The 65,063-nt window shown below is 37.4% G+C and overlaps 5 protein-coding genes and 2 pseudogenes across 5 annotated transcripts; 5 read left to right on the top strand and 2 right to left on the bottom strand.

Annotated features, from left to right (window-relative positions):
- Nucleotides 1–4,246: 4,246 nt before the first annotated feature.
- Nucleotides 4,247–5,206, top strand: LOC118855087 (olfactory receptor 1044). Its single transcript, XM_036765207.1, has one exon. The coding sequence runs from the start codon at nt 4,247–4,249 to the stop codon at nt 5,204–5,206; it is 960 nt and encodes a 319-aa protein (XP_036621102.1).
- Nucleotides 5,207–9,796: 4,590 nt separating this feature from the next.
- Nucleotides 9,797–10,747, top strand: LOC118855085 (olfactory receptor 5AL1-like). Its single transcript, XM_036765206.1, has one exon. It carries the CDS (start codon nt 9,800–9,802, stop codon nt 10,745–10,747), a length of 948 nt encoding a protein of 315 aa, XP_036621101.1. The 5' UTR covers nt 9,797–9,799.
- Nucleotides 10,748–15,540: 4,793 nt separating this feature from the next.
- Nucleotides 15,541–20,589, top strand: LOC118855084 (olfactory receptor 5AL1-like). Its single transcript, XM_036765205.1, has 2 exons — nt 15,541–15,559; nt 19,628–20,589. The coding sequence occupies exon 2, from the start codon at nt 19,639–19,641 to the stop codon at nt 20,587–20,589; it is 951 nt and encodes a 316-aa protein (XP_036621100.1). The 5' UTR covers nt 15,541–15,559; nt 19,628–19,638.
- A 17,218-nt stretch (nt 20,590–37,807) lies between these two features.
- On the top strand, nt 37,808–38,749 carry LOC118854225 (olfactory receptor 5AL1-like). Its single transcript, XM_036764571.1, has one exon. The coding sequence runs from the start codon at nt 37,808–37,810 to the stop codon at nt 38,747–38,749; it is 942 nt and encodes a 313-aa protein (XP_036620466.1).
- A 10,541-nt stretch (nt 38,750–49,290) lies between these two features.
- LOC118855083 (olfactory receptor 1038) lies at nt 49,291–50,262 on the bottom strand. Its single transcript, XM_036765204.1, has one exon. It carries the CDS (start codon nt 50,248–50,250, stop codon nt 49,291–49,293), a length of 960 nt encoding a protein of 319 aa, XP_036621099.1. The 5' UTR covers nt 50,251–50,262.
- A 6,704-nt stretch (nt 50,263–56,966) lies between these two features.
- Nucleotides 56,967–57,758, top strand: LOC118855082 (annotated as a pseudogene).
- Nucleotides 57,759–58,685: 927 nt separating this feature from the next.
- Nucleotides 58,686–59,645, bottom strand: LOC118853997 (annotated as a pseudogene).
- Nucleotides 59,646–65,063: the final 5,418 nt, after the last annotated feature.

The following is a 65,063-nucleotide window of genomic DNA, read 5'->3' as shown; positions in this document are numbered from 1 at the left end:
ATTAAGTGCATGAGGCTGGACTTGAACCTAATCTTCCTGACTTCCTGCCCAGCACTCTGTGAAATTAAGTACACTTGGTAGCTACCTCCAAGGCTAGAGAAAATGGCCAGGACAGACCCTCGGGGCATACTGACATTTAAGATCCAGCTCAGAAGGAACAGTCAGACAGGTAGGAGGTGAATCAGGACAGATCGGTGTCACTTAAACCTAGAGAGAAGAGAGTATCGAGGAGAGGGTAATACTATCAAAGGCAGTAGAGAGCACAAGAAGCATGAAGATTGAGGAAAGTCCAGAAAATTTGTCAATGAAGAGATGAATGATAACTTTGGAGAAAGGCATTTCAGTTAAATCATTGAGTTGGAAGGCCAACGGTTGAGTGTTTAGAAGAGAATAAGTGAAAAGGACATGGAGGCACAGATCGTATGTGGCTTTTTCAAGGACTTTGAGCTTGAAAGGAAGAGAAATCTAGATCAATAGACAGCTAGTTTGTTCCTATCTATTATGAATTTTTGTTGTGGGTTTGGTTTTTAAGGATGAGGGAAACATGATTGTGTCTGCAGTTATCAGGGGAACAGCTAGTAGACAGTGTGATATTGAAAGTTAGTGAGAGGAAGTATGATAGAGGGAGCAATCTGCTGAAAATGGCTAGATGAAATGGGATCAAAGGAACAAAGAGAGTAAAGGTGTTTGCCTTAGTAAGAACTGGGCATGAAAGAGCATCTCTTGATATGAATTAATAGGGAAGGATGAGATATTGGGGGAGTACATCTGAGTGATTTAGGAATGAGGAAGGGAAGGCGCTCTCAACAAATAGATTCATTTTTTTTTTCAATGAAGTATAAGTTCTTAGATGAGAGAATGGGGAGAGGGGGTGAAAAGCTGTTTCAGATACTCACTTTTTCTAACACCCAGAGCAGCTCCTCAATTAACATCTAGCCTCCTTTGGATTCCCCATAGGGATTTAACTTAATTGTGAGTTCCTGTGTGAGCAATGAACTTCAGGAAGAGTTAAAGGTTACAGTCCTCTGGGACACAAATATCAATAAAGAGCCTTGTACTCTGTTCCATCCATTGCATTCTGGGTAGCTCTATTTGCTCACTGAGGAAGTTTAAAAAGCTCCAGAAAACTTGACAACTCAGACCAGCTGTTTAACATTTTAACAATATAATCTAGTCAATCAGGTAAGGTAATGTTATAAGTTTGTATTTCGTTGGATAATTTGAACAGAAAATTCCATGCCAGTTAATTAGGAGAAAAACTGAAGTGACCATCTCTCAGTTCATTTTCAGTCAAAAATCATTTATTAAGTGGCCAGGATCCAAGTGCTGGGGATACAAAGAAAGACAAAAAATGTCATCTTTGTCAGAAGAGAGCTCACATTCTAATGGAGGAGACAACATGTAAATAACTAGGCATGTAGAACAGACATACAGTATAAATGGTATTATTTAAATAAAGATTTTTACATAATATATACGGAATAGTTGGTGATTACTGAATCCTTGGGCAAAAGCTACACAAAAATCTAGTTAAATAGTTTTACTCAAACAGGATTACAAATTTAGAACTGGAAGGGATTTTAGAAGTCATCTGGTCCAACCTCCTCATTTTACAGAAACAGAAACTTACATCCAGAGAGGGTAAGTGATTTACCCAAAGTCACTCAGGCAATAAATGAAAGAACCAAGATTCGAACGCAGGTCCTACAATTACCAATCCAGTGCTTTTCCCACTATACCAGAGTGGTTTACTTGTGGCTGAGCCAGATCAACCAAACAGCAGGTTAATGAACAGTTTAATAACTATTGAGTTAGCAAAAAATAGCCATCCTGGCTCTTGGTAATTATAAATCGTTTCTCTTACTATTACTTATATTGATGGGTGAAGATCTAACATTTGGGAAGGATTAGAAACAAATATATTGCTACTCTACTTAGAGTGAGCAGCTAGGTGGTGCAGGGAATAGAATGATGAGCCAGAAGTAGCAACGACTGACATCTTCCTGAGTGTAACCTCAGACACTTAAAAGCTTTGTGACCCTGAGCGAGTCACTTAACACTGTTTGCCTTAGTTCCTCATGTGTAAAATGAGCCAGAGGAGAAAGTGGCAAACATAATAACAAGCCACAGTAACAAATATTATCATTTATAAATAAATGTCCATAACACAAATTAGTTATTAGTTGCTTAATTTGTTTTACATATTCTTGCTATAAAAAGCAGTTAGGAATCCAGGAGAAGGTACAGGCTGAAAAATAGGTCTAAGAGAGGTTTAGACAAATAAAGAATGGCTTATAATGGGATCAGCGTATTAGCAGAAGTTTGAATACTTGGAAGATGTGAGGATCTTTAGCCTTTGAGGACAATCACAATTGCCTTCTTGATGCCTCTATCTGAAACAGGTCATCAGACAGCATAGAAGAAGGTAACTCTTACATTGTGAGGGATATTCAGAGGACATCTCCCATCTTTTAATGTCACAGATCCTCCCAAATATTTCTTGGTGCCACTGTGGCAGACAAAAAGATGGGAAGGCTAAGCAACTTGTCTAACTCAAAATTGTATTTCTTAAGTTTTAAGATGAAGGAGAAATGATTCCCCAGAGCTGGTCCTTCCACCCCAAATCACCTTTTACATATCTTGTATACTCCTACATATAAACATATTGTCTCCCCCAACAGAGTGTAAGTTCTTTGAATATGAAACTATATTACTTGGTTTGGTTTGAGAAGGCTGTAGAAAGTCATTTTCAAATGTTAAGTGGTAATAGGTGAAATAGAAATGGAAAGTTTAGAACTTCATTCTGGATGTATAGATTTGGGGATCATCTGCTTAGAGATGATAGTTGAACCCATGGAACTTGAGATCAGCAAGAGATAAGAGCAGCCAAAGGAGTGGTCCCAAGACAGTGCTTTAGGGCATACATATATTTTGAGCTCTTAAAAGGGATGATAGTCTTGAAAAGGGAACTGAGGAATGACAAGACAGATGTCAGGGAAATCAAGAGAGAACAATGACAAGCATAGAGGGAATCCAAGCAGGAGAGAATGGTCACTTGCGTAAAAGGCTATGGATTGAGGGGAAAATGTCAAGAGATCTCTGGTAACTTTGGAGGAAAACCATTTCAGTTGAGAGGACAGAATCCAGACTACAAAGAATAGAAAAGTATGTGAGAGAAGTAGAGGAAGTATATCTAAGATTCTCTGTGCTCCCCACCCCCACACCCCACCCCCCACACCATGGAGCTTGGTTGTAAAAGGGAAGGCAGATTGAAGGAATGGTTGGATTAATTAAAGATGATGATGATGACAATGATGATTGTGAAAACACTAGCAGAAGGAATTCCATTTACAAGACTTTGCAACAGTCCAGGCAAGAATTAATACTTGCATGAATCTGGATGATGGCTATGTGAGTAGAAAGAAAGGAAACCATGTGTGAGACAGAGTTTAGATGGGATCCACAAAATGGCAGCTGATAGAACCTGGGATGTAATAGAAAGGAAACAATAAACAAATTATCTAGTGGGAATGATCAATATAATTTTATTAGTTCTACTGTTGATTTCTATTTTCATCATCATCTTTTTTTTATTATTGGCATCACTAAAATTCAACCCAAATTTTGTTTCTATGTAAAAGTAATCTTAAAATAATTCATAGAAACACTGATACCAAGCAAAGTTCAGGGGGATAACAGTATATATGCAATGAAATGAGCTTGTATTTACATATCCAAGCAATATGGGCACAAAGAGGAGCAGGGAAGAGTGAGAAATACAGAAAGAGAAGATAGAGACAGAGAGAGAAGAAGAGAGAGAGAGAAAGTAAATATAGTAACTACACAAACTGTCTGTCAACAAAAGCAAATATGAATTTATTATATACTGAGGGCAATGCAGCATTATTTATTGGAGAAACTCTAAGACTTGTAGTCATAGCCAAGACTCTAAGCTATGTATGCTGACATTTGTTAGGTGAACAATCTTGGAAAAATCACAAACTCTGTGAGCCTTTTTACTTAAGAGTAAAATGGATATAATAATCTTTGCCTTACCTATCTCACTGTATTTTGCTGAGGTAAAAACCTGCTAAAATTTTAAAAAATAAAACAATGCTGTCCTCACATGAGCAATTATTGGTAGCTATGATGATGGTGGCAATGATTAAGAACACTATGCGGCAAGAAGAACCTGAAATCCAACTTCTTTTATTTCCTCCCTCCTCCAGGCTCCCAGATGGAATAAATGGCTCAGATTAATTTTACCCAGGTAACCGAATTCATTCTCTTGGGCATCACTGACAAGCAAGGGCTGAAGATACCCCTCTTCATGGTGTTTTTGTCTATCTATGTGTTCACAGTGCTAGGCAACTTGGGTCTCATCATAGTCATCAGAATGGACTCACGACTAAAAACTCCAATGTATTTCTTCCTAAGTCACCTCGCTTTTGTTGATTTCTGTTATTCTTCATCCATTACTCCCAAAATGTTGGGGAATTTTTTGTATGAGAAAAATACTATTTCTTTCAATGCATGTGCTGCCCAACTAGGTTGCTTTCTTGCCTTCATGACAGCAGAATGCTTGCTGCTAGCGTCCATGGCCTATGATCGCTATGTGGCCATTTGTAACCCTTTGCTTTATATGGTTCTGATGTCTCCTAAAATCTGTGTTCAGCTTGTAGCTGTACCTTACAGCTACAGCTTTCTGGTTGCATTATTCCATGTTATCCTTACATTCCGCCTCTCCTACTGTCGTTCTAACGTTATCAACCATTTCTACTGTGATGACATGCCTCTCTTGAGGCTGTCCTGCTCTGACACCCGCTCCAAACAAATATGGATTTTTGCATGTGCAGGGATCATGTTTATCTCTTCTCTTATGGTTGTCTTTGTCTCCTACATTTACATTATCTCTTCAATTCTAAAGATGCAATCAGCTGAAGGCAGGCGCAAAGCCTTCTCCACCTGTGGCTCACACGTGGTGGCTGTCACCATTTTTTATGGAACCTTGATATTTATGTACTTACAGCCCAGCTCAAACCATTCCCTTGATACAGATAAGATGGCTTCGGTCTTTTATACTGTGATCATTCCCATGTTAAATCCCTTGATCTACAGTTTAAGAAACAAAGAAGTGAAAGATGCTTTGAAGAGGACCTTAAGCAATAGCAATCATGGCCCTATTATCATAAAATTAATAAATTGACTTAGAAAAATGTTATTTTTCTTGTTTTTTTTCTTGCTTTGATCATTATAACGAGATAGGAAGGTTTACTGAGAGAAAATATACAAAGAAGGGCCTTCAGAAAGGATGGACATATGGCATTCCACTGGGATTCTGGATGGAGGTAGGTGCCTTGGAAGTCTCCATGTGCTACTTCCTGGGAAATCCAGAGGTGGAGATGTCCATAACTACAGTTCTGCACCTGGCCACTGCTCTAATTTGTCTTCATGGAAGCAAGCTTGTCACCATGCTGAAACTCAAATTTGGGGTAGGAGGGAGTACAGAGGCTACAGACATGTTCCTGCTCTTGACAAAAGTCTCAGTAGAGAGTGGAACTGATAGGAGACCAAGATCATATAGATTCTTATAGGCTCCTTGTTCAAATGAATTGTTTACCTATGGTTTTTAAAAGCATTTGAGCTTCCTTAGTGTTGCAATAGTCTCTCCTGATCTTGCAGGTGCTTGGAGAGAGCTGACCAAGCGCTAGTTCTAGAATTTTCCTTGAGCCTTCATAAGGACCCTTTGGCAAGTCCCACCTTTTTACCAACGAATTACAAGCGGATCCCCCAATATTATAAGAACATCTGAGAGGAAACAGCATTGCTCCTGGGTTCCAAGGCCCACCATACTCCCTTCTATGTCATTCCTCAAAGAGAGCTGAATTGTTGGTATCCTGTGACAGCATCATTCCCACTGAAAACAAACAAACAAACAAACAAAAAACTAGGGCTTCAGAATTGGACTTCATAAAGAGAACTCTCCTCATTACTCAGTCTATAGTTTTTGTTTGTTTGTTTTCCCTATTAAAGCTCAGACTTTCTCAAGAAAGAACTGACTATACTGAGGAAGGAAGGAGGGACAAACTGGGAGAGGGGATTGTGAAACAGCACCCAAGTGTCCATTGTGGCACGTCATCCTTCCAATTGTTTCTGAAGTCCTTATGAAACTTCTTGACGCATTCCCTTCTCCTGCCTACTTCCTTCCCCCAACCTCAAGGTTTCATGGAATTTTGACATTATTATAAAAATGATTACAGTTATTCTTTCCATATTGCTACTTTCCCCATCATGGTTTTGATATACTGCAAATCAGCATAGGAAATTAAATGGGAATTTTGGGGGAGTTTTGCAGAAGCTGCAGATGACATATGAAAGCCAGCAGATGACAATGAAAAAGTTTAGAAACTCAGAAATACATAATATATATATGTATATGTATACATATATATATATGTATATATATATAATATTGTATATATCAGCATTTCATTTTTTAATACTGCAAATATATGCACAATTTTCCTTTCTCTCATATGAAGGGAAGGGCAAAAATTTTACACAGATTTTCCAGATCACAGGGACACTGCAACCCTGACTGCCTGGATTTGGAAAGGATAACCATACTTTTAAATGCCAGTTACAATATTAAAATCCTATATTTTTTCTTTGCATTACAGTATTGTTTTAATTGTGGCACAGTCACCTTTAAAAATAATAGCTGACATTCTTAGAGCTCTTCACAATTAAAAAAAATGCTTCCTTCACAACAACACAGGGAGGAACAGTGCTGCCATTTTATAGGAAAAGGAAGTTTCAAAGGTTCAGTGACCAGCCTAAGGCCCCACATCTAGAAATAAGTAGAGTTGGGAATTAGAAGCTGAGCATTTGGAGCTATGCTAAACCTTAGGACATAGAGTGTTAGAGAAAGGACTTTAGAGATCATCTAATTCAAGGATTATCAACCTTGGATTCATAGTCCGTAAACAGATTTTAGGGGATTCTTAATTTTTTAATGTATTTCAATAAAAACTGATTTTCTTTGTAAGCCTATATGTCTTATGTTATACCTTTAAAAATATTATTCCGAGATGGGGTTCATAGGATGGAACAAACTGCCAAATGAGCCTGTGAAACAACATAAAAAGAAGAGTAAGAAGGCCTTTTCTAATCTACCTCCCTATTTTGAAGGGGAGGAATTGAGTCTGAGGGAAGCTGTGTTTCCTCAAGATCAAACGAGTAAATATGAGGAAAACCAGAAACCTCCTCCTCTCCCTGTCACTACACCACAAGTCTTTGCTTAAATCTCTTCAGTGACATAGAGCTTGGTATATCACAAGCCATCCCATTTCCTGGTATGAACACATTAATTACTACTTTATTAATAATTTCTGACTATAGTATTCAAGAAATGCTAGGCCACCAAAAGTTGATGAGGTCTATAGAATATTTAAGGCTTTTGTGCCTATCCATTGCTCTCTGTAACAACAGGCTAAATGGAAGAGGCCTAAAAGATTCCCAGGCCTAAGTCGTAATCGTGCTGTTTCCATGAAAAACAAAGTGTTAGGAAATGGAAAAAAGGGCAGAGACCCACTACCTTATTTCCATATTAGCCTAGATTGACCTTTAGACCCATGGACTATGAAGGCTTCTTTATAAAAACACAGAATAGGAAGAAATTGCAAGACTATCCACGAAAATATCAACCTTTTGCTTTAGAATTTCTTATGGAGCGTCAAGAACACTGCCTTTGGGGTCGCATGACCTGTATTAAACTATCACTTGTGACACTCACTGCCTGTGTTTGACTTGAGTCAAGTCACTTAACACCAAAGGGCCTCAGTTTCTTCATCTATAAGACCAGGACTTTGGACTAGATGGCTTCTGAGGCCCCCCTTCAGCTCCAGATCTACAATTCTATTGTTTTTAGGTCAGTTAAAAAGTCAAAATCCACGTTTTTCTTAGAGCACATACTTGTGCTCCATGTCACCTGATCCTGTAGTTAAGGGGCAAGTCGCATTGATCTATCTACAACGTCCTCATACTCCCAGTCTGAGAACTGTCTTTTTAATTCTCAAAACATAGTTCCCTGTTTCCCAATTCTGCCAGCACAAATCCTATTTGTTTGGATGTCAAGAAAAACAGATTGTTTTGCCCACAACAATCTTGTGAGATAGATATCAAAAATATTATTATCCCATTTTAGAGCTGAGAAAATCAAGTCTCAAAGTGGATAAATGCCTTGCTTAGTTCCACTAACAATTACTGAGCCAGATCTTGAACCCAAGTCATCAGACTCCAATATCAGTTATCTTTCTGCTACACAAGACTCCCTGCTCAGTAGGTCTCAGAAGGGGATCTTTTTCAACAAGTTCTCTTTCTGTTGCCTGTGTGTAAATCATTATAGTTGCTTCAGAGAATTGATGCAATGTAGAAATAAGGTCCCAAAGGAGTCAAGATATCTCAGACAAATGCACTCAGGTTCCCTACAGTCTCACAATCATTGGTGTTCACAATGGCTGGAACCCCTCAGGTATGTTTAGCTCTATCATTTCTTTAATGTATTCAAAGAAAAGTAGGCAGATTAGTTAGATGGGAAGAATTCTTAAACATAGAAAGATGTGACAAGAAATAATTTTGCATTGTTCTTCTGTACCATAAAGATGGAGAACTCAAAATGAAGTATTTTAGTTTGTCAGAATCTCTTTTTTATTTTGGGCATTTTTTGTTTGTTTGTTTGTTTTTTATACTCCTAGATGATGATTTAGTACTATAGGCAGCACATTCCGAAGGTTATGTACAGAGTCAGAGAGATAATAATTGCTATGTTGAGCCAAATCTATGATCCCTTTCTTCCCTTAGCCTTGATCCAGTCTCTTGTTATGGGTGACCTTTCAATATAGTGGCAGGGTGTATATGAGAAGAATAAAAGAACATCTTGCATTTTTTAATGTTTTATAGTTTAGAAAACACTTTTCCACTCTTGATCTCATTTGATTTTTACCAAGAATCCTGCGAGAGAAACAATGTAGGCAATAGAATACAAGTTTTATAGCACTGGAAAGTGAAATTTAGAGAGAATAAGTGACTTACTTCTTCAATGTCACAAACAGAGGAAATGGCAAAGAGACTCTGGAATGAGATCTTCCGATTTCAGTTCCAGAGATCTACAGAATCACTTCTCACCTCTAATCCCTAGACCTTATACTTTCTCTTAATAATTTGCTCATATTTGTCATCCATGAATGGATGAATACTTTTAATTTAAAAACTTATACTTTTAGCCTGGACTACCACGTGCTATAGTAGAATGGTCAGTACACTTCGATTCTGAAGATCTGGTTTTGAATCTGGGATTTGTCACTTATTGCCTGAATAATCTTTTATAATTTTTCTCCATGATTCTCAATTTTCTCACCTGAGAAATGAAGGTTTTGAACTAGATGATTTCTGAAGTCCTTCCAGTTCTAATTCCCATTATGTACCTCTTTCCCGCAGTGTCATGGACAGTTTTGAATTGTTTGGAATGGTGATTGAAATATTAAATGTGCATTATAAGATTCAAATTAATTTCTTCTTTAATGGAGGTATGAGAATTTTTTAAAAGGATTTCCATCTGGAGTAATTCCTCCTTGTACTGAAATATTAGGACAGTTCCAAGTGCAATTACTAGACCTTGTCAAGTATCCCTGGACCAGGAGGCACCTTTTGGTATTCCTTTGATCACAGTCAGAGCCAAGATGATCTAGTGGACCTTTGCTCTGGTGAGTTTTGGATGTTATGCTTAAACACACATTCTATGGCCACAAGCAACCATTCAGTACTGACTGAATTCATTCTCCGGGGACTCACAGACAGGACAGACCTCCAAGCCCTCTTATTTGGAGTTTTTCTAGTAATCTACATGATCAGTGTCATGGGAAACCTTGGTTTGATTGTCTTAATCCAGATCAGTCCTCAACTTCATACCCCCATGTACTTTTTCCTCAGTCATTTGGCTTTTGTTGACTTCTGCTATACTTCCTCCATCACTCCAAATATGCTGGTGAATTTCATGCAGGAGGTTAAAAGAATAGCCTTCTTTGCATGTGCTATCCAAGTGGGATGCTTCATCACTTTTGTCGTTTGTGAATTATTTATTCTCTCGGTCATGGCCTATGACCGTTATGTGGCCATCTGCAACCCCTTACTCTACTCAGTTGTCATGTCTCAAAAAGCCTGTATCCCAATGGTTATCAGTACGTATACTTATGGCTTGTTTGTTGGAATCCTACAGACCACTTTTACATTCCATTTGTCTTTCTGTGCCTCTAATGTAATTAATCACTTCTACTGTGACGATGTCCCTTTGGTAGCCTTGGCCTGTTCTGATACTCATGTCAAAGAAATGTTGCTGCTTGTCATTGCTGGTTTCAACACTCTTCTCTCTCTTCTAATTGTGCTCATCTCCTATGTGTTTATCCTTATTTCTATCCTGAGGATCAACTCTGCTAAGGGAAGACAGAAAACCTTTTCTACCTGTTCTTCCCATCTGATATCTATCACCATATTTTATGGTACAATCATCTTCATGTACCTTCAACCCAAATCGAGTCACTCCTTGGATACTGATAAAATAGCTTCCCTATTCTACACAGTGATTATTCCCATGCTGAACCCCCTCATCTATAGCCTGAGGAACAAGGAAGTGAAAAATGCCTTGCAGAAAGTTATAAGGAAAGTAGGTTCCACAACACTGCATTGTTAATAGAGTACTGGACTTTAGTCATGAGAACAATGTGCAACTGTTGCTTTGGCAATTAATTATTTATATGATTTGTAGGTAAGCCAATTAAAATTCATTTTCTTTATTAATTTGTGGTTTTAACAATTGTACTGTATACCTCTCAGGGTTGTTGTAAGGAAGGACCCCAGACTCACAACATAGGTATAATCCTCAAGTCCTATCACATGTCATATCTAATCTGCTGCCAAGCCTTGTTGATTTCATCTTTGCAACATTTCTAGAATATATTCACTTGTCTACTATGATACTGACTTCACCCTGCATCAGGCCCTCATCACCTCATACATGGACAATTGCAGTATCTTGCTTTTGGGTCTGAATACCTGACGTCTCTTTCCCACTCCAATCTATCCTCCATTCAGTTACTGAAATGATTTTCCTAAAGTGTGTCTAATCATAACTCTTTCCCCAACTCAATAAAATGCAGTGGCTCCCTATCACCTCCAGGGTTAAATACAAAATCCTTTGTTTGGTGTTCAAAGCCATTTATAATTTATAATTTAATCCCTTGCTACCTCCTTCCCCATATCTTTCCAGTTTTATTTAACATTACACCCTCCTTACCTACTCTTCAGTCCTGTGACATTGGCCTCCTTGTTTCCTGAATAAAATGCCTCATTTCTGGGGTCTAGAATGTCCTTCCTCATCTCTACTTCCTGGTTTCCTTCAAGTACTAGAAGTATTCTATATTCTATAGAAAACCTTTCCTAATCCTTCTTAGTTCTATGTCCTTCTTTCTGTCGATTGTATCCAATTTTTTCAGTATATAATGTGTTTGTACATATTTGTTTGCTAGTTATCTCCCCCATTTGATTGTGAACATCACAAGGGCAGTGACTGTCTTTTGCCTTTCTTTGTATCCTCAGCATTTGCACAGTACCTGAAACTCATTAAGTGCTTAATGAATGCTTATTGAGAGACTGATTATAAGTGTGTTATTATTAGACCACCGCTAAACAAATTTCAAAATAACACATAGTTCCATTTAATAATGCGTACTTTTATTCGATTAAAATGTAATTCTGAAAGGTACTGTCTTAGAGATATAAAGATGTCTTCATTTTAGAAAATCATGACATAAATTTAAATCTTTGAGATAATTAGATATGGGAAAAATAAATGCATGTTCTATGATTTCATTGTTGAGATCTCTTACTCCTGTTCTTCTATGGACTTCCTTACACATGTTATAAACCTTGCCATTCATCTCAGCATGATACTCATTTTCAGAGTCCTTCGGAGAGAACTGTGTCCTATGTCTTAAGGATATACAACAACACCAACAGAATACTGATAATGAAAATATGTTCCCATTTGATATCCACCACCATATTTTATGGTACAACCATCCTGCTGTACCTTCAGCCAAAATTGAGTCATTAGGTGGACACCGCTAAAACAGCCTCTCTACTCTACACAGAGATCATTACTATGTTGAACCCCCTCATTTACAATTTGAGGAACAAGGAACCCTTTGGGGGTGTGTGGGTGAAGTTTGGTGCCATTAAAGGAACTTTGCAATTTCTTTGTTCATTTGCACTGCCTGTCCTGGATATGCATCCTAATGCACAACTACTATGCATTGTCCATTCAACTTGATGTCATAATCTAGGCAAGAGATAATCTTTATATGTTTGGTCTTTTCTGCATGAATAGTTAGACCCAGCTCTTAGATTTCCTCTAGGAGACCCTCCAGAGTTCTGGGACTTGATGCAATCTACCCAGTCACCCAGAAACAAGAGTATCTGGAGGAACTCACCATCCACAGGAAACTTCTTGTTAAACCTATATTCTATGCTGCATTCCCTCCACCAGATTAGCAAATACCTTTACATGAATTATGTTCCCTCATTTGTGAATATTTTAATATTTGAATTATATAATTACCAGGCTAATTTGGGCAAGTTAGACTATGAATTGTGAGAAAAAGAAAGTATAATATATATATAGCATAATAGAATATAATAACTTAATGATGAAACTCTCCATACATCTGTGCCTCTGTATATATAACCTTATTGAAATATCGGTTTATTACTTTTTTACTAATCTTCAGAGCAAGTAAATAATAGAAAAGGTATTCCATTGCGCATTTAATATACTGTGGTGTTGAAATGCCTAAAATTTATAATGTGCTTCTTCAAACACCCAGAGCACCACTGCTTGTGACAGGCGTGAAGAAGAATATAGTTGATTGAACAAAATTGATTCGGAAAAATGCTTTACCAGGCAATGAAGAAAAAGGAAAGCAACATGCAAATATCCTTTGGTCCTTTCCTCAGGATCCCTGAGGCTTTCAGGGTTAAACTTATTCAGGACTAGAGAATGCCTCGGCCTCCTCATAACCCATTCTCCTAGCTATCCCATACTCAAGTGCAAACAGATTTAGCCATGTCATAATGGCCACCGCACTGTGCTCTTACATTCAAGCTCTCCTTTACTCATCTTTTTCCTAGTTCATCTCAGAGAACCCAGAGATAAACAAAGGATTCTGCAGTTAAACAATGTTAAAAAAAATTTAAAAAGGAAACTTGAAAGCTTTTAGGCTACATCATTAGAATGCTTTCAGTTTTAAGTACCATATTTAAGAAAGATCATTTTAATAATCTGAAACTAGTCACACGAACATGCGCATGCACTCAGACGCCGCCCCCCCCCACACAATCCTAAGCAAAATCAAACAAAAAATGCAAATGATTTTTAAAAGTAAATATTTTAACACCAAAATTACAAATGCATGTTAGGTATAAATGAATATTCCCATGATTGATTTGTTTAAGAAGTGGATTAAAAGTCATGTCCCAGGAAATATATAATGGGAAAAGGAGGTGGTCCTGATGTACAGCAAGAGATACTGACAAAAGAGAATGTTAAATAAAGATAAAGGTCCCTCATTGGTATGCTCAGCATATGAAAAGACCTAGAAATGGGCCTCCAATACATTGGGTATATGCCCTGTGGAAGGTTTATATTAGGACATGGGAAAGAATAGTTTTATAGACAAGCCAACTGAGGCTCAGAAAGATTAATGATTTTCCCAGGGTTACAGTGTGCCAAGGTTACAGCAGGTGTCAAATCCTAGATTTGAACTCATCACCTGATTACAAGAGCTTTGCTACAATGCCTGCTGCAAAGATCTCCAAAGGACATTTCTTTAAGTAAACTGGTTTTTCTTTTTTGTGGGGCATAATTGTAATTCATTTTTTAGCAGTGGTAATTTTTTTTAAATGATGCAATGAAAGGAAAAGATCTCAGAGTGACTAATATTGCCTGGACAAATTTTCTCACATTCCCCACAGTCTCACAACTTTTGCTGCTGACAAGGGTTATATTCATTCAGGTAAGTTCAACTCTATGGATTTCTTAAAGGTATTTCATTGGTTTTGGGGGTGATGCCCTTATTTTAACATTTTTTTTAATCCATTGACTTGAAGATCATTAATCCATTGATTTGACAAATGTAATCCACTTTTGTTTTACTGTTATATAAAATACTGATGATGATCATAATAATGATAATAATCAAGTTTATATAAATATATAATATTAAAATGCTATTAGACATTTGTATAGTACTTTAAGTTTTATAAAACATCCCTTTTGATCCTTGTATGAATCTTATGATGGAAGTAAAATCCATTTCGTCTCCATTTTACAGGCAAGGAAACTGAGATTCAGAGAAGATAAGTGACTTGCTGGTTGCAACATAACTCATAAGCAACTGATGTGGCAAACCCATGTTTTTTAGGATTCTAAAACAAAACTTTTCACTGAGCCACGTTCTTGCTAAAGACTGAATTTACTCAGTCAACTTTGGTGTGATCAAGAAGTCAATATTCCACATTGAGGATTAAATAGACTCTTACCATATTTTCCCTTCCCTTCATTCTTTCTTTCTTTCCTCCCTCCCTTCCTTGCTTCCTTCCTACCCCCCTCCCTCCTTCCTTTCCTTCCTTCCTTCCTTGCTTTGTCCCTTCCTCCTTCCCTCCCTCCCTCCTTTCCTTCCTTCCTTTCTTCCTTCCTTCCTTCCTTCTTTCCTTCCTTCCTGTCTTATTTCTTGTTTTTAGTTTCATCTTTCTTTCCATTTATTTTGTTGTTATCATTGAATATATTATTACCTTAATTTTGCTTACTTCACATTGCATCAAGTCAAAGATCATGAGTTTACAGCTAGAAAGGAACTCAGATGCCATTTCATCCCCCCTCTTCATTTTATGGATCAGGACAATGAGACTCAAGGTCAAAGTGACTTGTCCAAGGTCACAGGTTGGCAAGTGGCAAACCCAGGATTTCAACCCAGATTTGGGAGTTCCAAATCCACAAACATGCCACTGTATCATGCTGCCTCCATCATACCCATCTTCACATTTTTAATCTTAATTCTTCATATTAGTAATTTCTCATGTCACAGTAATACTCTATTATATTCATATCTGACACTTAGTTTAGCCCTTTTCTAATAGATGGACACTTAATTTGTTTCCAGTTCTTTGCTACTTCAAAACAGTCATAGAATGAGTACCTTGGTTTATATGACATATATATCAGTAAGGCAAGATTAATGACCTGGAGGATGACTATGAACATGCCTGTATGGTTCAGAATCGCAAAGTATGAAAAACTCTCTGGGTAGAAGGCAGAGGAAGTATAATGTTTATTTAGGCACCAAAGAATCAAATCCCAGAACCAGTAATTCCAATTTGATATAGCAGTAATTGTATTCTAGAACCAGTAAGTCTATCTCTTGCCAAGGATTTGGTGAAGAGGATTTCTGATCAATAGAGTTGAACTAGATGGCATCTGAATGAGTTCTATGGTGGCAAACATTTAACAACCACTTTTCCAGAAAAAAAAAATCTTGACATATGTTTAAATTTAAATTGTATTATTAACATTTTCTCCATTACCTTCTTAAGTTTAGACAATCAACAAAGCAGTAAATCAAACCCTGATTAGTAGCTTGGCTGATTTCTGAGGTGTTAATACTCACACTAAAAAATTAACAATAGGCTCTGGAAAGCAGAGCCAAGGTGCTTCCATCATACCCCTGCCTCTGACTGATAGTCAGTGATTCTATGAACCATAATACAATGTATGAGGTGGTGTCCAAGGATTATTGTACTTCCTTTGCAAGAGAGTGCTGGAGCCAGCTCTAACCCTTCATGACACTTGATTATTAAATTATCACTGTGAACATTTTAACCTCTGAAATTGGCAATCTTGATTTATTGTTTTGCTGATTATCTAGATTTAATAAAGCATCAATAATGCAGATGGAACTTAAACGTTTGTGTGCATCCTTTTTTTTTAGACTTAGTTATTAAACATTTACTGGCCCACCGAAAAGGGGGCACCTTGGTGGCACAGAGAGTAGAGCACTGGCTCTGCAGTCAGGAGGATCTGAGTTCAAATCTGACCTCGGACACTTAACACACTAGCTGTGTGACCTTGGGGAAGTCACTCAACCCCGATTGCCGTGCCTTCCCCCCATCCAAAAAAAAAGAGATTTACTGGCACACTTTGATATTATTCTGCTAATGCTGCTTGAGCTCACCGAAAGTCCAGTAGAAAGCTAGGGAATGAAGTCATCACCAAACTAGAGGCCAGGAAACTGTAGGTTAATAATGATAACTGATATTGATACGGTACTTTAAGATTTCCAAAGAGCTTTTTATTCATTATATCATTTGACTCCATACTTCTTAGTCACAGATTTTAAAAAAAAACTGGAGTTTAAAACCAGAAAAAGAAGTATTCTTAGAGTATTTCACAATTTGCAAAATATTTCATTCATGACACAGGGAGGAAAAGTGCCACCATTTTATAAAAGAGGAAAATTCCAAAGTTTTAATGACCAGCCCAAGGCCCCATATCTGGAAGCAAGTAGAGCGTAGAAGATAAGCATTTGGAGCTGATAGGGAACCTTAAGACATAGAATGTTAGAATCAGACAGGCCCTTAGAGATGATCTAATCCAGACATTTTTAACGTGAGGCTCATAGGATGGAGATTAAGAGATTTTTAAAAAATGTATTTTGAAAAAGTATAGTTCTTCATAATCATGTATTTAACTTAATACCTTTAAAACATTGCTCTGAGAAGTGGTTCATAGACTTTACCAGATTGACAAATGATTTTGTGAAAAAAAAGTTAAGAATCCCTGCTGTAACCCTTTCATTTTGCATAGAAGTAATTGAATTTGAGGAAAGCTATGTTTGCCCCAATATCAAACTGATAATAATTAGCAAACCCAGATAGCTTCTCCTCTCTCCACCACTACACCTCAGTGCCTTTGCTTAAAATTCTTCAGTGATATAGAACTCAATACAGCACAAACCAAACAATTTCCTGGTAAGAACACATTAACTACTATCTTATGCTAAATTCCCAAGAGAAGGTCCTATTATTGTTTTCAAGAAATGTTAAATTTTAATGAGGTCTTCAGAATACTTACGATGCTTCTCATCTCCATTGCTCTCTATAATAATAGGCTGAATTCAAGGGGTCTAAAAGATTCCCAGGCCAAAGTGATGATCATGTTATTTCTATGAGAAACAATGTCTTAGGAAATAGAAACGAGTGGTAGCAGTGGCGGGGGGGGGGGGTCTGTTCTCAGACCTACTGCCTAATATCCATATAAGCCTTGTTTTGATGGACCCTTTTGACCCATGGATTATGGAGGAGTCTTTATAAAAACAGAATATAAGAAGAAATTGTAAGACTATCCATGAAAAGAGCAACCTGTGGCTTTAGGATTTGTGATGGAGCATCAAGAACACTGACTCTGGGATCACATGACCTGGGTTCAACTATCATGTGTGACACTCACTGCCTCTGTTTGACTTTAGTCAAGTCACTTAACACCAGTGGGCCTCAGTTTCTTCATCGATTAGACCAGGACTTTGGACTAGACGAGTTCTGAGGCCCTTTTCTTAGCTAGATCTGTAATTCATTGTCTTTAGGTCAGTTAAAAAAAAAGTCGAAATTCATGTTTTTCCTAAAGCATGTACCTGTGCTCCAGGTCACCTGATCCTGCAGTCTATGGGGCAAGTCCCATTGATCTTCCCACAACATCCTCACTAATCCAAGTCTCAGGGTTTATCTTTTAGATTCTCAAAGCATAGGTCCCTCTTTCCCAAATCTACCATCGTGAGTCCCATTTGTTTGGATGGCAAGATAAAGAAATGCTTTCCCCACAACAACATTGAGAGATAGCTTTCACAAATATTATCCCTTTATACAGATGAGAAAATCAAGGTTCCAAGTTGATCAAGAACTTGCTTAGTTTCACTAGCAATTATTGAAGTCAGAACTTGAACCCAAGACATCAGACTCCAATATCAGTGAACTTTCTGCTATGCCATGCTCCCTACTAAGTAGGTTTCAGAAGGGAATACATTTCAACAAGTTCTCTTTCTGTCATCTGTGGGAGAATCATTATAATTGCTTCTTCAGAGAAATTATTTTAATAATGATGTAATATAGGCATAAAATCCCAAAGGAGTCGAGATAGCTCAGACAAATGCACTTGGGTTCCCTACAGTCTCACAATCACTGGTGTTCACGATGGCTGGAAACCCTCAGGTATGTTCAACTCTGTGAGGTGTTGTTGGAGAGAGAACTAATGTATCCTTTCTTTACTGTGTTCAAAGAAAGTTCTAAGAAGGTAGAATCAGCTAGATAGAAAGAATTTTTTAACATGAAAGACGTGACAAGAAATAATTTGCCATTGTTCTGCTGTCCTATAAGGATAGATAACTCAAAATGAAATATTTTAGTTTGTAACAATCCTTTTTTGTATTTTTAGGGTTGCTTATTCATGAATTCCTTCTTTTTTCTCATCTCTTAGATTCCCATACTGTACTATAGGTACTATATACTGAAGGTTCCATACAGGATCAGAGAGAATAATTGCTATACCGAGCCAACCCTAAAATCCCTTTCTTCACTTAGCCTTGCTCTAGTTTCTTCTCATATGAGAAATTAACACCTTGTGAGAGGGTGTATGTGAGAAGAACGAAAAAAAATGCATTTTCTAATGTTTTACGTTTACAAAATATATTTTCACCTACGATCTCATTTGCTTTTTAACCAGAACCCTGTGAGGGAAGCAATGTAGTTATTATCATACTGATTTTATAGTAGTTTTCGGAAAGTAAGGTTTTAGAGAGAACAGATGGCAGGGAGAAGCCTGGAACCACATCTTATGACTCCAACTCCAGAGATACTCTATAGTATCACTTTTCAACCTCTAACCCTTAGACATTATATTTTCCCTTAATAATTTGCTAGTATTTGTCATCCAGGAATGGATGAATACTTTATTCAAAAACTTATACTTTTAGCCTGGACCACCATGTGGTATAGTGGAAAAGTCACTGGGTTTGGATTCTGAAGACCTGGTTTTGAATCTAGGATTTGTCACTTACTCCCTGTATAATCTAGGATAATTTTTCTCTATGGGTCTGTTTCCTCACCTGAGAAATGAAAGTTTTGAAGTAGGTGATTTCCAAAGTCCTTTCTGCCTCTAATTCCCATTACCTATCCCTTTCCCTTAGTGTCATGGGTAGTTTTGGATTGTTTGGAATGTAGGATGAAATCTTAAATACGCATTCATGATATTCAAATTAATTTCTTCTTTAATAGGAGGTCTGAGGATTTTTTTCCTAATAAAATTTCCATCTGGAGTAATTCTCCTTTGTGCTGAAAGATTAGTACAGTTATTAGACCTTGGCAAGTATCCCTGGACCAGGAGGCACCTTTTGGTATTCCTTTGATCACAGTCAGAGCCAAGATGATCTAGTGGACCTTTGCTCTGGTGAGTTTTGGATGTTATGCTTAAACACACATTCTATGGCCACAAGCAACCATTCTGTGCTGACTGAATTCATTCTCCTGGGACTCACAGACAGGACAGACCTCCAAGCCCTCTTATTTGGAGTTTTTCTAGTAATCTACATGATCAGTGTCATGGGAAACCTTGGTTTGATTGTCTTAATCCAGATCAGTCCTCAACTTCATACCCCCATGTACTTTTTCCTCAGTCATTTGGCTTTTGTTGACTTCTGCTATACTTCCTCTATCACTCCAAATATGCTGGTGAATTTCATGCAGGAGGTTAAAAGAATAGCCTTCTTTGCATGTGCTATCCAAGTGGGATGCTTCATCACTTTTGTCGTTTGTGAATTGTTCATTCTCTCAGTCATGGCCTATGACCGTTATGTGGCCATCTGCAACCCCTTACTCTACTCAGTTGTCATGTCTCAAAAAGCCTGTATCCCAATGGTTATCAGTACATATACTTACGGCCTGTTTGTTGGAATCCTACAGACCACTTTTACATTCCATTTGTCTTTCTGTGCCTCTAATGTAATTAATCACTTCTACTGTGACGATGTCCCTTTGGTAGCCTTGGCCTGTTCTGATACTCATGTCAAAGAAATGTTGCTGCTTGTCATTGCTGGTTTCAACACTCTTCTCTCTCTCCTAATTGTGCTCATCTCCTATGTGTTTATCCTTACTTCTATCCTGAGGATCAACTCTGCTAAGGGAAGACAGAAAGCCTTTTCTACCTGTTCTTCCCATCTGATATCCATCACCATATTTTATGGTACAGTTCTCTTCATGTACCTTCAACCCAAATCGAGTCACTCCTTGAACACTGATAAAATAGCTTCCCTATTCTACACAGTGATTATTCCCATGCTGAACCCCCTCATCTATAGCCTGAGGAACAAGAAAGTGAAAAATGCCTTGCAGAAAGTTATAAGGAAAGTAGATTCCACAACACTGCATAGTTCATAGAGCTCTCAACTTTAGTCATGAGACTAATTTTCAGTTCTTGCTTTGGAAATTTAACTATTTATATGATTGTAGGCAACCCATTTTAAATTCATTTTCTTCATCTGTGAATTGGTGGTTTTAATAATTACATTCTATACTTCCCAGGATTGATGAAAGGAAGGACCCCAGGCTCACAATGTAAGTGTCATTCTCAGCTCCTGACGATCTCGTGCCATATCCGAACTGCTGCTAAGGCCTGTTGATTTCGCCTTTTCTACAGCTCTCAAATACATCACCTTTTCTCCCCTGATACTGCCACCACTCTGGATTAGGGTCTCCTCCCCTTCTACTTGGATAATTGCAATATCCTGCTTGTAGATCTAAATACCGCAGGCCTTTCCCTACTCCAATCTATCCTCCATTCAGCTACCAAAGTGATTTTTTTTCCTAAAATATAGGTCCAATCATTACCCTTTCCCTCACTCAATAAACTCCATGGTTCCTTATCACCTTTAGGATCAAACACAATATCCTTTGTTTGTTGTTCAAAGCCATTCATGATATAACTCTTCACCCCACTCTCCCATACCTTTTCTGTCTTCCTTTACCTTACATATTCACTATCTATTCTTTGATCCAGTGACATTGGCCACCTTGTTGTTCCCTGAATAAAATACTCCAGCTCTGGGGTTTGTGCATTTTCTATAGCTGTTCCCTGTGTCCAGAATGCCCACCATCTTAATTTTTACCTCATAGTTTCCTTCGATTACCAGATGAATTCTACATTCTATAGAAAATTTTTTTCCTGACTGTCTTAATTCTATTGCCTTCTTTCTGTTGATTATATCCATTTTTTTCTGTATATAACTTGTTTGTACATATTTGTTTGCTCGTTATCTACCCCCTTTGATTGTGAACTCCTCTAGAGCAGTGGCTGTCCTTTGCCTTATCCTTGGCACTCATTATGTGCTTAATGAATGCTTACTGAGAGACTGACTGTATGAATGTGTTATTATTAGATGATCCTCGAATAAATCAATATCAAAATAACAAACAGGTCCATTTAATAAGGTATACTTGCATTCAATAAAAATTTATTTTCTATCACATGAAAGGTGCTGTGCTAGGAGTTAGATACACAGATGGTTTCATTTCAGAATATCATCATATAAATTTAAATTTTTGACATAATTTCATGGGTGGAAAAAAATAAATTGGATGCTCTACAACTACTTTGTTGATATTTTTTACTCCTCTTCTTCTATGGAGTTACTCACCCATACTGTGTACCTCACCATTGATTTCTGTATGATTTTCATTTTCAGAGTTCTTTGGAGGTAGTTGTATCCCATGTGTCAGTGATGTGTAACACCACCAATAGAATACTGACATTGAAAATATATTCTTTTAGGGGGTGTGTGGGTGAACTTTGGTGCCATTGAAGGAAGCTTGCAATTTCCTCAAGGCAATTCATTACACTCTTCCTTTTTCAGTGTTGGAACTGATTCTTTGTTCATTTGCACTGTCTGTCCTGGACATCCATCCTAATGTACAACTTCTACACATTTTCTGTTCAACTTGATGTCATAATCTGGGCAACAGATAGTCTTTATACATTTGGTCTTTTCTGCATGAACAATTAGAACCAACTCTTAGATTTCCTCCAGGAGACCTTCTGGAGTTCTGGGACTGTCAACCAAAAGCTAGAGCATCTGAAGGAACTCACCATCCAAAAGAAACCTCTTTTTAATATGTATTCTGCCTTGCATTTCCTCCATCAAAGTAGCAAATACTTTTTTATATTTTTTCCTTTGCTTTGTAAATATTTTCATATATGAGTTGTATAATTACCAGGCTAATTTGGACACTTCGACTTTCAACTGTAACAAAAAGAAAGTATAAAATAGCATAACATATTACAATATAATGATGGTTAAAACTCTCCATGTATCTGGTCCTCTGTATGCATAATCTTATTGAAACATTGTTCATATTGTTCATACTCATTTAATTGTCGATTTTTACTAATCTTCAGGCAAGTGAGTGATAGAAAAGATATTCCAGCGCTATATTGTTGTGTTTAAATGTCTAAAATTTGTAATACCCTTCTTCAAAAACCCAGAGCACTACTACTTTGTGGCAGGCATCAAAAGGAATTTAGTTGATTAAAAAAAGGGTTCTCCAACCCTTTTTGCCAGTCACTATGAAGTAGGCAACACCAGCTACACAATATGAAAGAAAATGAAGTGTGAGAGTTTTCAGGCTACATTCTTAGAATACTTTCAATTTTAGGTACCAGATTTGAGGAAGGTCATTTTAATGATCTTGAACTTGTCACATGTGCACACATATAACTACGTCCACCCTCACCCACTGTGCACATATTAAAACAATATAAAAACATACAAATAATTTTTAAAGAAATTATTTTAACACCAAAACTGCAGGAATTCAAAACTATGTGTGACCAGGGTCCAATGGAGAAATGCATGTTAGGTATAAATGAAAAAGGAGGTGGTCCAGACATATAGCAAGAGAGAATGATAAAGGAGAATGTTAAACAAATGATTAAAGTCCCACATTGGTATACTCAAAATGTGAAAAGACCTAGAAACAGGCCTCCAATTCATTGGGTATATCCCCTGGGAAGGGTTTATGGTAGGAAATGGGGAAAAAAATCAAAAAAGAAGAGGTATAGAAGCGTTGCCATCTCTGCTGCCCAAGTTTATTATGATCATATAATCTAATGGTCCCCTCTCAGTTTTTCTATCTCCATAAGGATGAAGGAACGTGGAGAAGAAATGAGCAGAGTGTTTGTCTCCACTGAGCTACCAGATCAGAAATTTTATTGAATGAATGCACAAACTCAATTTCAGATCACATATGATAGATTCTTTCCTACAGCAGATGTATAGTATCTTATGTTCCTGTTGTTCTTTATTTATTTCTGTTGATTAGTAAAGCCATACTCCTGTGCCTCACTAAAGGTATGACAGTGACCCTGGATTCTCAAAGACTACATCAGCTCATCACATGCTCAAGAAGTGACTACCAAGTTGGAAAAGCTTCAAGCACAGAGCAGGTGACAGATTGCATTTCTGTTAAATGAGAACTCCCTTAGCAAGGTCCTGAGGGTTTAACCACCACACTTACTGTAAGGTAAATTTTTTAGGCATAACTCTTAAAGACTAACTTCTGAGTTGAAGAGGCATTGCATACTGCATTAGTATGAAGTACCCTAACAAATCACAACCTTGAGCTGTGGAAGTAAGAAGATGCCACCATGCTAATTTTTATTCTTGTTTGATTTGTGCTCTCATTATGAGTGCAATACATTTCCATCTTCTTATCCTTTGTCACTCTTGCCTATGTGTTCATAAAAGTCCTCCATAATAGGACCTTTTTCTATATCTTTCAGCCATCAAATGAGTACTACGTTGGACACACGAATCAATTAAAAAAAAAACAACTGTTTATTAAGTGCCTACTATATACCAGGATTTGGGTTGGGTGTTAGGGATACAAGTATAAAGAACGAAAAATCTCTACTCATAATTAGTTTACATTCTAATGAATTATATACAAAAACAATACATAAAATACATATACTGAATAAATATAAAGTTAATGCATGTATTAATATTTGTATGTTATATGAATACATATATATTATTTTGTGCATGTATATAAAAGAATAATAATAGACAAATTTACATATAGAGATAAAGGGAGGGAGAAAAGGGAGAGTCATAGATAAATGGAGGGAGAAAGGAAAGGAAGAAGAGAGAGAATTTTTTTATTTTTAAACTGGCTACCTGTCAGGCTTAACTCCTCTCCCTACCATATTTCATATATGATAATGTCCATTAAACTGACTCCATGAAGTTCTAGACTGATATTATAACATGTTCTTAGAGCTCCCATGTACCACCCTTCCTTTGGGTAACCCACAACTAATTCTTCAGAGACTGGTATTCCATGACTCATAGATGTATGATGTTACATGAAGATCAATGAATGCTTTTAGTGAGTCCAAGTTTCTGCATCAAAGATCAGCATTCTGATAAGCATTCATTTCAGTCCCATTCTCTTTAATTGTCTACTTTGTGCAGGGCACTACATTGATAAACAGGGCTTAGGGATATACCCTGATTTGATGGCGATGATGATGCTCATAGAATGCCAAAGGATGTTCCAATGATGCATTGTCAGGCCAATCTGAAGGAATATATGCCTAGGTATAAAGGGCACAAAAGTCAGCACAAAATGGAGGCAAGCCAATAAGACCTCACAGTCACCAGGTTGCATGACCCTCCTAATAAAAGATATCTTGGAGAATTGCCTCTGCTTGCCCTTTGTTAAATTCTAAGCCCCACACTCCTCTAGTCTTAAAATGTTCTTATTACTGTAAAAGGGTGTCACACAAGTACAGATGATAATAACAGATAGAGACAGAATTAGAGATGAAGAGAGAGACTAGGAAAGAGATGGAGACACACAGAGAGACAGAGAGCTCCAAGTGAATCAGGTAAGGCTTCCAATAGGAGATGGTACAAGAGCTGAGTCTGGAAGACAACAAGGAATTCTAAGACCTATAGGTGATATTGGCCTTGGGGGACTACCTATGCAGAGGCATAGAGATGGGAGACGGAAATTGTCATTCCATCTTCTCTTTGGGGAAAAGATTCCCCAAAACATGGTTTCTATAAAGTATATTAATTTGCAATAAGTCTAGAAAATTTCTCTGATAAAGGCCCAATTTCCAAGATAAGATTATGATTAAAATTAATATGTGATTAAAATAATCAAGAATAAAAGCTATTCACTGTAGTGCCAGTGCTATACCCACATCGGCTGTGGCTGCTATGAATATGCTGGCATAGTTCTGAATTGCAAAATATAACAGACTCCCTTCATGGAAGAGAGAATCAAAACATTTATTCAAACACCAGAAAGCCAAATCCCAATACCATAAAGCCAAATCCATCAGAGCAACAAGGAAATCTATGCACATTATCAATACAGGGAGCACCACCATCCCCAAGCCTTCCCTTCATCAGGCCTTCCCCACAAAACAACTCCCTTAAGCAAAAATCGCTCCCTGTCTCAGTCACACTAGTTCCTCTGCCTGTTCTTTCTTTCCCAGCTATGACTACTCTCTCTCCCTTCCTTCTCCACCCCTTCCTGCTCCACCTTTTTGGCAAGCTCCTCCCACCAAAGGCTCATGTGACTCCAATTTCCATGTGACTCAAGCAGGTTACATGGGCCTATTAATAGATAGAAAAGATCTTCCTGTTGCATTAACCATACACTAACAATACATTCACCAATTAATTAATGGTCAAAGAAGTAAATAGGCAGCTCTAAACTTTCTATAGCTACATGAAAAAAAAGTATCATTATTAATAATTAGAGGGATGCAAATTAAAGCAACTGAGATTCTTCATGCCCATCAATTTGGCAAGGTTGACAGAAAATAACAAATATTGGAAGGGCCTGAGAAAATAAACATAGTAATATACTATCGGTGGAGTTATAAATTTATATCAACATTCTACAGAAGGAATTTATAACTAGAGCCCAAAAGTTATTTAGTTTATAAATATATATATATATATATATATATATATATATACACTTTGACTCAGTGATATACTTACTAGAAATATAACCCTCTTATGTGTGTATGTATTTGTAAATATACATACACACACATGTATTTATCTCTTTTGTGGTAGAAAAGAACTGGAAACTATTTGTGTGACCATATGGCAATTGTACAATAACTGATCAAATTATGCCATACAAATATTATGGGATGTTATTTTATCAAAAGAAATGACAAGGGAGATAGATGCTTTCAGAGACACCTGGGATTACCAGAATGAATTCATGCAGAATGGTTTGAAGAACCAAGAGAACAGTGTCTATGATCACAGCAGTGTAAAAAGGGGAAAAAAAAGACTTTGAAAGACCTAAGAACTCTGATCTGTGTAGTGACCAGCCATGATCCCAGAGGACTAGTAATGGACACTACTACTCACTTGACAAAGAAGTGATAGACTAAATGTATAGAATGAGACACACATCGTATACATGTTCAAAATGAGCATTTGCTTGGCTTGGCAACGCACGCATGTTCCAAGTTTTGTTTTGTTTTGTTTTCAGTAGGGATGGGGAGGTGTGTGGCAAAAATAAATTATTATTAATTAAAAAAAATAATTGGTAGAAGAAAAAAAAAACCTAAATTGGAGTAAAATTTTAAAGTACTTTAAATAGTAAGTTGAGAAGTTTGTATTTTATTTACTGTCATGTTGCTTCCCTACGTATGATAGCCAGCAATGGTCAAGTAATAAGTGATAATTATATCTTTATTAGTACTTTGAGGGTATTAAAAAGCATTTCCCGGGGCAGCTGGGTGGCACAGTGAGTACAGCACCAGCCCTGGAGTCAGGAGGACCTGAGTTCTAATCTGGCCTCAGACACTTGACACGTACTAGCCATGTGACCTTGGGCAAGTCACTTAATGCCAATTGCATGCCAAAAAAAAACATTTCCCTCTAACAGCCTTATGAATAAGAGCAGGTATTATGATCCTCATTTTATAGACAATACAACTGAGGTTCAGAGGAATTAATGATTTTCCCAGGGTTACAGTGTGTCAGGATTACAGCAAGTGTTATGTCCTAGATTTGAGCTAATCACCTGGCTCCAATAACTTTGCTACAATGCCTGCTGCATGCCACAGGGCATCTTTTAAAGTTAATTGGCTTTTTGTTTTCTGTGGGGCACAGTTACAATTCATTTTTTTGGCAGTGGTTCTTTTAATGATGTAATGCAAGGAAAAGATCCCAGAGGAGCTAACATTGCCTAGATAAATACATTCATGTTCCCCACTTTCTTACAACTTTTGCTGTTCACAAGGGCTACATTAACTCAGTTATGTTAAACTCTATATGGGTTTACTGAAGGTGCTTCATTGGTTTGGGGAGTGATGCCCTTATTTTTATTTCTTTTTATTTCAACTATTGACTTAGGTACAAAATCACTAATCCAATGAATGGAAGAAAATCCACCTCTGTTTTGCTGTTCTGTTAAATACTGATAATGATCATAATAATGATAATAATCTATATATAGGTTATAAAATATTAAAATGATATGAAATGTTTAAACAGTGCTTTAAGTTCTGTAAAACATCTGTTTTGATCCTTGCATGAACCTTGTGATACAAGTAAAATAGATTTTGTCTCCATTTTACAGGCAAAGAAACTGAGGTTCAGAGAAGGTAAGTGACTTGCTCTTTGGAAAATAACTCATAAGCACGTGATGTGGAATTCGGACACATGTTTCTTATGACTCTGAGGCTAACCTGCCACTGAGTGCAGTCACTGCTAAAGACTTGGAATTCTTACTTGAATTCTTAATATGAAATTTTAAATTGGGGAGAGAGAAAGAGAGAGGTGGGGGGACAGATGGAGAGAAAGAGAGAGACAATGAGACTGACAGAAATTGAGTTGTTAAAGACTTGCCATATGGGGCCAAGACTATTATACCTTCATGTCAGAGAGCGTTAGCACAGGCACTGTCAGAAGTGTTTTTGTGTGTGTGTGTGTGAAAGTATAAGGTAAGATAGATGTCTTCTCTAGAACAACCAATCGGTTTACAAAACACATTTTTATGTTTCTCTTAACTTATCCTCAAAAATATCCCATCAGGGAAGCAGAACAAATAGGATGCGTCTCAGTTTCCTCCCTTGTACACTGGGATCAAAATAGGATTAGTGACCTGTTCAGACTAAGTGGTAAAAATACTCATAGTTCAATATTTATCCCCATCACAGTATCTTAGCCTTCAATATCAAGGATGTACCCTCACACATTATACTTTCCCTTAAAAAATTGTTACATATTTATCAGCCATGAATTGATCCAAATCAATAGGTTTTTTTGAGTCATTAACAATTTTGGTAGTTTGGAAAAGGCTATGGATCTTTTCTCAGAATGATGATTTAGTTGCATAAAATAAAATATATGAGATTAGAAAAGGAAACCAATTATATTGAAATAGTTATCAGCATATATGAACCCACATGTACATTATTTCTATTAAAATTCAGTAAGGGGGGGGAAGGGTGGAGCCAAGATGGCGCCTGGAAAGCAGGGACTAGCTTGACCTCCCTGCCAAGTCCCTCCAAAAACCTATAAAAAATGGCTCTGAAGCAATTCTAGAACGGCAGAACCCCCAAAACAGCAGAGAAAAGCAGGGCTCCGGCCCAGGACAGCCTGGATGGTCTCTGGGTGAGGTCTATCCCACACGGAGCTGGGAGCTGGGAGCTGGGAGCTGGAAGCCTGGAGGGGAGCAGAGCAGAGCCCAGTGTGAGCAGCGCGGACCAACCAGACCAGGAGCCGGGCGGAGGGAGCCCTAGCACACTGAATCAGTGAGCTGCAGCAGTTACCAGACTTCTCAATCCACAAACACCAAAGACAGTGGAGAAGGTTAGTGGGAAAAGCTGTGGGAGTGGAAGGAGTTCCAGGTTTGGCTACCAGCCCCGGGGGCAGCAGAGGTGGAGCAGCTACAGCTGTTGTTGCTTCCGGCCCCAGGCCCACCTGGTGGGAGGAATTAAGTGGCGGATCACAGCAGGAGTGCACAGCCTGCTGAAGATCTAAGCGCAGTCCAGGTTGGGGGTTCTTGGAGAAGGAGCAGTGCTGGTGTGGCAGAGCTGGCACATTCTCCCCCAAACGTGGAACATAGAACTCTTTAGTCTACAACAGTCATACCCTGCTGAAAAACTCAAGGGTAAAGTTAGTTGGTTGGGAATATGGCCAGGCAGTGAAAACACACCCAGATTCAGTCTCAGAGTTTGGATTCTTTCCTTGGTGACAAAGAAGACCAAAACATACAGACAGAAGAAGTTAACAAAGTCAAAGAGCCTACAACAGAAACCTCCAAGAAAAACATGAACTGGTCCCAGGCCATGGAAGAGCTCAAAAAGGATTTGGAAAAGCAAGTTAGAGAAGTAGAGGAAAAATTGGGAAGAGAAATGAGAAGGATGCAAGAAAATCATGAAAAACAAGTCAATGACTTGCTAAAGGAGACCCAAAAAAATACTGAAAAATACACCGAAGAAAACAACACCTTAAAAATAGACTAACTCAAAAGGCAAAAGAGCTCCAAAAAGCCAATGAGGAGAAGAATGCCTTGAAAGGCAGAATTAGCCAAATGGAAAAGGAGGTCCAAAAGACCACTGAAGAAATTACTACTTTAAAAATTAGATTGGAGCAAGTGGAAGCTAGTGACTTTATGAGAAATCAAGATATTATAAAACAGAACCAAAGGAATGCAAAAATGGAAGACAATGTCAAATATCTCATTGGAAAAACCACTGACCAGGAAAACAGATCCAGGAGAGATAATTTAAAAATTATTGGACTACCTGAAAGCCATGATGAAAAAAAGAGCCTAGATATCATCTTTCAAGAAATTATCAAGGAGAACTGCCCTGATATTCTAGAGCCACAGGCCAAAATAGAAATTGAAGGAATCAATCGATTGCCTCCTCAAATAGATCCCAAAAAGAAATCTCCTAGGAATATTGTCACCAAATTCCAGAGCTCCCAGATCAAGGAGCAAATAATACAAGCAGCCAGAAAGAAACAATTTGAGTATTGTGGAAACCCAATCAGAATAATCCAAGATCTGGCAACTTCTACATTAAGAGATGGAAGGGCTTGGCATACAATATTCCGGAGGTCAATGGAGCTAGGATTAAAACCTAGAATCACCTACCCAGCAAAACTGAGTATCATGCTCCAAGGCAAAATACCGATTTTCAATAAAATAGAGGACTTTCAAGCTTTCTCAGTGAAAAGACCAGAACTGAATAGAAAATTTGACTTTCAAACACAAGAATCAAGACAAGCATGAAAAGGTAATCAAGAAACAGAAATTGCAAGGGACTTACTAAAGTTGAACTGTTTTGTTGACATTCCTACATGGAAAGATGACGAGTATGATTCATGAGACCTCAGTATTAGGGTAGCTGAAGGCAATATGCATACATATATGTTTATGTATATATATATGGGTGAATGTGTATGTATGTATATATCTATGTGTGTGTGTGTGTGTGTGTGTGTACATATATATATATATATATATATATATATATATATATATATATATGGGGAGAGAGAGAGAGAGAGAGAGAGAGAGAGAGAGAGAGAGAGAGAGGACACAGGGTGAGTTGAAGATGAAGGGAAGATATCTAAAAGAAATAAAATCAAATTAAGGGATGAGAGAGGAATATATTGAGAGACAGAGATAGGGAGAGATAGAATGGGGTGGATTATCTCGCATAAAGGTGGCAAGAGGAAGCAGTTCTGTGGGAGGAGGGAAGAGGGCAGGTGAGAGTGGAATGAGTGAATCTTGCTCTCATCAGATTTGGCCTGAGGAGGGAATACCATACATCCTCAATTGGGTATCTTACCCCACAGGAAAGAAGAGGGAAGAAGATAAAAAAGGGGGGGATGATGGAGGGGAAGGAAGATGGGGGTGGAGATAATCAAAAACAAATACTTTCAAAAGAGGCAAGATCAAGGGAGAAAATTCAATAAAGGGGGATGGGTTGGGAAGGAGCAAAATATAGTCTTTCACAACATGAGTATTGTGGAAGGGTTATACATAATGATACACATGTGGCCTATGTTGAATTGCTTGACTTCTTGGGGAGAGTGGGTGGGAAGGGAGGAGGGGGGAGAATTTGGAACTCAAAGTTTTTAAAAACAGACATTCAAAAACAAAACAAAAAAAAGTTTTTGCATGCAACTAGAAAACAAGATACACAGGCAATGGGGAGTAGAAATTTACCTTGCCCTACAAGAAAGGAAGGGAAAAGGGGATGGGAGGGGAGTGGGGTGACAGAAGAGAGGGCCGACTGGGGAAGAGGGCAACCAGAATATATGCCATCTTGGAGTGGGGGGGAGGGTAGAAATGGGGAGAAAATTTGTAATTCAAACTCTTGTGAAAACCAATGCTGAAAACTAAATATGTTAAATAAATAAATTAAATTAAAAAAAATTCGGTAACAGGAAAACTTAGGCATGTTTCTCCTAGCATTAACAGTGACGCATATAACTTTTAACAAAGTGGGTCAGACTGGCCCCACAGTAAGAACAGTGACCCCCATGAGAAGGGAAAGACCGTTTTTATTGAGAGCCAAGAAAGCAGGATATCAGGTAGTTGGGGAGATTTACAATTGGCTGCAGCTGCGAAAAATGGGTTGCCCTTCAGGTGTGACAGATTATTCCTTTCTTTGACAATAAAGGAATGTAAATTGCTATATGGGCCTCAAGTGCCATTACCAATCTTGCCTAGAAAATCAGAAGCACTTAAATCAGGACCATCCAGTTAGTCATCCTTTTGGGGAGATCAAAGAACCCCTAATGCATAAGGACAAACAAAGGCAAAAGAATTGTCTACAGGAGGGGGCTCAGGTTAAGCTTGGTTAATTTTTAAAATTAACTAATTTATTTTTAGTTTTCAACATTCACTTCAATAATTCTTAAATTTTCGCCACCTTCCTCCCTTCTCTACTCTCCAAGATGGCATGCAATCTGATATAGGCATTACATATACATTCTTTTTTTTATTCCATACTTTATTGTTTAATATGTTTTTAGTTTTCAGCATTGATTTCCAAAGATTTTGAGTTACAAATTTTCTCCCCATTTCTACCCTCCCCCACTCCAAGATGACATATATTCTGATTGCCCCATTCCGCAGTCAGCCCTCCCTTCTGTCACCCACCTCCCCCTTCCCCCCCATCCCTTTTCCCCTTACTTTCTTGCAGGGCAAGATAGATTTCTTTGCCCCATTACTGGTATATCATATTTCCCAGTTGCATGTAAAAAGAACTTTGTTTTTTGTTGCATCTTCTTTTAAAACTTTGAATTCCAAATTCTCTCCCCTCTTCCCTCCCCACCCACTCTCCCTAAGAAGGCAAGCAATTCATCATAGGCCACAGATGTATCATTATGTAAAACACTCCCATAAATTGTCATTTTGTGAAAGACTAACTATATTTCCCTTCATCCTATCATGTCCCCCTTTATTCAGTTTCCTCCCTTGACCTGTCCCTTTTCAAAAGTGTTGGCTTTTGATTACTTCTTCCCCTTATCTGCCCTCTCTTCTATCATGCCCCCTTTCTTAACCCCTTCCTCTTACTTTCATGTGGGGTAAAATACCCAATTGAGTGTGTATGTTATTCCCTCCCCAAGTCAAATCTGATGAGAGCAAGATTCACTCATTCTCCCTCACCTGCCCCCTCTTACCTTCCAATGAACTGCTTTTTCTTGCCATTTTTATGTAAAATAATTTACCTCATTCTATCTCTCCCTTTTCCCCTCTCTCACTATATTCCTCTCTCATCCCTTAATTTGATTTTATTTTTTAAATATCATCCCTTTATATTCAACACACACTGTGCCCTCTCTCTCTCTCTCTCTAAATATATATATATATATATATATATATATATATATATATATATATGTATGTATGTATGTATGTATGTATGTATGTATATTCCCTTCAACTACCCTAATTCTGAGAAAAGTCTTGTGAATTACACACATCATCTTTCCAGGTAGGAATGTAAGCAAAACAGTTCTACTTTAGTAAGTCCTTTATGATTTCTCTTTCTTGTTTACCCTTTCATGCTTCTCTTGATTCTTGTATTTGAAAGTCAAATTTTCTATTCAGCTCTGGTCTTTTCACTGAGAAAGCTTGAAAGTCTTCTATTTTATTGAAAATCCATATTTTGCCTTGGAGCATTATACTCAATTTTGCTGGGTAGGTGATTCTTGGTTTTAATCCTAACTCCTTTGACCTCTGGAATATCATATTCCAAGTCCTTCAATCCATTAATGTAGAAGCTGCTAGATCTTGGGTTATTCTGATTGGGTTTCCACAATACTCAAATTGTTTCGTTCTGGCTGCTTGCAGCATTTTCTCCTTGATCTGGGAGCTCTGGAATTTGGTGACAATATTCCTAGGAGATTTCTTTTTGGGATCTTTTTTCAAGAGGCAATCGGTGTATTCTTTCAATTTCTATTTTGGCCTGTGGCTCTAGAATATCAGGGCAGTTCTCCTTGATAATTTCTTGAAAGATGATATCTAGGCTCTTTTTTTCATCATGGCTTTCAGGTAGTCCAATAATATTTAAATTACCTCTCCTGGATCTATTTTCCAGGTCAGTTGTTTTTCCAATGAGATATTTCACATTGTCTCCCATTTTTTTCATTCCTTTGGTTCTGTTTTATAATCTATTGATTTCTCATAAAGTCACTAGCTTCCACTTGCTCCAATCTAACTTTTAAGGTGGTATTTTCTTCAGTGGTTTTTTGGACCTCCTTTTCCATTTCCATTACCATTTTGCCTTTCAAGGTATTCTTCTCCTCATTGGCTTTTTGGAGCTCTTTTGCCGTTTTAGTCAGTCTATGTTTTAAGGTGTTATTTTCTTCAATATTTTTCTGGGTCTCCTTTAGCAAGTTGTTGACTTGTTTTTCATGGATTTTTTTGTGTCACTCTCATTTCTCTTCTCAATTTTTGCTCTACTTCTCTTACTTGCTCTTCCAAATCCTTTTTGAGGTCTTGCATGGCCTGAGACCAATTCATATTTTTCTTGGAGGCTTTTGATGTAGGCTCTTTGACTTTGTTGACTTCTTCTGGCTGTATGTTTTGATCTTCTTTGTCACCAAAGAAAGATTCCAAAGTCTGAGTCTGAATCTGAATCTGTTTTCAATGCCTGTTTATGTTCCCAGCCAACTACTTGACCTTTGAGCTTTTTGTCAGGGTATGACTGCTTGTGGAGTAGAGAGTACTTCGTCCCAAGCTTAAGGGGATGTGCTGCTGTTTTCCGTGCTACTTCTATACAGCAAACTCTGCCACACCATTGCTCCTCCTCCCCCAAGAACTGCCAACCGGGACTGCGACCCAGATCCAAGCAAGCTCTGCACTCCTGATCCAATCTACCACTTAATTCCTCCCACAGGGTGGGCCTGGGTCTGGAAGGAACCGCAGTTAGAGCTCTGGAAGTAGCCCCAGAGCTGCACCACTTCCGCACCGCTGGGGCTAGAGCTGCCCATGCACTCCTTTCACTCTAGAAATTTTTCCACTAACCTTCTCTGTTGTCTTTGGTGTTTGTGGGTTGAGAAGTCTGGTAACTGCCACAGCTCAATAATTCAGGGCCCTACTGCCTGGTTAGCCCAGCTCCCAGTCAGGTTGGTCCTGGAGCAGCCCAAGCTGGGCTGTGCTTCACTCCGCTCCCAGCTCTGTGCACGATAGACCTTACCCAGCAACCATCCAGGCTGTCCTGGGCTGGAGCCCTGCTTCCCTCTGCTATTTTGTGGGTTCTGCAGCTCTAGAATTTGTTCAGAGCCATTTTTTACAGGTATTTGAAGGGACCTGGGGTAGAGCTTTTGGAAGTCCCTGCTTTCCATCCACTGTCTTGGCTCCACTCCCTCTAAATCCTACATATACATTCTTATTAAACATATTTTCACATTAGTTATGTTGTATAGAAGAATTAGAAAGAATGGGAGGAAAAATAAGAAAGAAAACAAAACAAAACAAAAAAGAGAGCAAATAGGATGCTTCGATCTGCACTCAGACTCCATATTTCTTTCCTGGATGTGGATGGAATTTTCCATCATGAATCTTTTGGAGTTGTTTTAGGTCCTTGCATTGCTGAGAAGAGCTATCAAAGTCAGTCATCACACAATTTTGCTGTTACCATACACAATGCTCTCCTGGTTCTGCTCACTTCACTCAGCATTAGTTCATACAAATCTTCCCAGGTTTTTTTGAATACATTATATTCATGTACTACAACTTGTTCAGCAATTCTCCAGTTGATGGGCATCCCCTCAATTTCCAGTTCTTGGCCACCAAAAAAAGGAGCTGCTATAATATTTTTGTATATGTGGATCTTTTTCCCATATTTGTGATCTCTTTGGGATAAGGTCCTAGAAATGGTATTGCTGGGTCAAAAGGTATGAACATTTTTAAAACCCTTTTGGTGTAGTTCCAAATTGCTCTCCAGAATGGTTGGATCAGCTCACACCTCTACCAACAATGAATTAGTGTTCCAACTTTCCTACATCTTCTCCAACATCTATTATTTTCATGTTTTGTCATGTTATCCACTCTGATAGGTGTGATGGGGTACCTCAGAGTTGTTTTGGTTTGCATCTTTCTGATCAATAGTGATTTAGAGTATTTTTTCATACGATTACAGATATCCTTAATTCCTTCCTTGGAAAGGAATTCATATCCTTTGATCATTTCTCAATTGGGGAATGACTCATAAATTTGCCTCAGTTCTCTATATATTGTAGAAATGAGGACTTTGTCAGAGACACTGGTTATAAAATTCTTTCCCAGTTTTCTGCTTCCCTCTTTATCTGGGTTGCACTGTCTTTGTTTATGAAAAAAACTTTTCAATATAATGTAATAAAAATAATCCATTTTGCATTTCATATTGTTCTCTCTCTGTTGTTTGGTCATAAATTCTTCCCTTCTCCATAAATCTAACAGTTAAACTATTGCTTTCTCTCCTAATTTGCTCACGGTATCAGCCTTTATATCTAAATCATGTACCCATTTGGACTTTATTTTGGTATACAGTGTAAGATGTTTGTCTATGCTCAGTTTCTTCCGCACTATTTTCAAATTTTCCCAGCAATTTTTTGTCACATGGTGAGTTCTTATCTCAGAAGCTGGGGTCTTTGGGTTTATCAAAGAGTAGGTAGCTATAGTCATTGACTACTGTGTTTTGTGTTCCTAACATATTCCACTGATCACCACTCTATTTCTTAGCCAGTACCAAGTACTTTTGATGATTGCTACTTTATAACACAATTTAAGATCTGGTATGCCTTGACCACCTTCCCTAGCACTTGTTTTCATTAATTCTCTTGATATTATGGACCTTTTGTTCTTCTACATGAATTTTGTTATTATTTTTTCTAGCTCCAAAAAATGATTTTTGGTAGTTTTATTGGTATGGCACTGAATAAATTAATTTAGGGAGAATTGTCATTTTGTTTATATTAGCTCAGCCTACCCACGAGCAACTGATGTTTTTTTTTTCCTAATTATTCATATCTAACTTTATTTGTGTGAAAAGTGCTTGGTCGGTTCTTTACAAATAACAAACTGAAGTTCCAGACTAAACTGACTAGCAAGCAAATATCCCAGGGGCTAATTACGGGAATTATAACCTCATTCCCTTTCAATCACAGCTTAAATCCAATTCTGACTGCATTTTTGGGCAAAATGAGTTCAAGCTGATCATCATAAAAATTAGTATAGTATAATATCCATTACATTCTAAAATAAATACAGTAGAAATCAGAGGTAATATTAATTTCTATCTTTTCATAAAATGTATATACATATATGTGTATATACGCATATGCTCATGGACTCCAAGTTAGGAAACAACTAAATAGCTGATTCAAACAGTTTCTCTTTCAGTCTCTGTCACTCCAAGGAGAGGCAAAAAAGGTATTAGAATTTGAGTCCCAGTGATCTTGGCTCAAATACCACACCTGCTTTTTGCTATTGAACAAATGTTAGTGTAATGTTTTAAATGTCTGAACTTTCTTAATCTGTAATATGAGTGGGTGGGACTGCATGATAGCTAAAATCCTTTCCATTTCTGACATCTATTTCTCAACAATGGGAAGTTTCTTAACAGCCAGATTGTGGTTCAGAATGGCATCGAGTACTTTTATAAGAAAACTTATAGCTCCTCTTTCTCTCTCTCTCTCTCTCTCTCTCTGTCTTTTCTCTCTTTCTTCTATATATACATTCTCTCTCTTCATATATGTGTGTGTACATGCATACGCATATATTCCATATATATTCTATATATACCTTCTCTCTCCTCTTTCTCTCTCTCTCCCCCCATCCCTCCCTCTATTTCTTTTCTTTCTTTCTATTCCTCTCTGTCTTTCTTCCTTCTTTCCTTTCTTTTCTTTCTTTCCTTCTACAGGTGACTTGAAAAGATACCTGACTGAAAGGTCTTCATGGAGTAAATTGCCTAGGGTTGAAATGCAGAAAACAGCTCTCTGTCCAGCTAAAGAGAGTTGACTAGGAGGCATATCTTGATATCCCCTGGACTCTAACAAAAACCAGGATAACTTAGCATTCTCTTTCTCTACTGAGCCATTCTATGGCTAAAAGCAACCACTCAATGCTGACTGAGTTTATTCTTCTAGGCCTTACAGATAATATAGAGCTCCAGCCTTTCCTCTTGGGTCTCTTTCTAATGATTTATGTGATCAGTGCTATGGGAAACCTTGGATTGATTGTTTTAATCCAGATCAGTCCTCAACTTCACACCCCTATGTACTTTTTCCTTAGTCATCTGGCTTTTGTTGACTTCTGCTACACTTCCTCTATCACCCCAAACATGCTGGTGAACTTCATGCAAAAGGTTAAAAGGATATCCTTCGTTGGATGTGCCACTCAGATGTGCTGTTTCATTACATTTGTCGTTTGTGAGGTCTTCCTCCTGTCAGTCATGGCCTATGACCGCTATGTTGCCATCTGCAATCCCCTACACTATACATTACTCATGTCTCAAAAAGCCTGTATTCCAATGGTTGCAACCACTTATACTTATGGCTTGTGTGTTGGAATCCTACAGACCATTGTTACATTCCACTTATCCTTTTGTGCCTCTAATGTAATTAATCACTTTTATTGTGACGATGTTCCTTTGGTTGCCTTGGCCTGTTCTGATACTTATATTCAAAGGCTACTGATATTTATCTTTGCTGGTGTCAACACACTGCTTTCTCTGCTGATTGTCCTAGTCTCTTACCTATTCATCCTCTTTGCCATCCTGAGGATGAATTCTGCTAAAGGGAAACAGAAGGCTTTCTCAACTTGTGCTTCTCATATGGTCTCCCTCATCATGTTTTATGGAACAGTAATCTTCACTTATCTGAAACCCAAATCAAACCATTCCTGGGATATTGATAAGGTAACCTCTGTATTCTACACAGTAATGATCCCTATGTTGAACCCTTTCATCTACAGTCTTAGGAACAAGGAGGTGAAAAGTGCCCTACAAAAAGTTTTGGGAAAAGTGTGTTCCAAGATAAAATAGATTATACTACAATTAACAAATACATTAAATTTAGAACTCTATAAATCAAGTCAATCTTTTTTTTAATGTACTTTCTAGGATCAAGGTACTTTGACAGATATAAGGAAGCAATGGTGATTTCTTTAAAAAAAGAACTCAAGTCAATCAAATTTAATATTTAATTACCTAATGAATAATTAATTAATTAAGATAAGTGAAGTAGATAGTTGAATAGTTTTCACTGTTCAGATCAAAGGTTCTTAATTTAGAATTAAGAGAAAAAAACTGCCATCATATTATAGCTGAGGGAAGTTCCAAAGTTTCAGTGACCAACCCAATGCCCTATATCTAGAAACAATTAGGGGTGGGCCTTAGAAGCTAAGATTCTGGAGCTACTATGAACCTTAAAGCATAGAATATTAGAGCCAGACAGGACCTTAGAGATCACCTAATCCTGGGATTCTTAAGGAAACGTTCATAGAATAGATTTTAAGGGCTCCTTGCTTTTTTAAAATATATTCTGAAAAATACAGTTTTTGGCAATCTTATGGATTTTATTTTATATGTTTAAAATATTATTCTAAGAAGTGGTTTAGCAGAACAAAGATAAATTATTTCTTGTCACATCATAATTTGTCTTTGTTCTGTTTTCCTTGATGCAACTAATCATGTTGTCCCACCCCCTTAATGCTGTCTACCTAGTAACCAATGACATCGTCTTTTCCACCTACCCAACTCTGTTCTTTGTTCTGTACTTCCCTAAAAATTATAAGAAGTATTTTCAGACCCAAAGCAGTGTCTTAGCTTTGCTGGGGAAACTAAATTATTGATAAATTAGAACTTTAACAATAAATTCAATATACTAAAACATTTGTGCCCAGTTTACATTAATTTCAGTTGCAACATTATGCTACACAGTGATCATTCCCATGCTGAACTCTCTCATTTCTTCATCCTGAGGAACAGAGAGGCAAAAATGCCTTGCAGAAAGTTTTGAGGAGAGTGAGTTCTAGAACACAACATAGTTCATAGTGTTCTGGACTTTTAAGCAAGAGACTACGGTTTAAATTTTTCTTTAGACACAAACTCTGTGATTGTAGGCAAGACATTTTTAACTCTCAGAATCTCATTTCCTTCATTTGTAAATTGAAAGTTTTAATACTTGCACTACACACTTCAAGGGGTTGTTGTAAGGAAGATGCTATTTAAATGTGTCACTCAACAATCACTATGTGAATTTATCTCAAAAAAACAAATAGCTCAGTTTAATAGTGCATCCTTGGATTCAATAAATATTTGTTCAATTTTAATAATGAAGGTACAGTGCTACATATTAATGATACAAATAAAATTTCATGTTCAATCATAAACATTAGATTAAGCTGAAAAGTTCTGGCTAGAAAGTCATTTTCAAGTCAGCAAGCATTTATTTAGCTCCTACTTTGTGCCATGCACTATTCTAAGGACTAGAGGTACAAAAAGGCAAAAGTCCTCAAACAAAAAACAATCCCTGCTCTCAAGGAGCTCACACTTTAATGAAGAATATGATATGCAGATGACTATATGCAAACAATATCTATCTCTTATCTATATGCATGTGTCTACTTCTCTCTCTATGTCTGTATCTCTATAAAGGGTAAGTTGGACATAATTATAGAAGAAAGTCACTAACATTAATCTAATCATAGAAGGTTAGATATTTATTTAGACTTGAAGGAAACCAGGGATGCCAGGAGATGGAGATGAGGAGGGAGAGAACTTCCACCATGGGCGTACAGCCAAGGGAAATGCACAGGAGACATGGCTATACACCAGGGATCATCTGTAGATTATCAAACAAGTTGAGAAGAGATTCACTTGAGAGGATTTGAGCAAGTGTCACATTTCACCACCCCTTTGAGGAATAAACTTGGGACTGAGCTGAGGCAGAGAAAGGTGATATTGATGAGAACCATGACTTTATTGGAAATTAGAGCTGAAGATGCGGATTGAAATATAGGCTGGGAAAAAAGAGATTGGCTTTCTTCCCAACTTCCCCTCTTGATGCCTGTCTATACACAGACACTATAATAGAACCTGCTATTTTGTTACCCAAATGTTTCCAGTAAACTGAATTTTGCCTCAACCATAAAGAAAGTGAGGGCTAACTGGAGATAGAGATAAATGAAATGTCAGGCAAAAAGCCTCTTCCTAAATGCTAGACATTTTCCTAACTGGAGGTTCAGAGTGCTTGAGTTTCAATTTTAAAAATTTCATCTACAATAAACTCCCTAAAGTCAAGGAGGAACAAACTATGTAGGCCTTAGGTATGATATTTCTCCCCTAAGCTTCCATGTGGTAATTATCATAACAGAATGCTACACACTATGAGAGAGAGACAGAGAGAGAGAATATCAAGGTGAACAGGATCAATTAAGGTTCCTAATAGATGGTACATGAGCAGAGCCTTAAAGACAACAAGGAATTGAGAGATTTAAAGCATATTTGTGGTCTTAGGGTACCTCCTATGCAAATGTGGAAGATGGAATGACAACTTTATAAGAATAAGAGACATTCCCTAGTTGATAAATGGTCAAAAAAGAACTGGTAACTCTCAACGGAAGAAACCCAAGCTATCTGTTTCTCTAAGACAGTAAATAATTAGAGAAATATAAATTAAAACAACCTTAATTTATACCTCACATTCATCAGTTTGGCAAATTGAATACTAAATGATACATTTTCAAGGTGCTATGGGAAAATGGACATGGCGATTTGCTGTTATTAGAGTAGTGGATTGATAGATATTCTGTATTCCACTAAAGTTATTGAAACCAATACTTACTATAACCTAGCAATATCCCTGATAGACATATAACATCACCCTGCCCCATGCAAAAAAAGGTCAAATAAAAATGGACAAAATATTTATTACATCTCTTTGTGGTGGAAAAGAACTGGGAACTAATGCAGTGTCCATATAGCAATTGTTAAATTGCTGAATATATTGATTATATTGATTATATACTGAATTATATTGAATATATTGAATTATATATTGAATATTGATTATATGCTTTGTTTTGCTTTTAAAATCACACACACACACACACACACACACACGCTTCCCCAATTACCCATTAAAACAATTTTTAACATTTAAAAAAGTTTTAAGTTCCAAATTCTATTCCTCCTTCCTTTCCCGCCCCACCTCCACCCCACTCCCTGAGACAGTAAGCAGTTATAAGTTACACATGTGCAATCATGTAAAACATTTCAAAATTAGTCATTATATACAAGAAGACTCAAATAAGAGAAAAAAGAATGAAAGAAAGTGAAAAATAACATGCTCCAGTCTGCATTCAAACAGTATCAATTCTTTCTCTGGAGGCAGATAGTATTTTTCAGCTTTAGTTCTTTGGAATCGTCTTGGATTGTTGTACTGCTTAGAATAGCTAAGGGAGTCACAGTTCTTCATTGAACAATATTGCTATTACTGTGTACAACATTCCCCTGGTTCTGTTCACTTCACTTTGTATCAGTTTATATAAGTTTTTCCAGGTTTTTCTGAAATTGTCCTGCTTGTCATTTCTTACAGCACAATAATATTCTATCACAATCATATAGCACAGCATGTTTAACTATTCCCAAATTGGTGGACATCCCTCTGATTTCCAATTCTTAGTCATATGGCATATAATTTATTGGAATATTATTGTGTCATTAGAAATGAAAAGGGCGGTGCTTTCAAAAAAATCTGGAATGAATTGTTAATATTGAAGTACAATAGTTTGTGGTTCCAGGAGAACAACTTTATAACTACTTCATTTTTTAAAAATATATTTTTATTTATTTTGTTAAATATTTCCCACTAACATGTAAAAATATTTCATTCACTTTTTAAAGTAAATTTTGAGTTCCAAATTCTATTTCCTTCTTGACCCTCACTCCTCCTTGAGAAGGCAGATACTTGATATAGACTATATATGTGAAGTCATGAAAATCGTATTTCTATATTAACCATATTGCAGAAGAAAATAGACAGAAAAGCAATAAAAATAAGGAAAAATGCTTCAATCTGAATTTGGAATCCATAAGTTCTGTATCTGAAGATAGATAGCATTTTCCATCATGCATCTTTTGGAATTGTTTTAGATCATTGTCTTGATCAGAGTAGCTAAGTCTTTTACAGTTGATCATCCTTACAGTATTGCTATTACTATGTAGTGTTATGGTTCTGTTCACTTCACTTTATATCAATTCATATAAGTTTTCCCATCCTTTTTGAAACCATCCTGCTCATCATTTCTTATAGCACAAGCATGTTCCATCACAATTATATACCACAACTTGTTTAGCCATTACCCAATTGATTGGCATCCCTTTGATTTCCAAATCTGTGCCTCTACCAAAAGAGCTGCCATATGTATTTTGGTATAAATAGGTCTCTTTCCCTTTTCTTTTATGTCTTTGAGATATAGATGTAGTAGTAGTATTGCTGGGTCACATGGTATAAACTTTTGTAAGCCTCTGGGTAAAGTTCTACATTATTCTTCAGAATGATTGGACTAGTTAAAAAAAAAACATCCAATGGTACATTAGTATCGTAACTTTCTTCCATCCTTTCTGACATTTGTCATTTTCCTTTTATGTAACATTAACTACTCTGATCAGTATGAAGTAGCACCTCAAGATTGTTTGAATTTTTATGTCTTTAATCAGCAGTGATTTAGAAATGTTTTTCCTGTCACTATTGATAGCTTTCATTTCTCCTTCTGAAAACTGTTTATTCATATCTTTTGACTACTTATCAACTGGGAAATTTCTCTCTCTCTCTCTCTCTCTCTCTCTCTCTCTCTCTCTCTCTCTCGCTCTCTCTCTCTTTGTCTCTCCTTCGATTTGGCTCAATTCACTACATACCTGAGAGATAAGGCCATTATTAGAGAAACTTTTTGCAGAATTTTTCGTTTGATCAAAAACTCTTTCCTCTAATAATCTGACAGGTACATTTCCCCATGCTTCCATAATTTACATACGATATCACCCTTTATGTCTAAATTATTCATTCATTTTGACCTTTCTTTGTACAAGATGTGAAATGTTGTTCTAGGAATAGTTTCGTCCAAACTGCTTTTTAGTTTTCTCAGAAATATTTTGTCAAATGATGAGATCTTACCCCCAAAACTCAGATCTTTGGGTATGTTTAACACTAGATTACTAGGGTAATTTATTACAATGTATTGTATATCTAATGTAGTCCACTAATCCGGCATTCTATTTCTCAGCCAGTACCAGATTGTTTTGAAGATTACTGATTTGTAATACAGTTTGAAATCTAGTGTTTCTAGGCCACATTCTCTCACTCATTTTTTCACTCCCTTCATATTGTTGACCTTTTTTCTTTCAAATGAATTTTATTAGAATTTTTCTTAACTCTATAAAATAATTCCTTGGTATTTTGATTGGCATGGTGCTGAAAAACTAAATTATTAGAATTATTATTTTTATTATATTGGTTTAGCCTACTCATGAATGATTAATATTTAATTGTTTAGATTTGTCTTTATTAGTGTGAAAAGTGCTTTATAATTGTCTTCATATAGTCTTTGGGTTTGTTTCGGAAGGTGGACTATCAAATATTTTATAATGTCTGCCATTGTTTTAAATGGCACTCCTCTTCCTAGCTCTTGTTGGGTTTTGTACGCACGTTATTAGAGTTCTCATTGTATTTTTGTCCAATTTACATATTTCTTTGAGGTTTTGCTTGAAGCTATTTTTAACTTAAGTGGCTTCTTTCTAGTTTGTGTCTTGATCTTGTCACCATATTAGATTTTTATGGGAAGGTTCTTTTTTTGATGTTTGACATTTTTATCCTATTTATTGACTTTTAACTTTACGTGAAAGTTGGGGTCTGTACCTGGTGTTCAGGGAGCACTGTCCTAAGCTTTGTAATATTCATGTTACTGTTTTCAGAGATAGTTCTGGTCCCCTGTGAATTGTCAGTGCTTCTAATGTAGTACGATTCAAGGAGAAGGGCAGTCACTTCTCTCCTAACCTGTGCTCTGGTCTTTACCCAGGAAGAGACTTTGCTTTCCTAAAAATTCAAGTGCTACTGCTTCACTCCTTTTTGCCTTGGAACTGAGACCATGGCTTCTGCTCCCTTGTGAGGCACTGCAAGCACTCTTTTTAGTCCTGCAATTGTGACCAGTGCCCCTGCTCCCTTGTGACCATAAGTGCTAGTATTCGTCTTCACCCTTGAACTGTCATCAATAACAGCATATAGACAATACAAGAGGATTCTGCACCCAGTGCCACAAAAGGGTCCTCTGTAATCTCTTTCTAACCAGTTAGCCAATCCCCTTATCATTTCTAAGCTGAGAGCCCCTGAAATTACGGCTGCTTTTGTTGTTGTAGCTACCTTTAAGGCCTACTGCTGGTGTTGCCTCATGATGCTCTGAGTCAGTCCCATATCTCAGTGTCAGGGACATCTACTGCCAACCTCCTAAATTGTCTTGAGCTGACAAAATATTTTATCCTGACCTTTTGCTAGTTCGACCACTCTAGATTTCAATTTGAGACATTATTTTAATGTTGTTTTGAGGGGAATGTTGTCAGAATTCAGCTAAGTTGCTAGTTATACTCCATCATCCTGTCTTGACATACTTTCAAGGTTCATCTCTATTAACATTTTCTTCATCACTTTCTTAAGTTTAAAATCAATAAAGCAATACATCAAGCCCTGATTAGTTGACTTTCCAGATCCCAGGCATAAATGCTCGCATTGAAAATTTAACAATTGGTTCTGAGGTGTGTGTTTGAGCTGGTTCTATCATTCCCCTGCTTCTAACTGATAGTCTATAATTCTATTAACTATAGTATAATGTATAATGTGGTGTCTATAGGTTAATTTGTAGCAGTGCACTGGAGCCACTTCTAACGTCTTATAAGAACAGATTATTACATTTTCAGTGTGAACATTTATGCTACAAAATTGGCAAGCTTGATTTATTGTTTTGTTGATTATGTAGAAATAAGAAATACTAACAATGCAGATTATACATAAAGTGTGAATGTGCGCCTTTTTTAGGAGAACCAGTTATTAATCATTTACCAGGTCACCCTGTGTTGCTCCATCAACATTGCTGAAATTCACCACAAGTGCAATAGAAAGCTAAGGGGATGAAGTCAAACCAGAAGCCTCGAGATTGTAGACTGTGAGTAATAAACGATATTTGCATAGCATTTTAGGGCTTGCAAGGTGCTTTAAATCCATTATCTCATTTGAGCATCCCAAATGCTCTTAGTCCTAGATGCTTAGCACTGAATGCTTCTTAGTCACAGAAAGCTGAGTTTCAAATGAGAAAAAGTAAAGCCAATCAATTAACACCCAGAAATAATAGAGAATATTCAAAAAAGTTAAATTGGAGTCACAGAAGTAATTTATTCCCTGTAATTGAAATTGCATAGAAATATTTAGGAAGAATAAGCATTTTAGAAGATTCCCTTATTCAATATTCAGAGTGTTTCAAAAGTCTTAATGCCATTTTAGGCCAAATTTTAAGACTACAAGGAAAAGTGCTAGAAGATTAGAAAAGTCACTTGGAAAACTGTATATGCTTAATTGTCTTGAAGCCCAACTGAACTACAGGAAAATTCTAGGTTTTACATTCATTCATACATACATACATACATACATACATACATACATACATACATACATATATACATATGTACATACACATAAGTGCACAGACATAATCCATATATTGTATATGTGTATACACACGTAGATATGCATACATATATACATATACAGATGTATACATACATATATGTATATAAATACATAAACATAGACATACATTTGTGTATATATACATCTACATACAGATATATTCAAAAGATATTCCTCGCTTATACTTGGAAGGGGGAGGTAAGGATAGCTTAAGTGGGAATAATGTTTAAGGAAAATGAAAGAAATTATTGCACTTTGATATTGGTATTTCTTGAAAGTTTTACATAATTTCCATAATTTTAACAGAAATATATCATTAATAATTCAAATTACTTATGTGCATTTGCTTTAAAAATTGGAAGAGTCCGGTGCAATATAAAGCTTACCAAGAGATTACTTAAGAAATCTTGATCCTTCTTGAAATTCTACTACTAACTATAGATTTGGTCAAAAATCTTAACCTCTAGTCTTTGTTTTTCTCATCTGTAAAAGGATAATGTTAGATTGGATGAACTTGAAGGACCTTTACAGATCTAAAATTTTATGATCCGATCTGTATACATCATTAAAATAATTTGCATGCAAAAATGTGCTATTCCATCTTTCCAGGAACTGTACCAGCTATTCAGAAGACCAGCTATTCAGACCAGCTATATCATAACCAAGCACCATTATTCACCTGTTATTAGCACAGCCTCATTATCAGTGGAGTTTATAGATGGTAACTGAAGCTATCCTTAGAATCCCATCTAGAAAAAATGATGGCATACCCAGAATTGGAGATTCACCTAATGTAAGAGTTGAAATTGAATACATATGCCACTCAGTCTAACTCATATTTGAAAGGCAATCCTCACAAAGCATATTCAGAATATATTTTATATTTTGGCACATTCAACTTCCTTTGAAGACCTCCAATGCAGGGAAACTCCTTACTTATTGAGGTAGCTTATTTCAATTTTGAACATTTCTCATTGTTAAGAAATTGTCGTTGTTACGCTGATTTGAAGCTTAAATTTCCTTCCTCATTAATTATACCTATTGCTACTGGTTCTCTCCAATTTTTCTGATTCTTCTCTTTTCCCTGCTAAGTATTCCCAATTTCTTTACTTGCTTCATAAACGGTATGGATTCAAGGACTTTCACTGTGGTACATTTTGGTGATTCTTTTCTGGGTGCTTTGTAGCTTAGTGATGACCTTAAACTATGGCACCTGAAACTAAACATACACACACACACGTACATACTTTCTAGGTAGAGACATATATATATGTATATATATATGTGTGTGTGTGTATATATACATACATATATGTGTGTGTGTGTGTGTGAAAATGCATATCTATTGATTTATCTGTATATTTATATCTGTATCTATCTATAATATGTATGCATTTATGTGAATATGTACACAATTTGTAAGTGAAAGGTAACTGCAGAAAGAAGGAATCAACAATGGGATTAGAAAAAATGTCATTTCACAATAAAAGTATTCCCATTAATCTTTTCCCAAGCTATCTTGACAAAAATACACCTCTAGATGGAATTAAAGCTGATACAATACATAACTGGTTCATTTAAAACCCAAAACCATTACAAAAAATAATATAGACACAAAAGGAACCTCAAAGCTCATGCACGATGGATGATCCATAGGTTACCAAATCATCCTGTGGCTGAAAAGATTAATATGGACAGCAAACTTCATAAAAATTTCTTCCAGGACAGAGGGAGTTTGACCTTTTGTAATCTTATCCATAAATAATAAATATCCATATAATATGTGATCTCTTGTCTATTGTATGGAGTTAAAAATGGTTTTATTTTTTATTGGTTGCATGTGACATAGTTCAAAAACATTTTAACATTTTTATTCATTGCGTGGAATTAATAATGATTTTATTTTTTGTCACATGTGACATACTTTAAAAGCATTTTCACATTATTGTTTCATTTTTGCTTCATGAGAAAATTATGAGGTTGGCAGGGCACTTTTCTTTTTTCTCCTCTATTCACAGAGAGCTAATAATCACTTTTTGATCAAGTATGATCTAATTATGGCCAAGGATATCAGCCTTTTTATGGTAGACTCTTGCCCAGTGAAAAGCAACCGTTCTTTGATGGAGGAATTCTAAGGAATATCAAGTGTTCTTCCACTGCTGTCTTATCAGGGAGCAGAAGCAACCTGCGTTCTTTAAAGGTACAACAGTGGTGGGATAAAATCATTCGGTCTCTCCAATGCTAGAATGTCATCAGTAATTGGTTGTATGACTATAGTTGGCATTTTCTGAATCTGAAATTCAGCCTAGCTAAGTTCAATCAGGCTCATGGGGAACATAGATCTACTGCAGAGCCTGAAGCATCTCCAGAGGCCAATTGGTTTAACCTCCACATTACAGATGAGGAAACAGAGGTCCAGGAAAGTTAAAGAACTTGTCCAGGTCAGGCAAACTTGCCTCATCAGCATCGGACTGCTACTTGGTTTTCTGATTCTAGAGTCTGCTCATTTGACTCTACCACCAGGTGGCTTATGGAATGATGAGTCTCCTTATGTAAAACAAGCTCTCCAAGACTATCTGTTAAGTTGTAAAGGAAGGAATATTCATATAAACATCAAGGCTTCTTGTAATATTGAAATGGCAAGTAGTAGAGGTAATATTTTGAGGTCAGGAGTGTCCAGACTGGCACCTCTGAAATCTTGCAACCCTTTGCAAAGTCCAGGCTTACCTTTTGTCAAGACAAAGTCTTGATGTGTTGAAGATTTAAAGAATGAGTGACAGAAGTCAACTTACTAATAGCAATATAAGTAAAAGGAAATGTCCTCTCAACCGCTTTTCAAACACCCTTTTTACATTCTGGACTGAAGCATCTTTAATGTTTCATGTCCTCTAGCTTGAGCCTTCTTCAGGGCCTCTTTTACCTCTTTGTTCCTTAAACTGTAGATTAGAGGGTTCAACATGGGGATCACCACTGTGTAGAAGACTGATGCCATTTTGTCTGTGTCCAGGGAGTGGCTTGACTTTGGTTGTAGGTACATAAAGATCAATGTGCCATAGAAAATGGTGACAGCCACCATATGGGAGCCACAGGTGGAGAAAGCTTTGAGTCTGCCCTCTGTGGAACGGATACGCAAGATGGCAGTGATTATGAAAATATAGGAGATGAGGACAATTGATGAAGAACAAATCATGTCAAACCCAGCAAAGGCAAAAATCAACATCTCTTTTGTATGGGTGCTTGAGCAGGCCAGGGCCAAGAGAGGAAGGTCATCACAATAAAAATGATTGATGACATTGGGGCCACAATAAGATAATCGGAATGTAACAATTGTATGGAACAATGCAACCAAAAAACTGTATATATAGGGAACAGCAACTAACTGAATGGAGACTTTCTGAGACATAATGACTGAGTAAAGCAGTGGATTACAAATAGCTACGTAACGATCATAGGCCATGGATGCTAAAAGGAAACACTCAGTGATCATAAATGTCAGAAAACATCCTAGTTGGGTTGCACAAGCATTAAATGAAATGGTATTTTTCTCCACTACAAAATTTACCACCATTTTGGGTGTGATGGCTGAGGAATAGCAGAAGTCAACAAAAGCTAAATGACTAAGGAAAAAATACATAGGTGTATGAAGTCGAGAGTCAATCCTGATTAATATAATTAATCCAAGGTTCCCTACCACTGTGACTATGTAGATGGCTGAGAAAACCATAAAGAGTGGTGCCTGGAGCTCAGGGCGATCTGTGATCCCTTTTAGAATAAATTCAGTCACTTGTGTGAAGTTGAATTTTGCCATTTATTCCATGGGTTTAATCTGTGGGGAAAAAGAATGTAAATGCTGCATAAATGATGGGAGTAACTCTGGAGATGGATAAATACTATCCCCTGGCCATTCAACATTTACTGGATGAGAGGCATAATAGTGATTTGGTGGAAAGAGTTCTGGACTTGGAGTCAGAACAGGTTTGCCTTCTGCCTCTAAAGTTCATTAACTGTGCAACTTTGAGTATATTTCCTAACTTCTCTCAGATAAAAACGAGGTGGTTGAGTCAGATGTTCTCAACATCTTCTGGCTTTTACATTCTCTAATTCTGTGACTTAGACTTTGGTTGGAATCCTTTAAGTACTTCTGAAGGCTTCTTTAACTGAAACCCAACCTTAACTCCTGCCTACCTGAGAAGAAAAGTAGACATGGCATGATCCATAGAGAATTGCTTTTGAAGTCTGGTAGATCTGAGTTCAAATCCTGAGTTTGATACATACTGCCTGCTTGACCCTGAGCAAGTAACTTAAACTCTGTGTTCTAAGAACTGTCCAGGATGCAAGTTATGGAGAAGATGCCAATCTGCTATAGGAGAGGCAGTTCCCTCAGCTATGGAGTTCTTAAAGCAATAAATCACAGGTTCAGTCTCCTGACTGAAAGTACTAATGCATCTGAGGTGTTTTTTTAAAAATAGATGTTAGATTTGTGATGCATTTTCCCCCTTCATTCAGCCATTTAAGAATCATAAATCACCCACTGTGTACTAAGCACTGGAAGGAATATGCTGGGACCCTAAAGAGATCATGATTTTGCTTGAATAAATGAGGTACTTAAAGCACTTTGTAAACCTTAAAGGGCTACAAAAAGAATTCTTCTCCTTCTTCTCCTTCTTCTCCTTCTTCTTCGTCTTCTCCTTCTTCTCCTTCTTCTCCTTCTTCTACTTCTTCTTCTTCTTCTTCTTCTTCTTCTTCTTCTTCTTCTTCTTCTTCTTCTTCTTCTTCTTCTTCTTCTTCTTCTTCTTCTCCTCCTCCTCCTCCTCCTTTTTCTTCTTCATCACCACCACCATCACCACCACCATCATCATCATCATCATTGACAACCTAATTACAACTTAGAGGGGTTGGAGGGCATAAAGATATGCTAGCTAGACACTATACTAAGTGCTTTACAAATATTATCTCAGGATCCTCACAACAAATTTGTGAAGTAGGTACTGTTATTATCACTATATTATCCCCAAGTTGAGGCAGGTAGTGGTCACTTGTCCAGGGTCACACTAAAAGTTACTAAAGCCTGAGGCTGGATTTGAACTCAGGTGTTTCTGACTTAAGGCCTAGTGCTCCGTCCACTGCATGACTTAGCTGTCTGTCAGGAAGGATGTGTAATAAACAAAAGCAACCAATAAGACAATAAACATTTATTTAGTATCTACTACATGTCATCCACACCTACACACTGTGTTGCAGATACAAAGAAAAATAAAAAGAAATAGCCCCTACTTCAAGTTTCTTATGTTCTCTTACGAAAAACAACAGGAACACATATAAGTAAATATGAAATACAAGCAAACACAATTTCAGGAGACTAACAGTGGGGAAAATCAGGAAAAATCTTCTGTAAGAAATTGCAATGGAATTGAATCTGAAGGACTATGATAATTCTAAGAGGTGATAGTGGGGAGATCCATTGACATGGGAGTTGGGAGTTTTGATTGTGGCTCTGCCCCTGCATTTATCCTTGTAACCTTGAGCAAGGTTCTTAACTTCTATCTTCACATAAAAATTTGGGATTACTAGACACAGGAATTAGTGGAAAGACTTCCTTAGAATTCTCTCTACTTAATTCTCGAAGAGTGTAGTTGCCAAGATACCAATGTACACAGAAACATTGCAATCAAAACAACACATTAATAAGTATAAGTATAAGCAATGTGTGTATGTATATATGCGGGTTTGTATGTATGTGTGCATACATATCTATAGATAGACAGACAGATAGATAGGTAGGTAGATAGAGAGATAGATGATAGATAGATAGATAGATAGATAGATAGATAGATAGATAGATAGATAGATAGAATTTGAGGAGAGAGTGTATACTAACAACTGGAGGGATCAGGGAAAACTTCACATAGGAGGAAGCAGCTGAGTTGGCCCTTTAAGCAAGCTAAGGATAAAAATTGGAAGGGATGAAGAGAGACAGTATTCCCATCATATAGGACAGGTTGCGCAAAGACACAGCTTGTGTGAGAAAGAGATGGAATGCCAAAGTCAGAGAATAGACTCTATGCCAATTAGCTAGGAAGCAGACTGTATGAACCAGGATAATATTCATTAACTCTGGATAAATTACTAATGACATCAGAATTGTGAAATATAATCATCTTTTTTCTCAGTCCTCATCCTTTTTGACCTTTCTGCCATACCTGATCTCATTTGTAGTGAGGAAGTTCTCTGGAAAGCAGAAAAAAACCCTGTAGAAATGTATAGTTAATATTATCAGATCTATCACTGTTGACCATTCCCTCCCCCGGATACTCTCTCCTATCTTGTTTTTCATGACATTTATATCTCTTCATTCTCCTTTTAACTTTCTAAATACCAATTCTTATGCTCTTTTGTTTTTTGAGTTTTCATTGATATGAAGTCAAAAGTTGACTGTGGATATACCACAAGGTTCTGTCCTGGGTCCTTTTTTTTACTTTTTGTTTTCTCTATGCACTTTAACTTTGTGATTTCATCAAATACCATAATGTATAAGTGAAACGTCTATAAAGATTTGCCTACTAGAGCTGTAAATTGAGGGTGAGTTGCTATACTGAGTCCTAGTTTCATGTCACAACTGCATATTAAACATTTCAAACAAGATGTCCTAGAAACATAATTTCAAACTCATATGAAAAACAGACCTCAATGACTTTTCCCCTAATATCACACCTCTTTCATATGTCACTATCATAAGAAAAGCACCATCCTCCCCAGTCACCCAAGCTCATAACCTCATTGCCATCCTTGAATTCTCAATTCCATTCACCCCACATATCTAATATGTTGCTAAATATTGGTATTTATTTCTCCTTAACATCTCTTGGATATGTTCCTTTTTCTCTATTGACAAGCTACCACTTTAATTCATTTCCTTATGACTGCTCTGTTATTAGGGCATTCATATTCAGAGACCCTGAGAACTCCTTTTTTTTCCTAGAGTCATTTCATCTTGCCTAGATTAAATATCCATTCTATTCTCATACACTCTAAGTGTGCTAAGAGAATAATCTAAAGGAGAGGATATAGATGCTAGACTCACCCAGTCTGTCTAACATACCTGTTAGAAGTCAGATTATTCTGGCTCTGCATAAAATTATTCAGAAAAGTCTAACTTATTTATTGCCTTTCATATCCCTTTGGGCCCAAACATGAAACCCAATGTAGGTTAAAAAAAATAGTGATAGGTCTCAAGGGAAGAAAGAACACATCTTCTTTTAATTGCATCTGTATACTTTAAATCACTAAGGAACAGAAGCCGCCAATCCCTTCTCAATGGCATCTAATTCCATTTGTGCCCAAATTAATCAGTGTCTTACAAGTGGCGTTGTGGAAAGAGTATTGGGTGAGAAGTCAAGAGGCCTGGGTCATATTTCTTCCTGTTACTTTTGAGTATATGTATGGCTTTAGGCAGGCTTCTATCTCTTTGGGCTTCATTCTTTAAATGATGAAAATTCCTCTTGCTTATCGAGTTTACAAAACCATTTTGAAGATTAAATGAGATCACTACCCAAAGTGTAATGATTAATGTATCTGTCATTGACATTCACTTATTTGTGTGTTTTAATTAGTGAATTAGAGATGATCAAACAACCAGCTCATATTAAGGGTTCATTTATTCTCCTGTCCCTTGGTTAGAACCTTAGAATGCAAACACAAAGTTTAAAAAGGGATTACATTTTATAGTGAAATTAATATTATATAGGGAAAACCTCACATACTAATATTCAAAATATATACAAAGTAAACACAAGGAAATTTCTGCGAAGAGGCCCTCATAGGTAAAGGGGTGGTGGTGGGGGAGGGGGAGATTAGAATAAGTCTCATGTGAGAGGTGGTGCTTAACTAAGATTTGATTTCAAAATCAAGAGGGAACATGGTCCAAGCAAATATGGTAGACACCTTATACAGTGGTATGGGGAAAAATGAAATATTTTCCCTGAGAAACAGCAAGAAAGCCAATTTGACTGGACCACACAATGTATTAAAGAGAGAAATCTCAAGAATCAGGAATTTGACCATGTAGTTTTTAGGATGTTTTAGTGCGGCTAGGTGCCATCCTGGATGAAGTAGGGCACTTGAAGTCACCAAGACCAGGACTCAAATCCTTCCTCAGGAAGTTATAGAGCAGCAAAGAACCCTGAGGGAGAGACAAGCAGCAGCTTGTGCCAGGTGAGTCAGAACATCAGCAGTACCTCCATTATCACCTCTCCTGGGAGCTGAATGATGACTGCCAAATAACCTGAACCCATGGTTTAGCCAGGAAACTACATTTGCAGTGGCATCATTACAGCAATTGAAGACCCAGTAAACATAGGGCTTTTGCCACCAAAGACCTTGGCACTGTCAAATGGTTAGACACCAGAAACTGATATAATTTTATTAGGGCAAATCATATTAATGATTTATCACTATCAGCTTTGCCATTGGATGCTGAGGACTATAGGACCGAAACAATCTGGTGACTTTTTGTACTGATTGGTGGATTTCCTAAGGATCTTCCATTTTGAGAAAGTATACAGTTACTTAGGATCACATACCTGTCATCCTTGACTCCTCACTCTAAGTCATCCCACAAAGCCAATCTATGGTCTAGTCATCCTGGAAGATCCCTTCAGTGTTATGACTCCCTCCTTAAATTGTTGATTTCCCCCATTTTGAGGAAGTACCTTTGCCAGTCATGCACACTTCTCCATTGTTCTCATACTTCTACTCACGACTTTTTGGTCTTCTGCATCATTCCCACACAACTGATCTCTTCCCTTTCCTTCTACCCCTTTTTCAGCTGCCATTTAACGTATTGTCTTTCACCAATAGAATGTAAGTCCTTTTAGGGTAGGGACAGCCTTTCTTTTTGCTTTTATAAGTACTTCCACCACTTGGCATAATGCCTGACACATAATAAGCATACAATGCTTGTTGAAACAAAAAAAAGGAATGGACAATATGAGGAAGTAGTGTATTTCTCAGAACATGTAGTCTTCAAACTGTTTGGGTTGGTTATGTTCTCGTAGAAGGCATTCCTCATATAACATAAGTTTGACTAGCTGGCCTCTGACCATCCAACTTAGAGATTCAGAGTTTATAGATGGGAAAGAGTTCTGGAAAAAATATTAAGCCCTACATAGAGGAAAGGAAGGAAAGGGAACAAGCATTAAGTTCTTCTGTGTGCCCGGCACTGACATAAGTGATTTGGCAAACAGTCTCATTTGTTCCCCACAAGCATCCTACAAGGTAGATGGTATTCTAATCCTCATTTTAATATTTGAGGAAACTGAGGCAAACAGAAGTTAAATAATTTGCCCAGGGTTACACAACTAAGTGTCTGAAGACAGATTTGAACTCAAGTCATTCCTACTCCAAACCCAGTGCTGTCTCCACTATGCCTCCAGCTGCCTCATATGTGTCAATAGAAATGTCTTTATAAATGACTCCACTGTTTTGATGTACAATCATACCACCACCACCACATTCCAGTGCAACATAGGAACCTGAAAGCGATCTTTTAATCTTAGTTGGTAGAGCAGCAATGCACACAGTCTGGGAGCTTCTGCCCAGATAGAAAACATTCAGGTGTAGGCCAGGTGAAAGACCATATGCTACCTGGAATTAGTCAAGATAAGTTTGGAGAGGCTTGCTGCTAGCTTGGCCTCACTTCCTGGTAATAAGTTTCCACCCACACTAACTCTTAAAAAATGAGATGCATAGTAGATAGCTCACTAGACCTGGGGTCAGGAAGTCCTGAGTTCTAATCTAACCTTACATATTCACAAGTTATGTGATCCATAGTGATTCATTTAATCCATATTACCTCAGTTCCTTTTATTGAAAATGGAAACTGTTGTGATGAGCAAATGGGATAATATTTGTGAAGATCTTGTCATGGTTTCTGGAACATGGTAGATGGTTAATAGATGCTTATTTCCTCTCTCCCTTCTGCCTCTTTTTCCCATTCTTCCTTCTTTCTTTTCTTCTTTCTATCATCCCTCCTTCCTTCCTTTCTCCCATTTTTCTCTCCCTCCCTTTCTCCCTTCTTTCTTTCTTTTTTGTGTCTTTGTTCCTTTCTTACTTTCCTTCCTTCCTTATCCATATCCTGCCTCCTCTGTAAGTTCAGCATCCACACACAAGCCTGATCTCACTGATAATCAGCATGAAACTTTTGACCTTCTCTTTTTGTTTCCTGAACCAATTTGCCCTTCCCATTAGATGGCCTCTTCCAACACTATATTTTATGTGCCACTACCAATATAGATTCTTTGGTGCCCGTAAGCAATGTTGACACAAGTCAGAGGTGGCAGAGCTGAATCACTAATGCAGACTATCATTTGAGAGCTCTTTTCATTGTATTCCACTGCTTCCATTGGCAGAGAGCCTTCATTATTTTTTCTTGCTGGGCTGCTGGCATGAAGGAGAGCCAGCTGGTCTCTCTCTGTGCAATCTGGATCCATCCTTCCTCCTGGAGCAATCCACTGAGATCTTGTCATCATGACTGAACAGATGTCCTTTCAGGGTACCCTTAACGGCCACAATGGCTGGGCGACCCAGATCGCCACAACTCCCCAGTTCCCTGAAATGATCCTGTCAGCCTCCCAAGATAAGATCATTATCATGTGGAAGCTTACCAGAGATGAGACAAACTATCAGATCCCCCAGCATGCCCTCAGGGGTCACTCACATTTTATTAGTGATGTGGTCATTTCCGCTGATGGCCAGTTTGCACTCTCAGGCTCCTTGGGGTGGCACACTAAGGCTGTGGGATCTTGCAACTGGCACTACCACCAGGAGCTTTGTTGGTCACACCTAGGATGTGCTGAGTGTCACCTTCTCTTCAGACAACCGCCAGATTGTCTCTGGTTCCTGGAATAAGACTATCAAGCTATAGAACTCCCTGGGTATCTGTAAATACACCGTGCAGGGCGAGAGCCACTCAGAGTGAGCGTCCATTTTTCACCCAAGAGCAACAACCCCATCATTGTCTCCTGTGGCTGGGACAAGCTGGTCAAGGTCTTGAACTTGGCCAACTGCAAACTGAAGACAATCCAGATTGGCCATGCAGGCTACCTAAACAGAGTTACAGTTTCTCCTGATGGCTCTCTCTGTGGCTCTGGAGGCAAGGATCATTGTGGATGAGCTTAAGTAAGAAGTGATCAGCACCAGCTGCAAGGCTGAGCCTCCCCAGTGCACTTCCTTAGCCTGGTCTGCTGATGACCAGACTCTCTTTGCCGGATACACAAAAACTGGGTACGAATGTGGCAAGTAATTATTGGCACTTGGTAAAGGGGTCAACCAGATTCTGAAATAAAGACCTTAATTTCTGCCTTTTGAAAAAAAAGGAAACAAGGCTTCTCCCACTGTATACAGTTTTTTAAATGATGGACCAGTGTAGATTAATATAATGTCTAATGCACCTGTCTAAATGATTGACCCAGGCTTACATAATAATAGTATCTAGCATTTGTACAGCACTCCTAGGTTTGAAAAGATATTTACTCATTCTCTCTCATTTGATTTCTTCAAACACCCTGTGAAGTATGTGCTATTTTATAGGTGAAAAAACCGAGTCTAAGAAAAGTCAAATAACTTTCAAGGGGTTGTAAAAATAGGAAGAGATAGGGGCAGAATTTGCAATCAGCTCTTCCTTATTTGGAGTGCATTACTTTACCCACCTAATGACCTGTTGTTGGTCCATCATTTTCCATTCATTTTCAAATTTTCTTGACTTTATTTGGCATTTTCTTGGCAGAGATAATGGAATGGTTTGCCATTTCCTTCTCTAGCTCATTTACAGAGGAAGAAACTAAGGAAATCAGGCTTAAGTGACTGACCCAGGGTGACACAGTGAGTGTCTGAGGCCAGATTTCAACTCAGGAAGATGAGTCTTCCTGACTCCAGGCATGACACACTATTCACTGTGCTGCCTTGTTCCATCTTAAATACATTCATTTCACAGAGATCTTAAGATGTGGACACAAGAAAACAGCAGAACTGAGAATTAAGGGTAGAAGTTACCATTTCGCTGAGGAATTAAGATACTGATTATTTCAAGGACACAAAAAATGTGATACTATTTTTGTGTGTGCAGAAATTAATGTAACATTATCTTGCTTACAGCAGGTGATCACTAAATATTGTCTTACTTACTGAGAGCAAAAATACCTTCCAAACCCAGCCATTAATGATATTTGGGCTGCTGTCTGAGTGGATTCACTTGTCTAAATTTCTTAAATGAACAACTACACACCTGTTTTCTAGACTTTTTCTGAGAGCCTCTTTCACATCCTTGTTCCTCAAGCTGTAAATGAGGGGGTTCAACATGGGGATCAATATTGTATAAAACACTGATGTCATTTTATCTGTGTCCAGTGAATGGTTAGACCGTGGCTGTAAATACATAAAGATCAGTGTGCCATAGAAAACGGTGACAGCCACCATGTGAGAACCACAGGTAGAGAAGGCCTTGAGTCTGCCCTCTGTTGAACGGATCCTCAAGATGGCGGCAATAATGAAGATGTAGGAGATGATGACAATCAACAAGGAAGAAATCATGTCAAATCCGCCAAATGCAAATATCAAGATTTCTTTAAGATGAGTGTCTGAGCAGGAGAGGGCTAAGAGAGGAATGTCATCACAGTAGAAGTGGTTAATGACATTAGAGGCACAATAAGAAAACTGGAATGTGATGATTGTGTTAAAGAGTGCCGCGGTGAAGCAGTATATGTAAGGAACAGTTACCAGCTGCACACAGAGCCTGCGAGACATTGCAACAGTGTAGAGCAGAGGGTTGCCTATGGCTACCTAACGATCATAGGCCATCACAGCCAAGAGAAACATCTCAATGTTTACAAATGAAACGAAACAGTACACCTGGATGGCACATGCATGGAAAGAAATAACATTGATTTCCTGAACAAAGTTAATGAGCATGTTAGGAGTAATGGTAGAAGTAACAGAAAAATCCACAAAGGCCAAGTGACTGAGGAAGAAGTACATGGGTGTGTGAAGTTGGGAACTAACCTGGATTAGGAGGATCAGGCCAAGATTTCCCACAACACTAATGGAATAGATGATGAGAAATATGATAAACAGTACAACCTGCAGCTCTGGACGGGTGGTGAGACCCAAAAGAATGAACTCAGTGATTTGAGAATGATTGCCTTTAGCCATCACTTAGACTTGAACCCCAATTGAACACTGATCTGTGAAACACCTAAATTATGAAATTAAATTTCTTACTTTTGTGTTGAGATTCAGATGTAGCATATCTGTTGGGCATAATCCATTTTCAGAAAAAAATGAATTAGAGAATAGGAACATTCTCTTAAGACGTCATATATGATTGGCGGTGGCAGGATATTACACAGCACCATCTGGGTCTTTTCTCTCTTATTCTGAAAAACAAGATTCCTTTCAATTAACTTTAAATAAGGAAATATCATAATTGGAAATGATGCATCACAACCAAACTGTAGTTTTTGCTCCTTGTTTTTGGAACAAACCTCTGCTTTTATTGGTATAAGGGAAACTCAGACAAGATTTTTAAAGAACTTACTATTTGTCAGGCGCTGCTGTAAGTCCTTGAGATTCTGGCCTCAAACAGCTCACATTCTAAAGGGAGAGACAACATGCAAACACATATACAAAGAAGATACATAAAGTGTAAATGGGTTGTAATCCCAAAGTATAGACATTAGCAGTATGTGTGTGTGTGTGTGTGTGTGTGTGTGTGTGTGTGTGTGTGTGCAGGAGTCTTCCATCTACCAAAAAAGATTGATACCTGGTATACACTTTATATTCTTAGAGAATTGCCAGATTATCGAAATGTCAAGTGACTTGTCCAGGGTCACAAAGCCAGTATGTTTTAGTGACAGGCCAGCTCTCTAATCACTAAACCACACTGATATTAATATTATTAGTGATGTTTTTATGTTATGGATATGGATTTTCTTTTTCTTGAAATTTTTGTCTTTTAAATATTACTGCTCTATCCTGACATGTTTTCAGTTATTTTGTAAAACTGTTGTTTAGCTACTTATTGCTCTAATAATATGTCATTCCTTTTCTTCTTTCAGATTGGCTAGCTTAATAAGGACCTAAATACATCATTTAAATGGCTAAGGATGGCTACAGAGAAGTATGGAACGATATACATGAACAGATGTAGCGTGAAGTGAGCAGAGCCAAGAAAATGACACCTTATGACTATAGCCATGTAAGTGAAAAACACAACAATGGAAATAATCCAAAAAGAAGGTTACAAAATTGCAAAGAATGTGCTCATTTCTAAGGAAGAAATATGAGAATGATAAAAGAAGAAAACATCTCTCTCCACTCCCTTTTGGAGGTGGGAGGTCCACGGATTTGCAACATGTAGTAAATTTTCAGACTTCTTATGAAGAATTGATTGTGGTTTTTGGTTGTTGATTTTTCTCTCTTTTTTTTCCTCAAAAAAAATCTTTGCTATTTGGGAGGGCCCTTTGGAAGGAGAAGTAAACTTAGTCAATTTGAAGACTATGCGTTCATAAAAGCATAGTTAAAAAATATGGCTTAGGAAACATTTATATACAGACAGGAAATCTGTCATATAAAATAAAAGCATTCACTTTTCTTATCTAATGCCTTTTTATCTTGGGTAAAAGGAAGTTTCCAGGGTCTAGAGAGAGCTCGTGTACATGACTTCTCAATGCTTTTGTAAGTCGTTTACCTGATCAAATCACATATTTATAGCTATCAGCCCCATTAGACATCTAATCATAGTCATAAATTTACAGATGAGGAAACTGAGTCCCATAAAAGTTAAATGACTTCCCATGTTCAAACAGTAAGAAGTCCAGCTAGGATTCCAGTTCTGGTCCTTGGCTCCAAAACTAGGTTTCTCTCTGTTCCATTTCACTATAGAGAATAAAACATATACCATTGCCAGTCTGTACTTAAATTGTACCCTCATTCCCAAGGCAGATCACAGCAAATATTAGTCACAATATCACCCACAGTTTTGACCAGGACTGCGTTGATTTCTGCTTCTAAATTGTGAACCCAAGGTTACCCTGATGTCAGCAACCCTGGCTTCCAGCATGAAATGGGAAGAATAGCATTGGAGTGGTAATCAGAAAGCACAGATTCAAATCTCTGCTTTCTATAGGGCTAGCCTACCTGTCTTTCTTCAGTTGTAAAAGGAAGGTAGTAGACAAGATTGTCTTTCAGGTCCATTTTATTTCTAATTTGGAGCATCATAAATCCTGGGATTCTGTGAACCTCCAAGTCATTACCACAGGGAGTATTGCTGTAGGTCAATAAAGAAACTAATGAAATAGTAAAGACCGTTAATGCCTTGCATGTGTCAGTAAATCAAGTATTGCTTTGGCTGTAGACTGCTGGAGAAGGGACTCCCAACAATGGATGCTAGAAACCTCTTAACTGGGGAATTAAAAAAAAAGCTTACAATTCCTTGTTCTGGAGCAAGCAGTTCTGTTTGTGGCCTTGGAATTTAAACTCCTATCACTGAGGAATAGGCAGTGTGTTATCATGGCTAGAGTCAGTCTCAAAAGTCAGGAAGACTGGTGTTCAAATCTTGCTTCTGAAACATACTGGTTGCATGATCCTGCTGTAAACACATGACATCTTTAGGTTTAGGCAAGTATCTATAGCTTTAAGTTTCAGAGATGGCATTGATTTGCTTTAATAGTAAGGATCCTCATCCCTGAGTATAGTCCTTGCCCACAACTCTTTGAAGTAAAATGGGCTTAAAGGTAGAAAGATTATTGTAATCTATTGTAACCACCTTTATTTTACAGATGAGGATCATTGGGTTTAGAGGAAATGAAGTAACTTGCTTGAAGTTACACAAGTAGTAAGTGGCAGAATATGGTTTCAAATTAGTGGCCTAGTCATAATTTTGGAAGATGATACTCAAATATTAAATAATTTTCTTTTGTAGTGCCATTTAAAAATTCTTCAAGAATATTGTACTCTATTACGATTTTCATTAACTATTATTTTTACATGAAATATTGTCTGATTTAATTGTTCTCCATTCCTTTTTGAAAATGAAATAAAAGAAGTACGTATATCCTGAATATATAAAGAATATATCAAAAATATACGAAGAACTTTGTCAGATCTATAAGAATACAAGTCATTCCCCAATTGATAGTCAAAGTATATGTGTAGGCAGTTTTCCAAGGAAAAAAAATCACAATATTTTACAGTCATATGAAAAATGCTGCAAATATTTATTGACTAGAAAAAATGCAAATTAGGAGAAGCTTGAGATTTCATTTTTTATCTACCAGACTGGGTAAAATAAATGAAGAGGAAAATAACATATGTTGGAGGAATTGTGAAAAAATTGGTCCACTAATTCATTGTTCGTATGGACTCCAAGCCTTTCAATATTGTATATCTGGTATCCTTTTTTTTCTGGATGCTCTATACTTTATTGATTAACTTAAACTGCTGTACCTGAAACCAAACATACACCCATGTCCTTGCACACGTACACATACACAAACTCACCCCCCCACACACACATATATGCACCATCCAGACAGAAAGAGATGCATATATGCATGTATATCTATTCATCAATCTATATATTTGTATTTTCACATTGTCTAATTTTTGCCTCAGAAGAAACTTATAGGGTTGGTAGGGCACTTATATCTTTCTCTTCTATTCAAAAGAGAACAAATAATCTTTTTTTGATAAAGTGTGATGTAATTATGGACAAGGATATCAGCCTTTTCATATTAGACTCTTGCCCACTGAAAAACAATCATTCTATGATGGAGGAAGTCTGAGCGGTATCAAGTGTTCTTCCATTACTAACTTATCAGGGCACAGAAGCAACCTGAGTTCTTGAAAGATATGTCAGTGGGGGATAAGCTCCTTCAGTTCCTCCAATGCTGGAATGGCATCAAGAATTGGTTGTATGGCTACAGTTGGTATTTTCTGTATCTGAAAATCACCCTAAGTTCAATGAGGCTCATAAGGATCACAGGTCTACTGTAGAGCCTGAAACATCTCCAGAAGCCAATTGTTTTGACTTCCATTTTACAGATGAAGAAACAGAGGTCCAGGCAGGTTAAGGTACTTGTCCAGGTCAGGCAAACTAAAACCATCAGAGGTCGGATTGCTACTTGGTTTTCTGATTCTGATTCTAGAGTCTGCTCTTTTGACTCATCACCAGAGAGATGACTTTCCTTTAGACATAACAGCTCTCCAAATTATCTGTTAAATTGTAACGGAGGGAATATTCATGACAGCGTTGTGTTATCTTGTAGTATTGAAATGGCAGGTAGTCGGGGTAACATTCAAGGCCAGGAGCATCTTTATTGGTACCTCTGAAATCTTGTAACCTTGTGGAAAGGCCAGGCTTACCCCTTGTCAAGACGAAGTCTTGATGTTATAAAGATTTAAAGAGTAAATGACAGAAGACAACTCACTAAAGTCAGCGTAAGTAAAAGGAAATTTCCATCTTCTCGACTGCTTTTCAAACATCTTCACTTTATGGACTGAAACATTTTTAATCTTTACAACTTCTGGCTTGAACCTTCCTCATGACCTCTTTTACCTCTATGTTCTTTAACCAGTAGATTAGAAGGTTCAATATAGTGATGACTACTGTGTAAAAGTCTGATGCTTTTTTGTCTGTGTCCAGTGAGTGGCTCAACCTGGGCTGTAGGTACTTAAAGATCAATGTGCCATAGCAATATGGCTACAACTTCATATGCTGTTTTTGGAGGTTTTTCACTGATAATAAGCCAAAAATTGACTCTAGGTATGCCACAAGATTCTTTCTGTGGTCATTTTATTGCTGTTTTTTTCTCTATTCACTCTTACTTGGTGACTCCATCAAATACCAAAAAGTGTACATAAAATCTCTATAAAGATTTGCCTCCCCAATCTATATATTGAATCTTAGTCACTATACTGAGTTCTAATCTCATATCATGAACTGTATATTGGACATTTCAAAGTAGATGTCCTAGAGACCATTTCAAATTCATATGAAAAACAGACCTCAATTTTTCTCCTAATATCACACCTCCACTATCACAGCAAAATCACCATTCTCCCCAGTTATCCCAAGCTCATAACCTTATTGCCATCCTTCACTCCTCGATCTCATTTACCCCACATATCTAATATGTTGCTAAATCTTGGCCTTTATTTTTTCCCAACGTCTCTTGAATATATCCCCTTCACTTTATCGACACAGTGACAATTTTAATTCATTACCTTATGATTGTTCTGTGTTCAGGGCCTACTAATTTGGAGACTCTGAAGAACCTCAGTTTTTTTTCCTAGAGTCATTTCATCTTGCCCAGAAAAAATATCCATTCTACTCACATACCACCTAAGTATGACGAGAGTCTAATCTAAAGGATAGGATATCGATGCTAGACTCACCCAGTTCATCTAACCCACCTGCTAGAAGTCAGATTATTCTGGCTCTGCATGCAATTGTTCAGTCTGAATTATTTACTGTTTTTCGTATCCCTTTGGGTCCAAACACAAAACCCCATGTTGGTTAAAAGAATAGTGATAGTTCTCAAGGGAAGATAGAACATATCTTCTTTTAAT

This window comes from Trichosurus vulpecula, chromosome 6, assembly GCF_011100635.1.
Source record: "Trichosurus vulpecula isolate mTriVul1 chromosome 6, mTriVul1.pri, whole genome shotgun sequence".
Taxonomy (NCBI): domain Eukaryota; kingdom Metazoa; phylum Chordata; class Mammalia; order Diprotodontia; family Phalangeridae; genus Trichosurus; species Trichosurus vulpecula.
Note: the sequence above shows the minus strand (reverse complement) of the source record. Positions and strands in the feature narration are given on the sequence as shown.

What these genes read in the sequence shown, in the direction of transcription:
- LOC118855087 (XM_036765207.1), top strand. Translation starts at nt 4,247, where the DNA reads ATGGCTCAGATTAATTTTACCCAGGTAACCGAATTCATTCTCTTGGGC.
- LOC118855085 (XM_036765206.1), top strand. Translation starts at nt 9,800, where the DNA reads ATGGCCACAAGCAACCATTCAGTACTGACTGAATTCATTCTCCGGGGA.
- LOC118855084 (XM_036765205.1), top strand. Translation starts at nt 19,639, where the DNA reads ATGGCCACAAGCAACCATTCTGTGCTGACTGAATTCATTCTCCTGGGA.
- LOC118854225 (XM_036764571.1), top strand. Translation starts at nt 37,808, where the DNA reads ATGGCTAAAAGCAACCACTCAATGCTGACTGAGTTTATTCTTCTAGGC.
- LOC118855083 (XM_036765204.1), bottom strand. Translation starts at nt 50,250, where the DNA reads ATGGCAAAATTCAACTTCACACAAGTGACTGAATTTATTCTAAAAGGG.